This window comes from Melanerpes formicivorus, unplaced genomic scaffold (assembly GCF_026170545.1).
Source record: "Melanerpes formicivorus ecotype bairdi unplaced genomic scaffold, bMelFor1.0.p_v2 SCAF_10, whole genome shotgun sequence".
Classification (NCBI taxonomy): Eukaryota; Metazoa; Chordata; class Aves; order Piciformes; family Picidae; genus Melanerpes; species Melanerpes formicivorus.
Window position 1 is genome coordinate 6360211 of NW_027142362.1, and position 70226 is coordinate 6430436.

Genomic DNA, 70226 nt, shown 5'->3' on the forward strand with positions numbered 1-70226 from the left:
GTGAGGATGGACAGGGCTCTGGGCAACCTGATCTGGTTGAGGATGTCCCTGCTGAGTGCAGAGGGGCTTGGACTGGGTGACCTCTGGAGGCCCTTTCCAATCCTCTGTGAGGGTCCTTTCCAACCTTCACTCTGTGATGGACAGAAGATGAGCAGGAGGAAATAAGAGAAGGATAATCCAGGGTTTAATTTAATTTAATTTTCACCAATTATCACTCTTTAGAAAAGAGGAAATATTTAGGTTACTTTTCCTCTTTGCTTATTTTTTACTTAAGAGTGGGGAAAAAAAAAGCCAACAACAACCCAGCTCTGGCATCCTTCAGTGCATATCCACAGATCCAACTTTTGCAGCCAGGAAGGCCACTTTCCCAGGCTCACAATAAGGAATACACTCAGGTGGGAGAATATTGGCATTGCCAAGGCTCTGCAAACAGCTAGAGGAGTTTTAGTATAAATGAGCCTCCAGCTACCTGCTTTGCATATCTTGATCTGCTCCCAGTGCAGCTGCACAGTTTGTCCTGATAGGAATTGAATACCCATTTGTGGATTAACACCTCCAGCACAAAAGGATTTGAATGTGTTTGTGCTGCTTCAGACCAGGCTGTTTGCATCTGCAGCTTGACACTGGGTAGGACTGCAGGTTCTGACGTGACTCAGAGATCAAAGTGCTGCTCAGAAGCTTCCAATCCATTCTGACTCTGGGATGTGTGAGTACAGCAAACACCTACTTATCCTCACTCCATGCATCACACTGGCAGCAGGTAGAGGTTGAGGCAACTCTACAAAAGCAGCAATGGACAGAATTCCTTAGGTGCTGGCCATTGAAATCTCTCTTCCTGCCAAGTGCTTCCTGGTGTATTTGTATGGCTGTAAGGAGAGGCAGGGCACATCTGAGTTCTGTCACTGTGTTGAAGAAAGCTGCTGTATTTGGTGAGCTACCAAAGAAAATCATAGACTCAGAGAATGGCTCAGGTGGAAGGGACCTCAGAGATCATCTGCTCCAACCTCCCCACCATGGGCACCTCTCAGCTAGACTCAGCTGCTCAAGGCCTCATCCAACCTGGCCTTCAACAACCCCAGGCAGGAGGCAGCCACAGCCTCCCTGGGCAGCCTATTCCAGAGTCTCACCACCCTCCTACTGAAGAACTTCTTCCTCAGCTCCAGTCTAACCCTGCTCTGCCTCAGCTTCAAACCATTCCCCCTTGTCCTGTATCTAGACACCCTCATGAGAAGTCCCTCTTCAGCCTCCCTGGAGGATCCCTTCAGCTATTGGAAAGCAGCTCCAAGGTCCTCCTGGAGTATTCTCCAGGCTGAACAACGTCAGCTCCCTCAGCTTGTCCTCACAGCAGAGGTGTTCCAGCCCTTGGATCATCTTCATGGCCTCCTGGACTCACTCCAACAGCTCTGTGTCCTTCTTGTGATGGTGACAGCAGAACTGGAGGCAGGATTTGAGGTTGGGTCTCAGCAGAGCAGAGCCAAGGGGCAGAATCCCCTCTCTTGCTCTGCTGGCCACACTCCTCTGGCTGCAGCCCAGCACACAGCTGCCTGCTGGGCTCTGTTACAAATGGTTGTGGTGTAAATCAGTGGAAGCCTGCAGACACTATCCATGTCTGTTAAAAACAAGGCTCCCTTCCCACATGCAGATTTGCTTAAAGAATAGTGAACTGAATGTGTGATGCATTCCAATGAGCTTCCTCTCAATCACAGCTCTAACCATGGGCTCTGGTCATACTGGAAGCTGTGTCTGTGCTGATCCTTTACAACATGCACATGTGATGGCTGTCAAAGTAATTGTCAGCACAAATTTCACTTCCTGTATGTATTCCCTAGCTCCAGACAGGGAGAACCTGCAGTGGTGGATGAATTTTGCTGTGCTCCTGGGGAAAGGCAGAGCAGTGCTAGGACTCCTTTTAAACCTAACCTACTTGAGCTCTTCAGCACGTAGGGTTATGACCCATGAATTGAAGAGCTGGCTTCCTGAGCTCTCATGTGTCACACAGGAAGGAAACCACCAAGCCAGAGCTGTTAGAGGCTCCTCCTTGAGCAAACAGGTTCCTAAACAAGTGCCCTGGGCTCATTGCCTTTGATAATCCCTTGGCTGACTCTCATTAACATGTGTGTATTTTTCTCCCAGCAGCTTTGTTCTCTTGTAAAGCAGTTTCTGTACTGGGTCTGTTATGCACAGCAGCCTTGGCATGGCACAACAGCTGTTTGAGAAAGGAAATCCAACAGGGCAGAGCTGTCCAGGCTGGGATTTTAGTGTGCTTACCCTGCTCTTGTCCTCACTTTAAGGTGAAGAAATGAACAGAGGTCATTTAATGCAGCAACAGCACTGCAGAGACCTTGCAAAGCAGTAGGGTGCTCAGCTACAGCCCAATTCTGCCTCCCTGGGAAGGGCATTACTGCACTTGGAGCACCTAGGGCTTGTTTCTGTTGTCCCATGATGGAGAAAATGGGAAAATAGCACAGAGCTTCCTCAGCCTTTCAGAACCCTGCACTGGAAGAGGGGCTGCCTGCAGTGGCCTCCTCCTGCTCCTCCTCCTCCTCCTCCTCCTCTACCTGAAGACAGCTGTTGGAAAGTGAATGAGCTGGCAGTGAGGACATCTTGCCAAACTCCTGGTTCTTGCAGATCCATAAGGAAAGGAGATATTTTACCTGGAAGCCCAGAAGTAGCTACTCCAAAGGCTCTTTCCAGGCCTGCATGACCTGCTGCAACCAGAGGAGCTTCTCATTGTCCACCCCCTTGTGCCAGTATGGCAGCTGGACACTGCTGGTGTTCCCCACTGAGCAGTTGCCACTTATTGAATCACAGAATGTCAGGGGTTGGAAAGGACCTCTGGAGACTGTTGAGTCCAGACCCCCTGCCAGAGCAGGCTCACTTAGGGCAGGCCACATCTTCCTGTCCAGCTGGGTTTGGAAGTCTCCAGAGAAGGAGACTCCACAACCTCTCTGGACAGCCAGCCTGCTCCAGGGCTCCAGCACCCTCACAGCAAAGAAGCTTTTACATCATGTTGAGGTGGAACTGCCTTGTGTTCCAGTTTGTAGTTGTTGTACCCTGTCCTCTCAGTGGGCACCACTGAAAAGAGCCTGGTCCCTTCCTCTTGACACCTGCCCCTCAGATATTTACAAACACTGGCAAGATCCCCTCTCATCCTTCTCTCCAGGCTCAACAGCCCCAGGTCTCTCAGCCTTTCCTCATCAGACAGATGTTCCAGTCCCTTCAGCATCCTCACAGCCCTCTGTGTCACTCGGATCACAGCAGCAGAAAACCCTGGGGCAGTGGCAAACAGCTTCTCTCCTTCCCCACCTCCCTTGCTCCACATGCCCCAAATCTCTGGTCAGGGCTGGAGACCCAGGAGGGAGGGAGGGAGGCACAGGGGAGGCAGCAGCCTCCATGGCCAGGCAAGGTGTGAGCAGTTGTTTGAGACAGCCACAAAGCAAGCAGGAGCCTGGAAGTGCCACTGCACAGCCTCCTGGCAGCAGCTGACAGGGAGCAACACAGCATCAGATAGGGGCAGAGCCTAAACAGCATATTTTTTTGACACACACACACACACAGAGCCCCCCTGCTTTGGGCAGTGATTGAGATATCAGAGGAGGGCCTTGACAGTTTAATATTGAAACCATTTGTTTGGTGTTTAGACCAACACGTTAATGATCTGCGTGTCACAACAGTCATCAAGTGGGGTGGAAATCTGCTTGCAATTTGCCACGTCTCCTGTCACAGCCTACAGCAGATCAGGGCCATGGCTTCTAATTTTAGCCACATGTTTGCTTTAAAATCTAATTCACATTCTGTCTTCCCCACCCCCACCCCCCCCACCCCCCGAATCCTCAAATCCCTGTGCTCCCCGTGGCGCTCTCTATAAAGTCTTCCAGCTGACAGGAGATGAGCTTCTGACAGCCCCAAGAGCAGATGTGGTCCTTTCCCTCCTCCCCAGCCATTTCAGCTCCTCATTTCCCCATTGCAGTTTCCCTCCCTGTCTCAAGGGAAAACCATTTCATTTCTGGGAGCTGAGCAAGACACCCACTGTACCCCTCATGACTTCTGTCCATGCACCACAGAGTATCCCACAAACGTTGGAGGAGGACACTGTTAGTCCAAAATTTCAGGGGAAACAGAAACAAAGCCATGAAACAAGACCAAGTGCAGGGTCCTGCAGCTGGGTGGAGACAATCTCAGGTACAAATCCAGGCTGGGCAGTAACTGGGAGAGAGACTTGGGGATGCTGGTGGAGGAGAAGCTCACCAGGAGCTCTCAGTGTGCACTTGCAGCCCACAAAGCCAATCAGATCCTGGGCTGCATCAGGAGAAGTGTGGCCAGCAGGGCAAGGGAGGTGATCCTCCCCATCTGCTCAGCTCTGGGGAGACCCCACCTGGAGTACTGCCTCCAGTTCTGGAGCCCCTATGACAAGAGGGATCTGGAGGTGCTGGAAGGTGTCCAGAGAAGGGCCACGAGGATGATCAGAGGGCTGGAGCACCTCTCCTGTGAGGACAGACTGAAGGAGTTGGGGCTGTTCAGTCTGCAGAAGAGAAGGCTCCGAGGTGACCTAATTGTGGCCTTCCAGTATCTGAAGGGGGCTACAAGAAGGCTGGGGAGGGACTGCTCAGGATCTCAGGTAGTGATAGGACTAGGGGGAATGGAATGAAGCTGGAGGTGGGGAGATTCAGGCTGGAGGTGAGGAGGAGGTTCTTCACCATGAGGGTGGTGAAGCCCTGGAATGGGTTGTCCAGGGAGGTGGTTGGGGCGCCGTCCCTGGAGGTGTTTAAGCACAGGCTGGATGAGGCTCTGGCCAGGCTGATCTAGTGTGGGGTGTCCCTGGCCATGGCAGGGGGGTTGGAACTAGATGATCCTTGTGGTCCCTTCCAACCCTGACTGATACTATGATACTATGAAATGACACAGCCAGGCTGTGCCTGACGTGTTCAACGGCGAAAAATCAGCCTGGGTGCTCCTGCTGCTCTGTGGCACTACCTCAGAACCTTGCACTAAACCACCCTGCTCCTGCCCCTTTATTCTCCCTCTGCATTGTGCTGGTGCTAACCCAAGCCAGGTGCCTGCTGTGCTGGAGGCTGTGCTCGCAGTGCCCAGAGCGCTGTCCTAAAGAGCTTGAAACCTCACTTTAACCGCGGTACAAACGGTGTAAAACAAAATGTTCACAGCACTCTCCAGCGAGCTGGGGAATGTCTTCAGGAGTTTGGATTACACTGAAAAATGGAGCAGGGCTCTTTTTCTTCCCTTCAAATAAAATGCAAGAAAGAAAGGGGAAAAAAAGGCAAAGCAATCACCTCAGCACCAGCAGCAGCTTTTTACCATCAGCAACCTGCATCGGTTTTTTACAACAGCAGAGAGGTTTTTGACTGATTTCCCCCTGCACATCAACCCTCAGCTCTGCTGTGCTGGAGACCTCAGTAACAACCTCCACAGCCACAGGCTGCCTGCACCTCTTCAACATCTTTATTAATGATGCTCAGCCCAGCCCCTGCTGCTCGCTGGTGCTTAGCACCAGATTTATGGCTAACTTCCCAGGGTCTTTCCCACTCCTCCGAATCCGTTGCAGCGGCAGAGTTCCTACCTGAGCCTCTCGTGTTGGGGTCGCAGCAGCGCCCAGGAGCATTACAGCAGATGATGTCTGTTGAGTCCTGCCAGTTCAGCCGGCCAAAAGGCTCAGGGAATCCAGGCTCTCCCAGCTAACAAGCTGTGAAGTTGCTTTTTGAGCCTTGGCGAAGTGCTTACCGGGGTCGTAAAAGAGTAGTTTGCATCTGGCCACCGACTCTTGCAAGGTGTCCCCAGGAGGGTGGCTGCAAAAGTGCTCAAGTCTGAGCTAAGCCCTTTCACCTCCCATCCAGTCATGGAAATGCAGCTTCTGGATCTGCTTTCCCCTTTTCCCACCGTCATTTGATTGTCTCTGTTCCTCCCCAGATTGCCACCTCAGCTCCTGCTTCCTAATAAATGTACCTGCTCTCCTCTTGCTGTAGTTTTCATTCTTGCCCCCAAATTGGATTAGCAGGCTGATGGGCTCCAAGGGAGACCTTCCCAGGGGGCTGCAGACCTCCCCCACACCAGAAATGAGGCAGAACCACAAGGACTGAAGAGCTAAGCCTGTCCCCTGCAGCTGCCAGTGCCTCTGCACAGTCTGATCCTAGTACAGACCTTAAAGAGGTGAAACAGAGCTGTTTCCTCCTGCCTTGGCAGCCCTGCCTGACATGCCACCACGGACACAGAGCTGCACAAGCCTCAGGGGCCTCCCGGAGAAGGGATTCCCACCACCCTCTGAAGGCTGGAGGCAGGGAGCTGCCCTCAGAGGGCAGCCCTGCTGAAGCAAAACCCTGGCAGCTGGCAAGAGCCTTGCTCTTCACTGTCAGTGCACCTGAAGCATGGGTCCACAGCTGGCTGGCACGACTTGAAGATGATTTGCTCTATAAGATGAGGTTTCTGGAGTGATTCCTTCAACCAGCTTGGGCAGGGATGCCCTTTGCCTCCCCTACCTTTGTTATGTCACCTGCTACTTCACACCAGCTGAAGTAGATACATGAGACCACCCCAACCCTGCCTTGTCCCACCTGGGTCAGTCTCAGGCAGTCCTGGGCTCGACTCTGCCCTACCTTGGGATGCAGAAAAGCAGCCAGGGACAATCCTGATGCAAGGCATTCACTCCCAGCAGCAGTGAAGGCCTTGCACAGTTCATCTGGGGTTACATTTTCCAGCTGAGTAGAGAATAAATCATAGAATCATTGAATGGTTTGGGTTGGAAGCACCTCCAAAGGTCATCCAGTCCAAACCCCCTGCACTGAGCAGGGATATCCTCCACCAGAGCAGGTTGCTCAGAGCTTTATCCAGCCTGACCTTGAATATATACAAGGATGTGGCCTCAGCTACTCCCCTGGGCAATCTGTTGCAGCGTTCCAGCACCCTCATGGTGCAGAACTTGTTCCTAGCATCCAGTCTAAATCTGCTCTGCTCTCCTTTCAAACCACTGCTCCTTGTCCTATCACTGCAGGCCTTTGCAAACTGTCCCTCTGCAGCCTTCTTGTAGCCCCCTTTGGGTACTTGGAGGCCTGAAATGTCATAGACCTTTTAAAGCAGTCTAATAGCAAGCACTCCACGAAGCTAAACTACTCAATGGTCACTGAGCCTTCCCAGCCATCTGTTTTAGCCTTTCTGAAGGAATTTCTTTACTAGTCATTTTTGTTAGGCAATTGCACAAGGTCCTAACAAAAGGATACAGAAGAGCATTCAGCTTCCTTGGAGCCTTGCAGTCCTTTTCCACGAGGGTCATTATGGAGTCACCACTCCTACTAATGAAATGTCCATACTTCTGCTGAAGATATTCAACTTCACAGTTCTGCCCTTTCAGGACCAACCCTTCCCTGGTGTTCCACTCCACTCTTCTTCTGTGGTTCTCCCCCACCAGGAAGCCACATTTGCAGAAATGAAAGGATGTCTTCTCTTTCCTCCCCCAGAATTCCTCCCTGTGCTATACTAAACCACAAAACGCAATCTGCTGATCAAGGCAATTCTAAAGCTGTCAACATACTTTGTCCCCTAACTGTATAACCAAATAATCTCAAGAAGTCTTCCCTTGGAGCTGCTAAGCCATTTAATGTCTTACTCTGCTGACAGACAAGCTGGCATTTGCTCCAAGCACCGATCCAGTAGTTTTCAGAGAGAGTAGAAAACTAAGCAGCAGATTTACACTCTTAACAAAATGAAATCAGAGGTCTCATCTGCCTGATGCATGACTACAGCAGCTTTCATCTGCTGATTGTCAGCTGCTTTGCCTGAAGGTGGAGAAGGGATTGTTTAGGATGTGACAAGGGTACCCTCAGGCTCTGATCAAACACTGTGTTGCAGGCTGTACAGAAAACCAGAGAATGGCTCAGGTTGGAAGGGACCTCAGAGATCATCTGCTCCAACCTCCCCACCATGGGCAGGGACACCTCTCAACTACGCTCAGCTGCTCAAGGTCTCATCCAGCCTGGCCTTCAACACCCCCAGGCAGGAGGCAGCCACAGCCTCCCTGGGCAGCCTATCCCAGAGTTTCACCACCCTCCTGCTGGAGAACTTCTTCCTCAGCTCCAGTCTAACCCTGCTCTCACAGTATCACAGTATCACTTAGGTTGGAAAGGACCTCGAGGATCATCGAGTCCAACCTATCAACACAGACCCCATGACTAGACCATGGCACCAAGTGCCACGTCCAATCTCCCCTTGAACGCCTCCAGGGTCGATGACTCAACCACCTCCCTGGGCAACCTGTTCCAATGACGAATGACTCGCTCGGTGAAGAACTTCCTCCTCACCTCGAGTCTCTGCCTCAGCTTCAAACCCTTCCCCCTTCTCCTGTCTCTAGACACCCTCAGGAAAAGTCCCTCTGCAGCCCTCTTGGGAGATCCCTTCAGCTATTGGAAGGCAGCTCCAAGGTGCCCCTGGATCCTTTTCTTCTCCAGGCTGAACACCCCCAGCTCCCTCAGCCTGTCTTCATAGAAGAAGTGCTCCAGCCCTTGGATCATCTTTGTGGTCTCCCCTGGACTCCCTCCACCATCTCTGTGTCCTTATGCTGGGGACACCAGAACTGGAGGCAGGATTGGAGGTGGGATCAGTTTAGTTGGTCATGAGGTGTTGGGTGACAGGTTGGACTTGATGATCTCTGAGGTCTTTTCCAACCTGATTGATGCTATGACTCTATGACTTCATGAAATCTCAGCAGAGGAGAGCAAAGGGGCAGAATCAAACCACACAGCTTGGGGTCCTGGGCAAACTTGCTGAGGGTGCACAGGGAGCCAGTGCCCATGTTGCTGACAAAGATGCAGGGGATAGAGACACTGCTGACTCTGGGGCAGTTTCAATCTAAGCCAGACAGGTAGGTGCAGTAAAAGTTAAAGGAGACACAAGGAAAAGAGAAATGCTGGATGCATGCATGTGAGCTAACAACCATGGATGCTCCAGCAGCCGGGCCTGGCTGGCTGCTCAGCTCAGCCGTTGGCTGGCTCTGTGGTGAGGAAGTAACAGCAGACCTGGGGGGTTCAGAAAGGCAGAAATGCAAGGATAAGCCCAGCTGCAAGGCCACTCCATCCAGACACCCTGGCATCATCAGACAGGCAGCCAGAGCATCGCTGGCTGCCTCAGCCCTTAGCACACAGATACTAGATAATGCCTCCCCCTCGGCCAAGCCATGAGTCACTGGCTGAGAGGAGAGCTCTGCTCTCTTGAGTGCCATTCTCACATCTGATCAGAGATCAGCTAGCTGGCTACAAAGAGCAGCTCCAGGGCACAAATGCTCAAGTGGTGTTTCATGCAGGGGGGCAAGGAAGTCAGGTTTCACCCATGCATTTCAAACTGCATGGGTGCCTGCCTCTTGACACCAAGGGCCACATTCATCCCTACTTTCCAGCTGAGGCTTAGCCAGGCTGGTTTGAGCTGAAATGACAGATGTGGGTGTGAGAGTGATGGAAAATTCACACCATCCCAGTGTCCCCTCTTCATCACCTCTGATCTTTTATCTCTCTCTGCTAGCACTTCACCTGTACCCTATGAAAACACTCCCAGAGGTCAGCTCCTCAGGCTGCAAAGCAGAATGCCCTGAGGACACGAGTCACTGGCAGATCTGGACTACATCCAGAGCCTTCTGAGACCACTGGGAACACTGGGCCAGAGCAGTGACTGCATTTCCTATGCATGGTGCTTTCCAATGCATGGTGCTTTCCATGGGAGTTTTGAACCATGACTAATGCCAGCTTCCAAAGGCTTGTCCTACATTTGAACCTTGGCATTTTTAACCCCTGAATAATCACAGAATCACAGAATTACTGAGGCTGGAAAAGACCTCTGAGATCATCAAGTCCAGCCTATGACCTAGCACCACCACATCAGCTAAACCAAGCCACCAAGTGCCACATCCAGCCTTTTCTTAAAGACCTCCAGTGATGGAGACTCTGCCACCTCCCTGGGCAGCACATCCCAGTGCCTAATCAGCCTTTCTGTGAGGAAGTGCTTCCTAACATCCATCCTAAACCTCCCCTGGCACAGCTTCATGCCATGCCTGGGAGAAGAGCCTGACCCCCACCTGACTACAGCTTCCTTTTAGGTCGTTGGTCTGTGGTGATAGCTTGGACTCGATGATCTTTGAGGTCTCTTCCAACCTTAGTGATACTGTGATACTGAGAGTGATAAGGTCCCCTCTAGATCTCCTCTTCTCCAGGCTGAACACCCTCAGCCCCCTCAGCCTCTCCTCACAGGACATGATGCCAGCTGCCCAAGATTTGTCCTGTGTTTGAACCTTGCTCGGAGCCTTCCCCTTGCTTAGCCGCGAACATGATTTTAACAAAGCCATTTCCACCTCTCAGTTAATTTGTTTCTGAGCCCTTTCTCTCTCAGAGTGTGTAATTAAACCGAACGAGCCTGGAAAAGCCCCTCACAGTAAATAATTCACAAGTTCCTCCCTGGGGACCTTTTTTAATTATAACTCCACTGGTCAGATCCCACTGAATGCTCCCAGACAGCATTCCCTGCCGAGCTCCTGCAAGACGATTAACTCATCCCTTCGGTAAAGGGTAGTGGTTTGTTTTCCCCTCTTAGCCTCTCCATTTCCTATGCAGGAGAGGGAGGATTGTTTACAAACAGAGCGGAGAGGCTGATGGATGCTTTGTCAGGAGAGCAGCCGGAGCGGCAGCCGCGGCGGCAGGCAGGGGCACAGCCACTCGGGGAGGGAGGGTTCTGGGCTGCAGCACCTTCTGTAACCCCTGCTCTTGACAATGCAGCGTGGAGAGAGCCACCAGACAGCTCCCACTTCTCCCTTCCTTGGCAGCCTGCCTTGCTCCCCAAGTGCCATTTCATGCACGGCAAAAGTGAATAATCCTGAAGCACCACCAAGCCTGTGCTGCAGAGGCACTGCTGTGAGCCACTCAGCTGACAGGGATCTCCTGCTGTGGGGCAAAAAGCAAACCCCTACCTGACAGCAGCAGGCTTGGGGGTGTCAAATGGCAGCTGTCACATTTATTTAGCTCTGTGGTCCTCAGGACAATGGACAGAAAGATGGCTGTACTGTCCCCACCAGTTGAATGCAGAAAGCCAGGGTCCTGCAGCTCCCCCAGCCTGGCCAACCAGCCTGTGATGATCATGGAATGGAATGGAATGGAATGGAATGGAATGGAATGGAATGGAATGGAATGGAATGGAATGGAATGGAATGGAATAGGACCAGGTTGGAAGAGACCTTCGAGATCATCAACTCCAACCTATCATCCAACACCATCTCATTAACTAAACCATGGCACCAAGCACCCCATCCTGGCTCTTCCTAAACACCTCCAGTGATGGTGACTCCACCTGGGCAGCACATCCCAATGGCCAATCTCTCTTTCTGGGAAGAATTTCTTCCTAACACCCAGCCTAAACCTCCCCTGGTGCAGCTTGAGACTGTGTCCTCTTGTTCTGGTGCTGGTTGCCTGGGAGAAGAGACCAACCCTCACCTGGCTGCAACGTCCCTTCAGGGAGGTGTAGACAGCAATGAGGTCTCCCCTGAGCCTCCTCTTCTCCAGGCTAAGCAACCCCAGCTCCCTCAGCCTCTCCTCACAGGGCTGTGCTCCAAACCCCTCCCCAGCTTTGTTGCCCTTCTCTGGACACCTTCCAGCAACTCAACATCTTTCCTAAACTGAGGGGCCCAGAACTGGACACAGGACTCAAGGTGTGGCCTGACCAGTGCTGAGTACAGCCTCTCCAGGAGAGGCTGGTAAGGAGCAAAACACCAGTTTCACCTGTTCCCACTGATACATTGCATTAACTAGCTCCCATCCTTTCCCACTGCTGCTGTAGCCAAAAGGGTGCTTTGAAGAGAAAGCAGGAGACAAGAACTCCAGGGTGTATGGAAATGGGATTGAAGAGACAGGGAGGTTGGGGACTCCTGTTGCCTCAAGCCCTGAAAGCCTTCAAAGCTTACCTGCTTCTCCCATGCCAATTAGTTGCAGCAACTCCAGCAAGCCCCTAAGGACAAATAGACAGGGGCCTGTATTTTGCATCCAAACTCTTGCTTTTCACTTTTTCCCCATCACACAACAAAACACCTGCCCAAATCCTGCTCTCTCTCTCTCTCTCATTTCTGTACTCTGAAGTCTCTCCATCACATGCTGGCCCTTTTTGCACACAGCTGTTCACCTGCTGTCACCTGTAGTGAAATAGATAGGAGTCAAGCTAGCCCTTCTTCTAGTGAATAAATCAAAGCTCAGGCAGAAGATCAAAAGCTAACCCAAAGGGCCATAAAGTGCTGTGGCTAAACTTGTACCTAACTGAGCCAACAGCAATAACAACAAAAAACTCCTCTTATATACAGAATGCCTCAGAAAAGCAAAGCCACAAGGCACAGAGGGTTGGGATAAAAAGTTGCCATTTGATTGCTGTGGCACAAGGCAGCCAGATAAAAGCACAGCTCAAAAAGAATAGTGTTTAGCTTTAAACCCAACACCATGGATTCCCTCTGCTTGAATGCAGCAGCAAGAGGGCATTAGCCTCTGATTATGTTCTGCTATGCTGACATGGTCTCCTAATTTTGTCCCTAAAGCAAAGCTGGAGCAGGGTTCTTCATGCAGTCACACCCACTGTCACACTAACCAAAACCATCCAGGATCCCAGAAGAACCTCCATGGTTAAACCTTGAGTCAGGACACCTGGGCATGGAGCATGTCCAGAGAAGAGCAAGGAGGCTGGGGAGGAGTTTGGAGAGCATCGTAAGAGGAGCAGCTGAAGGAGCTGGGGTTGTTTAGTCTGGAGAAGAGAAGGCTGAAAGGAGATCTCATTGCTCTCTGCAACTGCATGAAAGGAGGTTGGACTTGGTGATCCTGAGGGTCTTCTCCAACCTGAATGTTCCTGTGATTCTGAGGCTGGAGTGAGGCTGATGTTGGCCTCTTCTCCCAAGTAACCAGAAACAGAGGTAATAGGTTTGAGTTGTGCCAGGGGAGGTTTGGGTTGGACATGAGAAAAAACTTTACTGAGAGAGAGGTGAGGAGTTGGAACAGGCTGCCCAGAGAAGTGCTGCTGGAGTCCTCATCCCTGGAAGTGTAGGTACTGTAGATGTGGTGCTTCAGGACATGGTTTAGTGGTCATGGTGGTTGGGTTATGGTTGGACTCAATGAGCTTAAAGTTCTTTTCTGGCCTTAATGATTCTGTGACACTACTAAGAGCACCCACTGGTGTTGGTGGGGTGGAAGCAGACAGTTTGAACCAGACTGCACTTACAATATGCTTTTACAGCTTCTATCAGATGCAGGGTGCAGGTTTCTGCTGTGACAGAGACTGGCTGCAGTGTAGCTCTGCTGCTGCCCACGGCAGGCTGTGCCATCTGGCACAGTGCTGAGCCCAGTGTCAGCAGCGAACTCCAAGAGCCCTGCAGACAAAGCTGGAAGCAGGTCTGCTGCATGCAAACCCAGCCCCTTCGTTTGTTTTGCTGCTCTCCAGATGCCAGCAGAAGTTCAGAACTGAAGAAGGGATTAAAGTGCTGCCAGGACACAGATCCTGGGAAAATATGGTCCAATTTTCTCATCACATTTCTCCCCCAAAGGTCTTAAATCCTATGAGGCTGTCTCCCTCCTGTAAGACAGCGCAGCTGGCAGCACTGCAGAGCTGAGAGGAGCTGAAGGATGCTCTGCCACAAGCACCAGGCACTGATACTGTCATTTTCTGCCTGCACAACCCCTTGTGAATACATCAACACATCTTACTCTGCATCCTTCATTTGCTGGACTGAAATAGTTTGACAAAGAACTGATGGAAGGCCAAGTCAGATCACTGAACAGCCCAGCCTGCAGAGTGCTGCCAGCTGTCTTCTTCAGGCTCCAGCTCTTCTGCACACAGTGGTTTGAAGCCCAGCAGGCCAATACTGATGGTATCTTCACCTTAGACAGGTGGACATTTGTTAAAGGATGGAGAGGCACCAAGGAGCACAGGCCAGAGAGACCTGAGCTGCTAAGTAACAGGGTTTAATTAGTATCTGTCTTAGCAAAAAGGGAGTAAAACTGAATACACACATTCTGAGGTGAAAAGGTTCATTCTGAGGTGGAAAGGTCTCAATTCAAGAAGGACCTCAGGGAACTGCTTGAGAGAGTCCAGCACTAGAGCCACAAAAATGCTGAAGGCAGTGGAACATCTCCCTGCGAGGACAGGCTGAGGGAGCTGGGGCTCATTAGCTTGGAGCAGAGGAGTCTGAGGGGTGACCTCATTGCTGGTGATAAAGATGTGCAGGGCAGTGCTGGAAGGATGGAGCCAGGCTGTGCCCAGTGATGTCCAATAACAGCACAAGGGGCACTGGGGGCAAGCTGGAGCAGAGGAGGTGCCACAGGAACAGAAGGGAAAACTTTGTCACTGTGAGAGGGTGACATAGCCCTGGAGCAGGCTGCCCAGAAAGGCTGTGGAAGTGCTCTCTGGAGACTTTCAAACCCTGCCTGGACATGTTCCTGTGTGACCTGCCCTGGGTGATCCTGCTCTGGCAGGGGGGTTGGACTGGATGAGCTTTCAAGGTCTCTTCCAACCCTGAACATTCTGTGATTCTGGGACCATTCCAAGCTTGTCTTCAAAGCAAAGAGCCATACACCAAAGTCATGGACATGAAGCTTTTAAATGAACAGGCTACACCTTTTATTCTAAGACAACTTCCAGGTGCCAAGTAGAGTCACAATTATTGTACAGACTAAAATTAGCTGAGGCTTTTCCCAATCACCATTTTTTTGCCCAGTTTACTGTAAGATTTATCTGGCACTTTCCTGTTTTGCTCACAGATGGACAGAGGGAGTACTGAGAACTCTTACCATAACCAGTAGCTGATTCCAGAGTGGACCCAGAACTACCAGCAGCAGACAGTTAAGTTTCAAACTGGAATGACAAAACTCTTCAGTAGCTTGTTCCTCAACAGAATGATGAGAAGGAATGGCCCTTAGTGTAATGAACAGCCCCACATTCTTGTTCCTATTGATTCTAGAGTAAGAATTTACACCAGGTATTAGAAGCAAATCAATGCAATCCTCGCTACTCTTCCCACATCTACATGGGCCAGGGTGATTTTTTCCCTGTTCAAATACAAACAGTGTATTTTATTGCTCCCAAAGTCATAAATGACTATTAAAAAGTCATGAGTTGATGGATCTTTGGCAGGTCACCCTGTTCAAGATGGATCTTTGGCAGCTCCCTCTGCTCAGGATGGATCTTTCTTTGGCAGGTCACTCCCTTCAAGGCACTTTCAGCAGCCTTCATAAAGGATTTCATCTACTTGGACATCATTTGCTGCCACAGGCACTGATTCACATATCTGCTCCCTGAAGGCCAAGGCAAGGGTGTAAGGCTTCCCCCTGGGGTGTTTCATGCATCTTTCAAGGTAGGTATCATAATATCCTTTCCCTCTTCCCAGTCTGTTGCCTTTTTTGTCAAACCCAAGGCCTGGCATGAAGATCAGGTCGAGACCTCCTGTAGAAAAAGGAAAGAAACATTAGTGGCTGCCCTGTGGATGTGCTGATGGCTCAACTGCATCCAGCTTCAGGCAGGAGCGAAAATGCAAGCTTGGTGTTTTGCAAAATGCTTCCCTTCCTTTGATCAGATGAAAAACACTCTGAGTGCTAAGCCTGTACATTTACATTTTCATCTTATCAATTGCATACTAGATCAGCTGCAAAATAATTAGACCTTGAAAAGCTAGAAGGGGGAAGAAAATAAAACCCACCCTACATTATAGCAAATTTCTTTTATCATTTTAACCCCCCACACTTCCAACTGCTGATGATTATGGCTCTAAATCCAGGCAGAGACTGAACTCAGGGAAATGAAATGCAGGAGGCATCAGAAAATCAAATGAAAGCCAACATCAGGAACAACAATGGGAAAGGGAAATAAAAGGAAAAGAAGACATCTAAGAGAGACACCACCTTCTGGCCACAGTTTGTAAGATGTCATGGTCTCTTCTCCCAGGCAACCAGCACCAGAACAGGAGGACACAGTCTCAAGATGTGCCAGGGGAGGTTTAGGCTGGATGTTGGGAAGAAGTTCTTCCCAGAAAGAGAGATTGGCCATTGGGATGTGCTGCCCAGGGAGGTGGTGGAGTCACCATCACTGGAGGTGTTTAGGAGGAGGCTTGATAGGGTGCTTGGTGCCATGGTTTAGTTGATTAGGTGTTGTTGGATGATGGGTTGGACTCGATGATCTTGAAGGTCTCTTCCAACCTGGTCTATCCTATCCTATCCTATCCTATCCTATCCTATCCTATCCTATCCTATCCTATCCTATCCTATCCTATCCTATCCTACCCTATCCTACCCTATCCTATCCTATCCTATCCTATCCTATCCTATCCTATCCTATCCTATCCTATCCTATCCTATCCTATCCTATCCTATTCACCTTCACTCAACCTCCTAAGCCCAAAAGGCCTTGAGCACAGTGCAGGCTGGAAATGGGCACTGCCCCCTTAGATCAAGACCAAGACTGGGAGGCCGGGCTCTTTGTCACACCAGGCTCCTCCTCTCCCGAAGGAGTTTCTTCCTGAGCAGCCAGCAATTGTCCCAGCTGCTCCAGAAGCACACAAAGGTGTTCTGCTTGCCTGCCCTGAATAGGCCTCCTTCTGGAGGGATGTAAGGGCTCCCCAAGATGCACTTGAGTGGGACTCACAATCAGTTCAAACACTGAGCAAGTTGTGCAAGCTGCTGGTCACAGATGGAAGCGGCCGGCCAGACCCGGACAGCAGACCCCACCAAGCAGCTCCTGAGGGAAAGGCAAGACCTGCCAAGGCCTTTGTTCTTGCCTTGCTCATACTCTGTGACTGGATGTGGATTGGCACCGTGCCAGGCAGCCAGACAATTTCCACTCAGCTGCCGGCTTGCTCCAGGAGCTGATTCACATCACTGCCAGGTAGGCAAAGGCTGCCAGGCTGAGCCCCTGCCAGGCAGGGAGGCAGCTGGCTGCAGATTGCCATCACTTCTGCAAGGCTTCTTGGGTCAGTGTGAGAAGGCTTGCAAGACTTCCACACAAATGAGCCTGGCTGGCCTGCTGCTGCCTGCTGAACTCAGGAACGTCCCCTCACCAGTTTCACAACGCAAGGGCAGACTTTCCCCACTTGCTGCTGCAGCAGACACACTTGAGGAGAGGAGGGGAAGAGCAGCGGTGGAAGGACAGCACAGAGCAAACCACAGCTGACAGCAGTCTGGAAAGAAAGCAAATGCTGAGTGTCAGACCACTGCTGCTTCCTCCTTAGAGCCTTGAGCAGCTTTCTACAGCTGCCTTCTGCTCCCCCTCCAGGGCTAGGACGTGTCAGGGATCTTTCTGCTTTTCCTATGTCCAAAGCTACTTTCCCCTGATGTTTTGAACTGTGCTGCTCTCACTACATCTACCTGAGGAATGATGACCAACACTCAAGATGTGTGGGAGCATCCAGTGGCAAAGCCAGAGCCAAGCAGAGTTTTTCACTTCCAGGGAATCCCATCTGAGATCCTGAATCAACTCTGGACTCAGCCTGCAAGAGCAAGTGAAAGATTCCCCCAAAGACCAACTCATCTGCACACACTTCCCAGGCTCCTGGAGGTTTTCTTCCACTGTTCATTGCTCAGAGAAGAGTCACTGCTGTGAACACTCATCCATCAACACCTGATCACTTAATTAGGACACTGATATAAAACATGCAAGGCAACACAGTGTGAAATGCCTGGAGATCAATCTTGCAAATCCAGCATCACCCGCTTAACAAGCATGGCCTTCTGCAAGAGGTCAGGGGAGGAAGAGGAGGGATTAGCCAAAGGGCAGCCCACAGAGTGTTAGTGGTTGGAACAACAAGGAGTCTGAGTGTTTCACCATGCTGCAGTCAATTTTTGACTCCCAAGACAAATGGCAAACAGAGGACAAGAGGCATGAGGGCAGACATCTGACCTCACCCGGCAGGAGATGCCACTTGGCTGGGCTCAGCATGTGCAGCATGTGGGACACACTGTCACAGCTCAGTGTTCAAGCTACAACACATCTTTGCCAGCTGCCAGGTCCATAGACTAGGACCCAGAAACCAGCTGCCCATCTCCCTGTTAGCATGGGCTAATTAATAGATTCTGCAGGTCAAGCCTTCCCCAAGTTGCTCCTGTGCTCACTGCTTACCCTCTCCATCATTTGCCTCACCTTGGCCGCTTGTAGGTACTCAGGTGGCCCAGAAACTAATGTGGGACACACACCAAGGATGCACAGAAACACTCTGCCCTGGGCTGGATTTCAGCTGGTTTTGCTCCACCTGACTCTCATGGCAAAGAGTGGGAGACCTTTGCAGCTGCTGGCAGGAAAGAATGCACAGAGGGGGTGAAGGTGCAGAGTCGAAAGCTGTCATATCTCCTGACATTTGTAGCACACAGAGGAAGAAGACAGGTCAAGGGAAGCACTAAGGAAAGAGGGAATTGGCAGGAAGAGAGTAGAGAAGAAAGATGCTTTCTGTGGAGTTTGACTGCTAGCAGCAGGCATACTTGAGTGCATTTAGATGTACTGAAGCACTGTGTTTCCTTCTGAGCTCTCTGGAGAAACAGAAACTGGTTTAATGAGTCAGCTCCTCTCTAATAATGGAATTGTTTTTAGGCTGAACAACTCCAACTAACTTTTGCAAATCTCAGGATGAAAAAAACCCATGCTGTGAATGCTGCAATAGTTACCCTTCTGTTCTCCTTCTGCTGCAGCACTGCCTCTCCTCTGACTCAGAACACGCTGCCTGACATCCGCCCAACTCACACTGCACAAGACTGAAGGAAAATGCCAAGCAAGACTCTGAGCAGAAAAATGACACAGCTACACTGCAAGGAGCCCGAGGGCAGCTCAGGCAGCATTAGCCTCAAACCCTGCCCCAGGATCCAGAATGATTGGCAGAGAGCTCCGTGGAGGAAACACTTCCCTGCCACAACTTGGGGAGCACCAAACCCTCCTGCGGTGCCTGCGGCACTGCGGGGGGGAAGAGATGTCACAGGATGAGAGGTGACACACAGATGAGACCAAGATTGCACACACAGATGAGACCAAGATTGCAGGCACAAAAGATTACTGTCAGCAGGGAGAGCACATCAACAGGGTGGCATGTGAGAGTGAGAACGCCTTAACCCTCTTGGAATGGGGCCCTGGTGTTCCAGGCTCTTCCAGCCCTGCAGGACCCCCAGTTGCCACTCAGGACCACAGGATGCTGCCACTCAGGATCAAAGGATGTTGCCACTCAGGACCACAGGATGTTGCCACTCAGGATCACAGGATGTTAGGGGTTGGAAGTGACCTCTGGAAGATGCCTTGCAGATCTGCTCTGCCTTCATGTCCTACTCTGCTTGCTCCCACAGACTGCTGGGTGAAATGCTGCCCTTGTCCCTCACATGGCAAAGCAGGGAGCTCAGCATCAAACCCCACATCACACCTCAGTGCCCTGTAAAATGTCTGACATTCACCACCTACTTCTGTCCTCCTCCTTGTAATGTTCCCTGTCCCCCACATTTCTGTAGCTGTTACCTTGTGGTTCTTGGATGCCCAAGGGTCACAGAATCCTAGAATGGCTCAGGTTGGAAGGGACCTCAGAGATCAGCTCCTCCAAACTCCCCACCATGGGCAGGGACACCTCTCCACTAGACTCAGCTGCTCAAGGCCTCATCCAACCTGGCCTTCAACACTCCCAGGCAGCAGGCAGCCACAGCCTCCCTGGGCAGCCTGTTCCAGAGTCTCACCACCCTCCTGCTGAAGAACTTCTTCCTCAGCTCCAGACTAACCCTGCTCTCCCTCAGCTTCAAACCATTCCCCCTTCTCCTGTCTCTGGACACCCTGATGAAAAGTCCCTCTGCAGCCTTCCTGGAGGATCCCTTCAGGTGCTGGAAGGCAGCTCTAAGGTTCCCCTGGAGTATTCTCCAGGCTGAGCAACCCCAGCTCCCTCAGCCTGTCCTCATAGCAGAGGTATTCCAGCCCTTGGATCACCTTTGTGACCTCCTCTGGACTCACTCCACCAGCTCTGTGCTCTTCTTATGCTGGGGACACCAGAACTGGATGCAGGATTGGAGGTGGGGTCTCAGCAGAGCAGAGCCAAGGGGCAGAATCTCCTCTCTTGACATGCCAGGAGCCCAGGAAAGCACATTCACAGCCTAGGATTTTGTTACAGGCAATCCATGCTGCTCCTGGAATGCTTGTTTGTGGCCTGCAGATTTCTAAGGGCTGTAAACACTGTCTGAGGCAACAATGAATTGCTCCAGCTTCCATGTAGAGGACAGAAGTGCTTCCTACATGCTTCAGTTAAGCTACTGGATATCCCAGTGAGGTTAGCAGTTATGGTGACAGTCACCTAAGACTTGTTGTATCAGTGACATGAGCTCTTGTGGCCACAGCTCCTTCAACTGTGTAGCCCCATGCACAAAACATGCCCTGACTTCTCTCAGTGTGGGCACCTGGCCCTGATGGCATGGCCACCCAGGTGTCATTGACCCTGCTGAATACAGCAGAGCCAGAGCACAAATTGATTTACAGGCTCACAGGTGGTCAGTGCTGCAGAACTGTTGGCATGCTGCCTGGCACTGCCAGTCCAAGTGAAACCCATGCCTGCTCCAGGGGACATCATTCCCACAGTCAGTAAAGGCAGAAGAGTGCAAGTCTGGCTCCTCCCAGCCCAGCACAGCTGGGTTTGCTCCTGCAGACACAGCCATAGGCTCTTCTGCCAGATGTTGGAGCACACACCACAGATCCTCATCCAGAACATTGCTGTGCTGCTCTGCCACACAGCCTCCTATCACTAAAAGTGCTCTGGTCTGGAGAAAGCACCAAAAGCCTCAGCACTGCCTTAGGGCCACAGAGAGGCATCACCTGAGACCAAAACAGAGGAGATGGGCCAAGTTCTGTGTAGTGTGGACAGGGCCAGCCTGTGCCACTTGGCCCTGTGTAACTCAGCACTGCAGACACAGTCCTGGCTTCAGAGCCCCGTGGGGCTGCACAGAGGCAGCCTGTCTGCACTGCCTTGTGGACATCTGTGGTGGGTTCAGGCTATGCCTTTGAAAATTCACCTGCAGAGTTCAAGCAGGGAAGCAGAAAAATGCAAATAAATCACTACTGGGTGTAAAGAGGAAAACAAAAGATTATTCTAAACAAATTCATTGGGTAAATGGTATAGACTAGACTAGACTAGACTGGACTAGAATTAACCAGCTTGGAAAAGACCTTTGAGATCTTCAAGTCCAACCTATCACCCAACACCATCTAATCAACTAAACCATGGCACCAAGCGCCTCATCAAGTCTCCTCCTAAACACCTCCAGGGATGGTGACTCCACCACCTCCCTGGGCAGCACATCCCAATGGGCAATCACTCTCTCTATGAAGAATTTCTTCCTAACATCCAGCCTAAACCTCCCCTGGCACAGCTTGAGACTGTGTCCTCTTGTTCTGGTGCTGCTTGCCTGGGAGAAGAGACCAACCCCCACCTGGCTACAACCTCCCTTCAGGGAGTTGTAGACAGCAATAAGGTCTCCCCTGAGCCTCCTCTTCTCCAGGCTAAGCAACCCCAGCTCCCTCAGCCTCTCCTCACAGGGCTGTGCTCCAGACCTCTCCCCAGCCTCGTTGCCCTTCTCTGGACACGTTCAAGTGTCTCAATGTCCTTCTTAAACTGAGGGGCCCAGAACTGGACACAGGACTCAAGGTGTGGCCTAACCAGTGCTGAGTACAGGGCACAACGACCTCCCTGCTCCTGCTGGCCACACTTCCTGATGAAATTTCTTGCTTGTAAATACAGCTCCATCTGTTTCTAACTGACTTAGTCTGGCTGAAGTTAATGCTGGGGGGAAACTTCAAGACACCACAACAGACACCCCTGTCACAGAGCAGTGAAATGGCTTGGCCAAGGCCTCAGGAAGCCTTTGGCAAGGCAAGGGCCAGGAGGGAGGTGTGCAGGCTGTGCCCCCCCTGCCTCCTGCAGCAGACCCCAGGGGCAGCATCCCCTCACTGCTGTTCTGAACAGCAACGCAGGCTTCCCATTCCTCCAGGCAGCTGTGGTGAATCTCAGGTTGGCAACTGCATTTCTCATTACCCTTCAGGATGGTATCAGGTTTGATTTGTTCCCTAGGGAAGGATTTTCTCCTTGCACCTCATTACCTCTCTGCTCCTTAATCTGCTGCTCCTAGTGGAAATGCCAGCCGCTGCTCCCAGGACTCTTCCTGACAATGGTTAATTATAGAAGACTCCATCACACTGCACAGGCACAGGTCACAAAGACTGCTGGGGCCTTGTCCTGCCCTCAGGAGCAGTCAACAGGGTCCCTTTCCTCCCAGGTTTGAAGGGGCTCCACCAGTCCCCTGCCACCCGCCGTGCAGGGTCACTCACCTCCTCCTGCACAGCCAGCCAGCCCTCATGGGAGGTGACACTGAGATACTGTCACCCCACCTTCTCAGCCCTCACTGCCCCTTGCTTTGTGCACACAGCAAAGTGCCTGGGACCCATCAAAGTGGGAGCTGGGACTCTTTTGATCCTCATCTCCAAAGCTCTTGAAAGAGGACGAGGCAGAGGCCAGCTGGTGGCAGCTCCTCTGTCCCTGCTCACAGCTCAGACACCTTCTGAGCTCAAGCCTACAAGAGGTCAGCCTGCAAGCCCACAAGCAATGAGCTCTGCTTGCTCCTTGTGCTGCTCCTCACAGCAGCAGCTGTGCAGTCTGAGCTTCTCCCTGAAGCACAGAATTTGTGCCCTGTTTACTCCATCAGCACAAGGCTGGCTTGGTGCTCCCAGCCTGGCACCTTGGGCAAGAAGCAGCTTCTCAGCAGTTGTTTTTTCCCCATGAACAGCTCGCTCTGCAGAGGCAGGCAGGGATTTCCCCTGCTTTGTTTGGATGTAAATCATAGAGCAGAGTCATAAAATGTTTTGACTAGGAAGGGACCTTTATGAAATGGTTACAGAAGGTGTAGGAGCAGAAGAATCAGGACAAGCACAACATCCTGTTGAAAGGAGAGGCACATTTCTGGTGTTATGCACACCATAAACAATGTCAGCTCAGCTGCACACCACCTCTGCAGAGCTGACAGGTGATTGAAAGCTGTTCAGTTACAAGGAAGGGAAGCTTGCCTTGCTCCCTTTCTAATCTAGCAAGGGCCAGGAGGGAGAAAAGAAACACAACCTTTGCAGGAAAACCTTACTCTGCAGAATGGGAAGGGTGCAGGAACCACCTGCCTGTAGATCTGCTGCCCCAGCACACAGGAAAGAATTAATCACTTGGTTGTGATACTTTTTGATTTTGGTATGGTAAGTATCAGCTTTGGTGACATGCAGGGTATGAGCCAGGCAGTTAGACTAGCTTGGAAAGTCCTAATGAGTGACAGAGTCGTCACTGTAACTTTAATTAGCAGCAGCACAGTTAGGAGGCCTCTTGGGTAGGTGTTAGCTCCTCAACGCACACTCTGTAGGGCACAGAGCATCATCTTGTTCTCTGTTTACACAGCACCTAACACTGTGGCCTGGGTTAATCACCAGGCCTTGGGGATCCCAAATGCACAGAAGGAACTATTTCAATTATGCTGCAGCCAAGCCAATCCCTTCTCCTCTAGGCCTACTGCAAAGCCTTCTCCTCAGACGGCCCTGGGTGCCCATCACAGCACTGCTGAGGCTGCTGGCAGCTTGGTGTCTCTTCCTGAGGAAAGTTTATTGCCCTTTGGGGAAAACCTGCCTTGGGTTTCCCAGGAGCATCCCTGTGTTACACACTACCCTTGGTATGAGGGCAAAAGGGGATCTGCCAGGTCTGCTCACTACAGCCCTAACCCAGACCCTACCCAGGTGCACAGCTCATGGAAGGGCTGGGACTGCTCCCAGAGGAAACCAACTCCTTATCCCAACCAAGCCCTGAAGAAACCAGACACTTTTATATCCCCAAGCAAATGAGCAAAGAGACAGAATAATGAATTCCCCTTTGCTGCCACTGGTAAGCAATTGGGAGAAGGCACTCATCCTTTCAAAACAAGGCTGCTGACTGGCCTGCCACCAGCACAGAGGATGGCAGCCACAGTCACACTGCTGAACCTGATCCCAGGCACTGCTGCAATGCAAATGCAATCCCTGAGACTGAAAGGAAACCCTTGCCCCACAATTGCTCACGCCATACAGCCTTTGACAACCAGCAGCAGAAGCTCAGCATGAATCCTCAATCTCCTTGGAAACCTGAGTTGCAGCACTGAGGATCAGATCCTCAGGTACTGCCTTCAGCATTGCTCCACTGACTCCCCTCTTCACCAGCCTTGGCAGCTACATGAAACATCCCCTGAGCTTCTGACAGGAATTTGAGGAAAATCAATTCCTTTCTCTTGTAGATATTTGCTGTGGGTTGGTCACAAACAGCTCCCCTCCAGTGCTGGCTCTGTCGTCTCCTCGTGATCCCACACAGCTCCCTACCAGCACTGAAACTTGTGGTGCAGGGGAAAAAAAGCAGCAGTCAGGAGCTCTTCCTCCAGGTGTTTCCCCCTGTGTGAACACCTTTAATTGTGTGCCACCACAGCACTTCAAGGAGGCACTCTTTGCCAACTACTCATGGACACCTCCTGCTTTAGAAAGAGGCAGAGACATGCTGCCCTTTCTCACCCAGCCAGGCACAGGAACCAAAACTCAAGGTGTCACATCCAAATCCCACAGGCTCCATCCATGCTCTCCTGCTACAGGGCACACCATGAGGGAATCACAGAATGTTAGGGGCTGCAGTGGACTTCCAGAGAGCATCCAGGGCAGGATGACCCAGGGCAGGTCACACAAGAACACATCCAGCTGGGTCTTGAAAGTCTTCAGAGAAGGAGACTCCACAGCCTCTCTGGGCAGCCTGCTCCAGGGCTCCATCACCTTCACCATACAGAAGTGTCTCCTCATGATGAGGTGGAACCTCCTGAGTTCCAGCTTGACCCTGATGTTTCTTGTCCTATCACTGGGCACCACTGAAAAGAGCCTGGCACCTTCATCCTGACACCCACCCCTCAGATATTGATAGACATTGATCAGATCCCCTCTCAGCCTTCTCCTGTCCAGACTGAACAGCCCCAGGGCTCTCAGTCTCTCTTCACAGCAGAGATTTTCCAGTCCCCCAGTCACCCTCATAGCCTCTGTTGGACTCTCTCCAGCACATCCTTGTCTCTCTTGAATTGGGGAGCCCAGAGCTGGACACAGTATTGCAGGTGTGGTGTCAGCAGGGCAGAGCAGAGGGGCAGGAGACCCTCCCTAGGCCTGCTGGCCACACTTTTCATACTGCAGCCCAGGAAACCATGCTTTTAACAGCAGGGGCAATTGCTTGGGTTTATTTTTACTCCTCTCTGTGCACAGGAATTGCAGGCACCTGCAAGTTTTTGCATCTTTTGGTCTTCTAAGAGACATTTTAGCCCCTTCCATGCACACCCATCACCTACCAGGCTCATTTTTGCATACACACAGATGCCAAGCAGCCTGTCTCCTCTGCAATCCACACACCCCAGGTAATTGGTCCACTAGCAGGACTGAGCCAGCTCCTGTTATTACTCCAATAAAACATTTGGCAGAAAATAGAACCATCAGCAGAATCTCCAAGCAAGCACCGAGCAGCTCAGCGTTTATCTGTCTGCTCATCCATGTCAGTGCTTTGTGTCAGCATGAAACATTGGGCTCCACACTTCACACTTGCCCTGCTGAACTACAGCAGAGTGAAATATTTATGCTGCTCCCTGAGCAGCTACAGGATAGCCATCAGTCATAGAGGGTTAAAACAATGGTGTGGCAGCCACTCACCCCTTGTTAAGCCTGCAAAACACACTAAGGCGGCTGCCTGAGCTGCTCCTGTGCTGCTCAGCTAGGATCAGGCAAACACTCTCCCATTTGGAATTCACTTCAATCTTAGCAACCTGGTGCCAATGCATTTGAAAGGTTAAGGGCACTGCACAGCACCAGCTGCAACAGAATCACAGAATGGGTTGGGTTGGGAGGGACCTCCAAGGGTCATTCAGTCCAACCCCCCTGCACTGAGCAGGGACATCCTCCACCAGAGCAGGTTGCTCAGAGCCTTGTCCAGCCTGACCTTGAATAGCTCCAGGATGGGAACTCAACTACCTCCCTGGCCAACCTGCTGCAGTGTTCCACTACCCTCATGGTGCAGAACTTGCTCCTAGCATCCAATCTAAATCTGCTCTGCTCTCCTGTCAAACCATTGCTCCTTGTCCTGTCCCTGCAGGCCTCTGCAAACAGTCCCTCTGCAGCCTTCTTGTAGCCCCCTTCAGGTACTGGAAGGCTGCTTTTAGGTCTCCCTGGGGGCTTCTCTTCTGCAGGATGAACCACCCCAGCTCCCTCAGCCTGTCCTTGTAGCAGAGGTGCTCCAGCCCCCTGATCATTTTTGTGGCCCTCCTCTGGACCTGCTCCATCAGGTCTATGTCCTTGTGTTGAGGGCCCCAGAGCCTGACACCACACTGCAGGTGAAGTCTCCCCAGCCCTGCACAAATAAACCAATCCTGCTCCATAAGTGAATATCCTTCCAGGTGTCATTAGGGATGCTACTGTCTAAGGCTAAGACTTGTGTTCCAGTCTAGCTGGTTTCACAACCTGGGAGGGCTATGAAGCTTTAACCATCACACTCACATCCCCTGAGGTTTAACTTAACAGTCACCTGAGGTCTAGTGTCTCATTTTCAGACTCTGCCAAATGTCCACCCCAAAGAACATCTCAACAAGTACTTTTGTATTTCACTATTACTCAGCAAGCCTGCAGAAGCCCCTTGAGAACCCCAGAATCACTCAGTGCCACCCACAGAAGTTCCTGGGTTTGCAAATTCAGAGTAAAAGAGAGAACTGCTTGGAAATGCTTCAGCTGCCAGCCTGTGACAAATGACTTCTCTGCTCCTGATGTTCAGATATGTGAGCAGGGTTGGGAACAGCCTGCTTGGGACTACATGGACAAGGAAAAACATCTGGTTTAAAGGCTTGCAGCTGGGTTTTCCCTGGAATTTTAAATCACCACATCACTCTGAAATAAGATGTACCAAGGAGAGGACAAATGGCATTAGAGCCACTTTACAGCACATCCATGCATGGTGTGCACTCAGCAGATCTGCTCCTTTGGAGAAACAAGGCCCTGGGGCTTGTAACTGTGTGTGCTGGGATGGTCACAGCCCTGCTGCAGCCCAAAATGCAAGGAGCTTGGGGAAGCTTTGTGTGTTGTCACATTCAACTCTGCCAGATTTGAAGAGCTGCACTTCCTGCACTGTTTAGCTGAGCACTCACTCAAATCCTTCCACTCAGCATAGGTGTGTGCTGCTTCATTTCCTCACTCTTGGCCCTCTTTTGCATGCTGCTGCCTGTGTCTTTTTGCAGCAAGCTATGACAAAATGAATCATTTGGGTTTTGGGGTTTTTTTTTGGGGTCATGCATCACTATCAATATTTCCAGAGCCCTTTGACTCATGCAGCAGAGAGCCTACTGTGAAACATGCAGAAGTGCTTGTGAAATGTCCAAGGCTAAGAGCTCAGCTTCCTTGGCAGTGCCTAAACCTGGCTCCTGTGGGAGTGACACCCTTTGTTGGGAACACTGGGCAAGCCTGCAGGCAGAGTTCAGTGAGCACAAAGAGTTGTGGTGGTTCTTGTGCTGGTCTGGAGGTGATGGCACCTCCACCCTCAGCACCACAACAGCTGAGCACTCCTGCTGCTTCCAGCACAAGATTTTCTTCCATCTCTTTAAGCTTGCCCAGCTTAGCCCCCTCCTGACTGCCCCTGGAATCCTCCACCTGCCCCACTCCAATCCCTGATTGTTTTGGACACCTTGGGCTGGAGCCTTTGTTCTCCTCTGGGTGTGAGTGCAATGCCTGGATGAGATTTTAATTGCAGGAAAACAACCTAAATGGCACCAAAGCTCCCCAGTAAGAGCATGGGATGCTGACACCTGCTGGCACAGGCCTTCATGTCACTCCTGAACAACAACCTGCCACCCACTTACACCCCACAAGCTGACTCCCATCTCACACACACCCCAGACAGCAGAAGCAGGAACCAAAACCACTCATGATGCCAAACATGAAGACACAGCAACACAAGTCTCCTGTTCCCTGAAAGCCAGTAGCTCTTGGCCAGGTCCTGGCAGTGCATTTTGAGTCTCAACAAAGACAGAGGGGATTAACTGTGCCAGGAAGACAAATCCTTTGTAGCTGGAAAAGTGCTGACCTCATTTAATTGCCAACTAAGCTGGCAGAAAACCAATCCTAGGAAAAGGAAAGAAAGGAGTGGGGGGGTGGGGATGAAAGGTAGTAGTTTCCTGGCACATTCATGAGCTGAACCTGCTCAGCAGTGAGTACTGGAGATGGCTCTGGAGTTGGGAGGATGAGGGGAGCACAGAGCTGGAAGCAACACAAAGGCAGCAGGACTGTCCCTTCTGGCACCGGTGGCTGTCGGCAGGGCTCAGCTGTGTCACCAAACTACCTTCAGTCCAAACCCCACACACCTGGGCAGCAGGGAGAAGCTTCCTCTCCTGTTCCCCAGCTGCTGTGCACAAAGGCACTGAGACAAGCTTGGTGCTGGCTCTTCCTTTCCAAAAACAAAACTGAAGGGGAGACCAAACCATCTGTTTGGATTAACTTCCACAGCCAGACACAGGCGAGTTCCTATCTCCCGTGTCTGAACCTGCTGCACAGCCTCATGGCACGCTCCAGACATGAACCTGAGCTCTTGTTTGTTTTTGAAAGACTCCTGTTTCTAGGAAACAGGATGAGGAACATGCCAGTGGCACTGCTCACACTCAAAATTAGCCCTCTGAAACAAAGCACTCGAGAGCTCCTTGCAGTGAAATCGAAAGCCCTTGCCTGTGTTGCTTTCACTTCCCTTTAAACTCCAATTGATTACAGCAGAAGGAATCTTTTCTGTTGTTTTGCTGAGTGCAAGGAGAATGTTTTCTGCAAGCAGGCAAACATGGATGTGACACTGAACATGATTGCAAGGCAAGGAGCTGGCTTCAAGCCTTAGTGAACTTTATGAAAGCCAAAAAGCTGTAGCGGCGCTCCCGGAGCTCTCAGCCCTCCAGGGTCCCTGCAGGGTACCCTGGCACCAGTGCTGTTAAGATGAAACCACAGAGTGCTTACAGGTTAGTCTGTACCAAGGAAATTGAGGACATAAGGACACCAAAGGGCATCACCAAAGGTCAGTTTTTGCATTTCAGGGCATTCTTGCAGAAGCCTGCCAAAGGAGAAGCCTCTTTGCAGTCATTGCTGCAGCTGCTTCTGAACAGGGGCACTGCTGGAAGTGCAGCTAGAAGAGTCTGCATGCAGCTAGCAAACTGGGTGCTGATTGTTGTTAAGCTGTTTCAGAGGGCTGTGGAAGCTGGTGCAGACATCAAGGGGAAAAGCAGACCCCAGCTCCAGGGGAGAGCAATCCCAGTGGCAGTGCTGCAGTCCCACATCCTTCACCTGGAGGCTGGGATGCAGAACCCCTGCCCTGAAGGGAAGCAGTGGCCATCACAGCTGGCTCCAACTCCTCAACCATTTTATTTCCAAACAAGTATTTTCCTAGCTCTACCTGCTGTGGAACAAGCTAGAGAGAAGAATGCTCAGTTCTTTTATGGATCTTTAATACTGGCCCAGGCCTATTTTGTAATCATTATGGGATACCTGTCTGAGGAATGTCTTTACCTGGGCATAACATTTTTCCCTCAGGCATCTTTTCTCCCATACAAAATCAGAGACTGCAAAGGCAGGGAGAGCAATGGCTGGAGCTCTTATAGCTCCAGGACAGCTTCTGTATGGCAATAAGCAAATGGGCAGAGTTTGAGAGAAGAAGATACAACAGACACACTACAACTAAACAGCTAATAATGAGAAGAAAAGTCAATCAAACATCCTTCTGTACTTCTCATCACAGCAGAGCGCGGTGTCACCTGAAGTGAGAGCAGCCAATCTAGAGTTAATACAAGGACCAGAGGATTTCACCCATGGTAGGGCCACAATGGAATATTAACATCATCAGGAACATAATAGTTCCCATTACAGCTAACTAACCAGTGCAGCTCACAGCTGTCAGAAGGCAGCAGAGCCAAGAGCTTAAGGCAAATAAAATGAGCTGCTGCCCACAGGTAAAGGCAAAGCAGAGCTTTTGTTTGTAAGGGGCTAAGCTGGGGGCTGCAGCTGCAGAGGGAGGAAGAAATGGCCCAGTTTCCATTCATAGATTCATAGAATGTATCAGCTTGGAAGGGACCTTGAAGATCATCTTAGTTCCAACTCCCTCCCATGGGCAGGGACACCTCCCACTGGATCAGGGTGCTCAAGGCCTCGTCCAGCCTGCCCTCGATCACCTCCAGAGGGGACATCAATGACTTCCCTGGCAAACCTGTTCAGCTGTCTCCCCATCCTCATTGTAAAGACTGTCCTCATCTTTATTGCTACACAGATAGCAGCACCCTGTGAGACTTCCTGATTTGCACAACGCATGGGGCTGGACTGCATGTCCAGAGCTCTGCTCCTGTCTCTTGCTCAAGACATGGTGCTGGACTGCATGTCCAGAGCTCTGCTCCTATCTCTTGCTCAAGACATGGTGCTGGACTGCATGTACAGAGCTCTGCTCCTATCTCTTGCTCAAGACATGGTGCTGGACTGCATGTCCAGAGCTCTGCTCCTGTCTCTTGCTCAAGACATGGTGCTGGACTGCATGTCCAGAGCTCTGCTCCTGTCTCTTGCTCAAGACATGGTGCTGGACTGCATGTACAGAGCTCTGCTCCTGTCTCTTGCTCAAGACATGGTGCTGGACTGCATGTCCAGAGCTCTGCTCCTGTCTCTTGCTCAAGACATGGTGCTGGACTGCATGTACAGAGCTCTGCTCCTGTCTCTTGCTCAAGACATGGTGCTGGACTGCATGTCCAGAGCTCTGCTCCTGTCTCTTGCTCAAGACATGGTGCTGGACTGCATGTCCAGAGCTCTGATCCTGTCTCTTGCTCAAGACATGGTGCTGGACTGCATGTCCAGAGCTCTGCTCCTGTCTCTTGCTCAAGACATGGTGCTGGACTGCATGTCCAGAGCTCTGATCCTGTCCCTTGCACAAGACATGGTGCTAGACTGCATGTACAGTGCTCTGATCCTGTCTCTTGCACAAGACATGGTGCTAGACTGCATGTACAGTGCTCTGATCCTGTCTCTTGCACAACATATGGTGCTGGACTGCATGTTCAGAGCTCTGATCCTGTCCCTTGCACAAGACATGATGCTGGATTGCATGTCCAGTGCTCTGATCCTGTCTCTTGCACAACACATGGTGTTGTACCCCATGTCCAGTGCTCTGATCCTGTCTCTTGCACAACACCTGGTGCTGGACTGCATGTCCAGGGCTCTGATCCTGTGTGAGGGGAAGCAGATCCTGTGTGAGGGGAAGCAAGCATCCCATCCCCTCTCCACAAGAAGCCTCAGCACCAGAACGCCATCGCCTCGCTTGCACTGAATTTGCTCTCCTTATGCATCTCCAACCACCATGCCTCATTGTCTCCAAGCAGAACTTCATTCCCAACTTTAAATCATTTCATTAAAAAATAAATTACATTAAGAGCTGAGCCTCCATTTTCAATTTGGCTTCCTGCATGCTCTGAGGTTTTCTTTCACATGACCAGCACAAAAAGATTTTAAATGATCATCCATCCCTTGGCATATTTTGTACTGTTAAGTTTTAATCAAGGCTCCCAGGGGAGAGGAAAATCTAATAGTGCCTTCAATCACTTGACAATCTTGTTTGGTGTGTGTTGTTGTTGCTGGTTTGGGTTTTTTATTCCCCCTCTCTTCCTGAGCAGTAATATTTAACATCTCTGCTCTTCACGTGCTCGTATTTCATTCATTCCAGATCCCTTTCCAGCGGCATAGATCTCATTTAAACACTCCCCCATCCCCCCCCGCCTGTCATTTAGCACACATCACCTTCAGACTGATTAGCATCATTCTGCCTGCTCCCATGGGGCCTCCATGTGCAGCTACCCAACAGCTGATGGAGCTCGAGCAGCAGATCAGACCTCTCCTGGCCTCCAAGACACAGCAGGGCCCCCTCACACCAGTTTTTAAGCCCAACCCTTAATGTGCCTCATATTTCAAAGCTCTCCCGTTTCTGGGGCCTCTTTTTGGTTGAGGGAGGGGGCAGGCCATCAACTTTTTATTCACATCCCATTTTATTTCACAGCTGTAAGTCAAACCCATTCCTCTTAAGACTGCCTTGCCACCGCTCCAGTCGTGCTTCCAAAGAACTGTGCTGAGATCTGGAGTAACTCAGAATGCTGAGGGCAGCACAGGGCCAGCAGTCCCAGCTGCAAACACAGCCTCTTGGAATGTATGGATAAAGAGCAGGAGTTTAAAGACAGGTGAAAAAAAGCTTCTGCAGGGTACATCCCAGTAGCAAGGTGTAAAAACACAGACTCCTGGAACGGCTCAGGTTGGAAGGGACCTCAGAGATCATCTCCTCCAACCTCCCCACCATGGGCAGGGACACCTCTCAGCTAGACTCAGCTGCTCAAGGTGTCATCCAGCCTGGTCTTCAACAACCCCAGGCAGAAGGCAGCCACAGCCTCCCTGGGCAGCCTGTTCCAGAGTCTCACCACCCTCCTACTGAAGAACTCCTTCCTCACATCCAGTCTAACCCTGCTCTGCCTCAGCTTCAAACCATTCCCCCTTGTCCTGTCCTAGACACCCTCAAGAAAAGTCCCTCTGCAGCCTTCCTGGAGGACTCCTTCAGGTACTGGAAGGCAGCTCTAAGGTGCCCCTGGAATCTTCTCTTCTCTGGGCTGAAGAACCCCAGCTCCCTCAGCCTGTCCTCACAGCAGAAGTGCTCCAGCCCTTAGATCATCTTTGTGGCCTCCTCTGGACTCCCTCCAGCAGCTCTGTGCCCTTCTCAGGCTGGGGACACCAGAACTGGAGGCAGGATTGGAGGTGAGGTCTCAGCAGAGCAGAGCCAAGGGGCAGACTCCTCTCTCTTGACTCTCAAAGGTGATCTTTCCAACACCCCCTGCAGCAAGCAGGGACATCTTTAACCAGACACAGAGGCTCCTGGGAGCAGAGCTGCTGTGTGCTTTAGCAGGCAAGTGGCAGATGGTTTGGCATCCCCACTGCAGACAAGATGCTGGATTCCCATGGGTGACATTTTTCATCTTGGGTAGCTCTGCCAGAGTGGGCAGAAGGGGAGGTATGTTCTTTTATTTCAGGCAAGATGGTTTCTCAGCACCAAGCCAGCAGAACAGAACAATGAGGAAAGCTCTCTTGCTCCATTCTTTAAGGCAAGAACTTACACTCTTGCTTGTGGGGCTCTGTGTCAGCAGCGTGGCTTCAGCCCCCTTCAAACCCACCTGAGCTGGGCTCAGGCAATGTGGTAGGTGTTTGAAATCCTGCCATTGGCACAGGCTTAGGAAAGTTGGGTCAGGGTGAGTGCTGGGCCTCTCTGAAGATGACATCCATCCTCTCTGGACTGCTGCTGGAGTCACAGCAGCATGGGTGGCCCCACAGCTCTCTCCAGGAGCCAGTGTCAGTTTCCAGGGCATGTTCATAGGCTCATAAAATGGTTTAGGTTGGAAGGGACCTTAAAGATCATCCAGTTCCACCCCCCCACCATGGGCAGGGACAACTTCCACTGGAGCAGGCTGCTCAAGGCCTCATCCAGCCTGGCCTTGAACACCTCCAGGAAGGGGGCATCCACAACCTCCACCTTAGCTACTCATGCCCACCCTACACAGGTTGCACTGATACAGCTGCACAGTAAACTGGATCCATTCATCTGGGATAAAAACATCCCAGCCACAACAGCCTAGAAGAGAGGAGGAAAATACTCTTCATGCAGAGCTAACCCAGCTTGCCCTGGAGAGGCAGGAATATGCTGACACCATGAGGGTCGGAGTGGCTGGAGAGCTCCCAGACAGAGAAGGACCTGGGTGTGCTGATCGACAGCCACCTGAATATGAGCCAGCAGTGTGCTCAGGTGGCCAGGAGGGCCAATAGCATCCTGGCCTGCATTAGGAATAGTGTGGCCAGCAGGAGCAGGGAGGTCATAGTGCCCCTGTACTCTGCTCTGGTTAGGCCGCACCTTGAGTACTGTGTCCAGTTCTGGGCTCCTCAGTTTAAGAAGGACATTGAGACACTTGAGCGTGTCCAGAGAAGGGCAACAAGGCTGGGGAGAGGCCTTGAACACAAGCCCTATGAGGAGAGGCTGAGGGAGCTGGGATTGTTTAGCCTGGAGAAGAGGAGGCTCAGGGGTGACCTTATTGCCCTCTACAACTACCTGAAGGGTGGTTGTAGCCAGGAGGGAGTTGGCCTCTTCTCCCAGGCAACCAGCACCAGAACAAGGGGACACAGTCTCAAGCTGCGCCAGGGGAGGTTCAGACTCGAGGTGAGGAGGAAGTTCTTCACCGAGCGAGTCATTCGGCATTGGAATGGGTTGCCCAGGGAGGTGGTTGAGTCATCGACCCTGGAGGCGTTCAAGGGGAGATTGGACGTGGCACTTGGTGCCATGGTCTAGTCATGGGGTCTGCGGTGTCAGGTTGGACTCGATGATCCTCGAGGTCCTTTCCAACCTGGGTGATACTGTGATACTGTGTGATACTGTGAGGGAAGACTCCCTAAGCCAGACCTGCTGCAGACAGAGGACATGTAAGCTGCAGGCTCAGCTCCTCCTGCCCTGCTCCCGGCTGCCAGGACTCCAAAGGACTTTCATTTTGGTGGCTAGTCCTGGTTCCAGTGGCTGGGGCAAGACTGAGAACTGAAACATGGAAGGAAATGCAGAATGAAGCTGCACTAAGAATTTTGGTTTGGCCACCCGTTTATGCAAGCCCTCAGCACTGGCTTCCTGCCAGCCCTTCAGCTGCAGCAGTCCAAATGCCTGTGGTGGCCTCCTCTGGGAGAAGAGCCTTGCATTGCTGTTGCATTGCTCCTAATCAAAACTGGCTCCCAGTATAGCTCCCAGGGTGGCTGCAGGGGCATCTGTGCTGGCACACCAGAGGAAGAGCAGGGAGCGAGAGGAGGAGGGAGGGCAGTGGCTTATTGAGTCAGGCACTGCCCAAAAGATGCCATCACAAACAGAGCCTTTTGTGCTGTTCAGTACTAAAAGTGCTGCTGAGGAGAGAAGGAGTTTGCTAAGCCAGTGAAAAAGAGAAAGCCAGCACAGTGGGGAAGGAAATGAGTAAATTGAGATGGGGAATCTTGTACATGGGGAAGGGAACAAGTGAGAGAAGACACAGCACAGGATCTCCTCCCCTTTGCCAGGGGCAAGCTATTTATGTTGGCCCAGCTGCCCTGAAATGACAGCCTGAGAGCAGCAGCAATGAGGAATGGGGTGAGGGAAGGACACCTGGAGAGGGAGATTCAGAGAGCAGAAGGGTGGAAAGAGGCATTGTGGTGGTAGAGGAACTAAAGCTCAGAACAGAGTGCAGAGCCCAAGTCTGGGAACTGAGCATTTTGGAGGCACCAGAGAAGAAACTCTGACGTTTGGGAAAACACCCAGGAGTCTGTGCTCACTGGGCACAGCTCTTCTGCAGAACTCAGAGCCAGGAGCCCCAGCCTCTGCTGCTTCTCTCTCCTACCACCAGATCCCCACGGGCATCTTTCAGTCGCTGAATGCTGCAGTGGCAAGGAGCCCACACAGAAATGATCTCTGTCTCCATACCATGGCAAGAGAGGCCTGCAGCTGGCACAGAGAGAAAGCAAATGACTGAGCACCTACTTGGTAGTGGTGCTGGCTAAAAGCAAGCAGCTTTGAAAGAGCCCAGACCATTACAACCTGGCTTCACCTTGGAATGGTGAATGACATTTGTACACGAGCCTGGTCCTTGCATTTCTGAGGAGAGCACCTCACAGTCCCTCAGGGGAAGCAGATTCAGATCCAGAATATCTGCTAACCCATTTTTCATCCAAACTAAAACATCTTAGACCCAAACTCCTCTCCTCCTCACCCAGGTGAATGTTTTAAAAGAAGTCTCTCACAAGCCTCATCCCTGGAGGTTTTTCAGGCCAGGCTGGATGTGGCTCTGAGCAACCTGATGTAGGGTGGGGTGTCCCTGCCCACAGTAAGGGGGTTAGAACTGGCTGACCCTTGGGGTCCCTTCCAACCCTAATAATTCCATGATTCTATAATTTATCACACACCTTTAGCTGCTGGTCAGAAGTCCAGCTCAGTGATGAACACTTAAGCCTACGATCTGCTCACGACTAAGGGTTGCCTCAGTTCAAAGCTGGCCACCTGGCTCCCTTCAAAGAAGCCACCTCCAGGAATTTTACCACCTGGAGACACTCAACAAGGATAATCTCTTCTCAGATGAATCCCTTCAGGTTTTCACCCAGAATTCTCAGGACAAGCTCAAGTCATAATAAATAACATTACACAACAAATAACCTTGCATGTCCAGCCCTCTGAATCACCCCACCTCCCTAAACCACACTGAAATTAGAGCTGCTGGGGAAGTGTCCTTTACATTTCTGTAGGAGTAGTGTTAACAAAACAGGCAGAGAGCAGGGGTTTATCTGATCTGCTCCCTCCAAAGTTGTGCAAGGTATCTACTTTCCTGTAAACAATGACTACAACGTGCCTGAACTTTCATCAAAATATGACCTTGGGCAAAACCTGACACCAGGGCACATTTTGATGGGCAGGGATCCAAACAAAACCTGACACCAGGGCACATTTTGATGGGCAGGGATCCAAATGGGAGCTGCCACCTATTAGTAAAGGTACCACTGGCTTGGTCCACAAGTTGTCTAAACCTTTCAGCAGATATAGGTGGAAATGAACCAAGTTACAGAAGTACAGAATGGCTCAGGCTGGAAGGGACCTCAGAGATCAGCTCCTCCAACCTCCCCACCATGGGCAGGGACACCTCTCAACTACACTCAGCTGCTCAAGGCCTCATCCAACCTGGCCTTCAACAACCCCAGGCCGGAGGCAGCCACAGCCTCCCTGGGCAGCCTGTTCCAGAGTCTCACCACCCTCCTACTGAAGAACTGCTTCCTCACATCCACTCTAACCCTGCTCTGCCTCAGCTTCAAACCATTCCTTCTTCTCCTGTCTCTAGACACCCTCAGGAAAAGTCCCTCTGCAGCCTTCCTGGAGCATCCCTTCAGCTATTGCAAGGCAACTCTAAGGTTCCCCTGGAGTATTCTCCATGCTGATCACCCCCAGCTCCCTCAGCCTGTCCTCACAGCAGAAGTGCTCCAGCCCTTGGATCATCTTTGTGGCCTCCTCTGGACTCCCTCCAGCAGCTCTGTGTCCTTCTCATGCTGGGGACACCAGAACTGGAGGCAGGATTGGAGGTGGGGTCACAGCAGAGCAGAGTCAAGGGGCAGACTCCTCTCTCTCGCCTTTCAAAGGTGATCTTTCCAACACCCCCTGCAGCGAGCAGGAACATCTTTAACCAGACACAGAGGCTTCTGGGAACCCTATGCTTTAGCAGGCAACCTCCCTGGGCAGCCTATTCCAGAGCCTCACCACCCTCCTACTGAAGAACTTCTTCCTCACATCCAGTCTAACCCTGCTTGGCCTCAGCTTCAAGCCATTCCCCCTTGTCTAGACACCCTCATGAAAAGTCCCTCTGCAGCCTTCCTGCAGGATCCCTTCAGGCACTGGAAGGCAGCTCTAAGGCGCCCCTGGAGTCTTCTCAGTCCTACTCCAAATGAAATATGTGAACTTCTTTCACCTTTGCCCTTCCTATTACTGTGTCCCTTTAGCTTAAAGCAAGCCACTTTTCACATGACAACTGCTGTCACCCACGCACAGCAGAGCAGGTGACAGATTTTCTACTACCAAAAGTGCCATGAACCCTTTGTTTATGCCAGGAGGTGTGATGTGGTGCCCTGCCAAGATGAACGTGGCTACACCCTGCTCAAGCAGGGAAGGGCCCCTCTCCACAAGCTGCACACTGCCTCTGAGTGCCACCAAAGAGTGGCAAACTGAAGGCAAAGCTCGTACCTTGTCTTCTACTCGAGCTGTTCTGCACAATAACCATGCCTGCAGTTTTAAGGACAGTGAGAATTTAAGCTTTTTGTAATGCAAAATGAATCCACTCAGAAGTGACATAACTTATTTATGTACCTGCAGGGTGTTTCTTGGAAATTACACAGCAACTTCTGCCAGCACTGGGAACATTACTGCTGGAACACCGTGTTAGCTCCTTCTAACAACAGAAATGCCTCAGATCACCACACTATTTGATAACATCACAGAGATAAACGTTGCAGCCATGCATAATTCCAGCAGTGGAGGGTGGGTGTAGTAGCAAGGCAATTTGCATTCCTGCAAGGGCATTGGAGTGTAAAAGGATCACAGAGTCACAGAATGTCAGGGCTTGGAAGGGACCTCCAGAGAGCATCCAGTCCACCCCCCCATCCTGCCCTGCCAGAGCAGGGTTGGGGTTGCTTAGCCTGCAGAAGAGGAGGCTCAGGGGAGACCTTAGTGCTGTCTACACCTACCTGAAGGGAGGCTGGAGCCAGGTGGGGGTTGGTCTCTTCTCCCAGGCAACAAGCACAAGAACAAGAGGACACAGTCTCAAGCTGCACCAGGGGAGGTTTAGGCTGGGTGTTAGGAAGAAATTCTTCCCAGAAAGAGAGATTGGCCATTGGGATGTGCTGCCCAGGGAGGTGGTGGAGTCACCATCACTGGAGGTGTTTAGGAAGAGACTGGATGGGGTGCTTAGTTTAGTTGATTAGATGGTGTTGGGTGCTAGGTTGGACTCAATGATCTCAAAGGTCTTTTCTAACCTGTTCTGTTCTATTCTATTCTATTCTATTCTATTCTATTCTATTCTATTCTATTCTATTCTATTCTATTCTATTCTGTTCCTGTTCTATTCTATTCCTATTCTATTCTATTCTATTCAAGAGTTGATCTGCTGGAGGGTAGAGATGCTCTGCAGAGGGACCTCGACAGGCTGGGCAGATGGGCAGAGGCCAAGGGCAGGAGATTGAACACATCCAAGTGCCAGGTGCTGCACATTGGCCACAACAACCCCATGCAGAGCTACAGGCTGGGGTCAGAGTGGCTGAGAGCAGCCAGGCAGAGAGGGACCTGGGGGTACTGGTCGATGGTAGGCTGAACATGAGCCTGCAGTGTGCCCAGGCAGCCAAGAGGGCCAATGGCATCCTGGCCTGCATCAGGAAGAGTGTGGCCAGCAGGAGCAGGGAGGTCATTCTGCCCCTGTACACTGCACTGGTTAGGCCACACCTTGAGTCCTGTGTCCAGTTCTGGGCTCCTCAGTTTAGGAAGGAGGTTGACTTGCTGGAACGAGTCCAGAGAAGAGCAACAAAGTTGGTGAGGGGCTTGGAACACAGCCCTGTGAGGAGAGGCTGAGGGAGCTGGGGTTGCTCAGCCTGGAGAAGAGGAGACTCAGGGGTGACCTTATCACTCTCTACAACTACCTGAAGGGAGGTTGTAGACAGGCTGATGATGGTCTCTTCTCCCAGGCACCCAGTACCAGAACAAGAGGACACAGTCTCAGGCTGCACCAGGGGAGGTTCAGGTTGGATGTTAGGAAGAAGTTCTACACAGAGAGAGTGATTGCCCATTGGAATGGACTGCCAAGGGAGGTGGTGGAGTCGCCGTCATTGAAGGTGTTCAGGAGACTTGATGGGGTGCTTGGTGCCATGGGTTAGCTGTTTAGGTGGGTTGGATTGGTTGATGGGTTGGACACGATGATCTTGAAGGTCTCTTCCAACCTGGTTTGGTTTATTCTAATAAAGGTTATTTATTCTAATATTCCTGTTCTGTTCTGTTCATTCAGAAGCTGGTGAGCCTGAGGTATGGAAGCTGTCTGCTGGGTGAATTTTCACCTAGAGAATATGCTCCCAGGCTGAGGTTTCGAGCATGAGCTCAACCTGAGTTTTCCATCAATACCAAGAAGCATCCCTGCAGATGCTATGGGAAGACACTGCTGCATTTACAGCAAGAATGCAAATGATGAATGCAGACACAGAAAGTTTGTCTGAAAAGTTGGGGAGGTTGGGGAATTTTAGGTTAAGGAAGAGAAGAGGTTGGGGCCAAAACCCACATGCCATTAGGAACTTCATCCTGAAGAAGAATCCAGTGCCTGAGACAGCATTATTAGATCAGAATAAAAATGTGAGAGAATACTGATGGAACAGACTTTGCAATATTCATCCAGGCCTACAAGAAAGTCCTTTGATTTTCAGTCTAAGGTCTCAGTCCAGAGAGCTGTTCTGCATGGGCAGGCTCCACATCAGCACTATGATTCATCCATGCCACACAATCTGAAGGATCTAAGAACACAGAAAATTCCCCTGTTGGCCTACAGACATCACCTGAAAAGTTCCCTACCCTTTCAGGCAGTGCAAACTAAAGGTCTCAGAGTGCACCCTACAACTGTGAATGCCCACAGCTTCCAGCCACCCCCAGCAAGCCTGTCCCCTTCAACAGCCTCTGTGCTATGCTTGCCAAGACTGCACTGACGATGTCCATGAAAGGGACCAAGAAGTTGGTTTTCCTGGAGGGTTGAGTCTCCTTCAGCTGGATTAGCTGTGCAGCCTTGCTCCTGCCCTGCTGGCATACCCCAGAGGTGGCAAAGGGTAAAGAAAAGCAGGCAAGAGAGGGGAGCACTTGCTCACATTGACTTCAGCACCTCTCCAGCACTCAAGAGCCAAGTGTAACATTTCACTCTTGCTATTGGATTATTTCCTACTGGTCTGCAAGTTACCCCTGCTCAGGAGCCCCACAATGTAGGAAGAAAACACTCACCACCAGCAAGAGCCTCCTCTCTTGCACTGTCATCATCACTGGGCTGAAGAATATTCCAGGATGTCAAAGCAAGGGATGAAATATCTTCAGCTGACAGCAGCTTCAGCATGTCCATGTGATTGCTCTGAGGCTTGTAGCGTGGTATAAAACACTCTTTACCTTGCTTAAAAATATCCTGGATGATTTCTTCTGTCTGGATCTCATCTGGCATGCTCAGGAAGATTGCAATTCTTCTGGATTCTTTGTACTTGGGATGGCCAAGCACCTACATGGAGAATGGATGTAACTAGTTTATGAAATGATTGTGGTAAGGTGGGAAAAGTACCAGTTGAAGAGGGTAGAGACACAAACCACTAGGCAGCATAAAGACAATGAATTGGTTTTGTTCCCTGCACCACCATTTCTAACATCAGCAAAACAGGCACCCAGTGAACACTGCAACAGAGGTTTGGGCCAGCAAAATACCCCCAAATTTGGAGGCAATCTCCTGACCCTCTAAATATTTGGGGCTGTTCAGTCTAGAGAAGACTCCAGGGAGACCTTATTGTGGCCTTTCAATACTTAAAGAGGGTTTGTAAGAAAGATGGAGACAGATTCTTTAGTGGAGCCTGCTGCAATGGGACAAGGGGTGATGGTTTTAAACTAAAAGAGGGGAGATTCAGAGGAGACCTAAAAAGAAGTTGTTTATGTTGAGGGTGATGAAACACTGGCACAGGCTGCACAGGCAGGTGGTAGATTCCCCATCCCTGGCAACATTCAACAGGTTGCATAGGGCTCTGGGCAACCTGGTTTAGCTGTGGATGTCCCAACTGACTGCAAGAGGGTTGGACTAGATGACCTTTAAAGGTCCCCTCCAACCCAAAGTGTTCTCTGATTCTATCACTTGTGCCATATCATAATGCAGACATCTTCAAATGCTCAGCATCACTGGAGACAGGTACATCAGGTGAGAGCTGCCAGCTCATGCATGACAGGAGCCCTTTGCAGTCCTTTCCTTCCATGCTTTTTACAGGCTGCATCTCCCATCCAGGCCTGGGTAGAATGAGCAGCACACCAATGATAGCAACTCAAAAGCCAAGCAGCATCAGAACAGATGACTGCACAGCACGGCCTTCCAAGACCAGGTCGCTCTTGCTTTCCTTAACCTGAAATGCCTTCCCTACAGCAAGTTTAGCTATGTGACTTCAAACATCCTCAGCTTCTAGCAGGTGATCTTATTGGTGAGCATTTTTCAGAGGCTGAAGGAAAGGTGGCCTTGCCATTTGTTGATTCTCATGAGGTTCGGTATCACAGTATCACAGTGTAACTAAGGTTGGAAGAGACCTTGAGGATCATCGAGTCCAACCTATCACCACAGACCTCATGACTAGGTTCTCTGTGCTGGGCTTATAAAAGACTCAACAGAGGGAGGAAAATAAATCTATGTGGTGAAAAAGACTCAGCAGATACACACCTCACTATGTCTCTGCCTCATTCCAGGTTGAATTCCACATGAAATTTTGAGAGCAAGTTTTTCAAAGCTTGGTTTCTCCTCCTCCAGTACCTTAACATTTGCTGTTACTTACACCAGGGCAAAACAAACACCAACGTGTCCTGTCCCAGTGCAAAGTGATTCATTCTTCTTCTCCCACTTGCAAAAACCTGTCCAAAATATCAGACAGCTGAGAAACTGCTTATCTGTGGAACAGAGGGCACAAATCCTCTGCTCTGTGGTTGCATAACTGAAAGCTAATGTGCTCTCCTGAGCTTCAGCCTTTGCCCTGGCCCTGTTCTGAGAGATAAATGCCCCTATCCGACTCGAGATAAGGTTCTCATTCCCTTGGTTTTTTTTTCACCCTTTCTTTCCAGCACAGCAGTTAAAAGACCATGTGAAATATTCAGAGGATGGATGTATTTTTTTGGAAGGAAAAAACAAAATTAAACAAAGCAAAACAAGCACTCTGGACCAAATGATGGTCACGTGCTGGTTTGCCACGGAAGCATCATCGCGATTCCAAACCCTGTTTTATTTCTCTTTGTAATCTGCTCACCCTTCATGTGGGTTTTTCCAAGGAAGTGATTAACAGGCAGTCACAGAATCACAGAAGAGCCCACACTGAAAGGGACCTCAGAGATCATCTACTCCAACCTCCTTACCATGGACAGGGACACCTCTCAGCTTGACTCAGCTGCTCAAGGCCTCATCCAACCTGGCCTTCAACACCCCCAGGCAGGAGGCAGCCACAGCCTCCCTGGGCAGCCTATTCCAGAGTCTCACCACCCTGCTACTGAAGAACTTCCACCTCAGCTCCAGTCTAACCCTGCCCTCCCTCAGCTTCAAACCATTCCCCCTTGTCCTGTCTCTAGACACCCTCAGGAAAAGTCCCTCTGCAGCCTTCCTGGAGGATCCCTTCAGGTACTGGAAGGCAGCTCTAAGGTGCCCTTGGAGTCTTCTCCAGGCTGAACAGCCCCAGCTCCCTCAGCCTGTCCTCACAGCAGAGGTGCTCCAGCCCTTGGATCATCTTTGTGCCCTCCTCTGGACTCCCTCCACCAGCTCTGTGTCCTTCTTATGCTGGGGACACCAGAACTGGAGGCAGGATTGGAGGTGAGGTCTCAGCAGAGCACAGCAAAGGGGCAGAATCCCCTCTCTAAGCCCTTGACCAGCAGAATTTCCATGGTAGCTTTTGCTGGAAAGAACAGACTTAGTCAAAGTGTAGACTCCTTCAAGTATCTGTGACTGATGTCATTGAGGGCCTCCAGAGCTGAATGTCACCATGGCTTTGGACAAGAGGGAAACAGAGCCACAGAACTCTCCTCTTGCAAAGCGCTGCTGTGTGCTGTGGGCCCCACAGGTCCAACCTGCTCCACTCTGTCCAAGTTACACATTGATGTAGAACAAAAATGAGGTGGAAGATGCAAACCCACATGCCAGCAGGAAGACACCATCTGGGGTTTCTGAACTGTGAAGACGAAGCTGCTGCGACTCAGAGCCATTTCTAAGAAGACTGCAAACATTTCCACGCTTCACAAACATTACCTGCCCTTTGCTCACTGCCTGATGGCAATTTCTGCAGAACCAGAGCAAGCAGACAGCAGGACTTTAATCATCCACACTGAAAGAGAATAATCACCCAGCAGCTAATTAAACAGGAGCAGCTTGGTCAGCCTGTAAAGCTATTTCACTCTGAATTTAAGGATCATTCTGAGCCGGGATTTTGTGACTGGGGGTATTGTTCAGGTGTTATAAAACAACCTGCTCACTTTCATTAGCTGCAAGCACTGATCCAGGTTATAAAGCTGCCTTATGTTAGCCCAGCTATTCTCTCAAGAATTTCTTCTTGTCTGCTGTGTCACCCTCCTGCAAGGAAACCGCTTTCAGTCACTTGTGCGATGCCTCCGTCTCGAGCGCGCTCAGGACTGTCAACTTGTGACAGATAATGAAGATGGCAAGATAACATAGTTTCATAGTTTCATAGTTTCATTCAGGGTTGGAAGGGACCACAAGGATCATCTAGTTCCAACCCCCCTGCCATGGGCAGGGACACCCTACACTAGATCAGGCTGGACAGAGCCTCATCCAGCCTGCTCTTAAACACCTCCAGGGACGGGGCCTCGACCACCTCCCTGGACAACCCATTCCAGGGTTTCACCACGCTCATGGGGAAGAACCTCCTCCTCACATCTAGCCTGAATCTCCCCACCTCCAGCTTCATTCCATTCCCCCTAGTCCTATCACTACCTGAGATCCTGAGAAGTCCTTCCCCAGCCTTCCTGTAGGCCCCCTTCAGATACTGGAAGGCCACAATTAGGTCACCTGGGAGCCTTCTCTTCTGCAGACTGAACAGCCCCAACTCCTCCAGTCTGTCCTCACAGGAGAGGTGCTCCAGCCCTCTGATCATCCTTGTGGCCCTTCTCTGGACACCTTCCAGCACCTCCAGATCCCTCTTGTAATAGGGGCTCCAGAACTGGACACAGTACTCCAGGTGGGGTCTCAGCAGGGCTGACTAGAGGGGGAGAATCACCTCCCTTGACCTGCTGGCCACACTTCTCCTGATACAGCCCAGGATCTGATTGGCTTTGTGGGCTGCAAGTGCACACTGAGAGCTCATGTTGAGCTTTTTGTCCACCAGCACCCCCAAGTCTCTCTCCTCAGGGCTACTTTCCAGCCAGTCCCTGCCCAGCCTGGATTTGTGCCTGGGATTGCCTCGACCCAGCTGCAGGACCCTGCCCTTGCTCTTGTTGAACTTCATGAGGTTGGCTTGTGCCCACCTCTCCAGCCTGTCCAGGTCCCTCTAGATGGCCTCCCTTCCCTCCAGCGTGTCTGCTGCACCACACAGCTTGGTGTCATCAGCAAACTTGCTGAGGGTGCACTCAATGCCACTGTCCATGGCACTGACAAAGATGTTGAACAAGACCATTTCTGGGTCGTGGTTCCTGGTGCCTTCTTAATAAGCAAAGCAAAAAGCTCTGTCTTTTAGTGTGCTCTCTTAGCAGACATGCATCCTCTGGGGCTGGGTTCATCAGCTGCAGTTAGACAAAGGCAGAGGAGCTCCTGAAAATTGGGAACTATCTGCGCTAGGTGCTTATATAATTGGCAGAGGATGCACGTCAGGATAGTCTATAAACATTGAGAGATGGAAGTTGGGTATGTGGTTACTGAAACACAGCATCATGATGACAGGACATTATGACTTTTTTTTAAGCAATCCCAGTGGAAAAAAAAAATATTATGAGAGGTCCAGTTAAACTTCTTATGACCTACAGTTTCTCATGAAGTGGCTACACCTGAGTGTGAAGTCTATCAAATTATATGGTGGTCTTCAGAGGTCCCTTCCAACCCCTATCATTCCATGATCCTCTGGCAGGATAGTAAGAATACAGGTGTAGAATATCTAGAAGTAACAATACAGATGTAGAACATCTAGAAGTAGGAAGACGTTCTTCACCATGAGGGTGGTGAGACACTGGAACAGGCTGTACAGGAAGGGGTGGAAGCCTCATGCCTGGGGGTTTTTAAGGCCAGGCTGGATGTGGCTGTGAGCAACCTGCTGTAGTGTGAGGTGTCCCTGCCCATGGCAGGAGGGTTGGAACTAGCTGATCTTTGAGGTCCTTTCCAACCCTAACAAATCTATGATTCTATAATAAGTACCTGCTGGTGTAGCAACAAATAAAGGACTCTTCTCTAGTACATGTAGTCACTGCAAATTAAAACTTTATTGTGCTTATTAAAACGATCAAAGGCACCTCTATAAAACTGTTGCCACCCAAAGACAAAAAGGCCATTTCCAAAGTACCTGCTAGCACCACACTGTGCTAGGACACCAGTTAAGTGAATGGAATGGAATGGAATGGAATGGAATGGAATGGAATGGAATGGAATGGAATGGAATAGAATAGAATAGAATAGAATAGAATAGAATAGAATAGAATAGAATAGAATAGAATAGAATAAGAATTAACCAGGTTGGAAGAGACCTTTGAGATGATGATCCAGTCCAACCTATCACCCAACACCATCTAATCATCTAAACCATGGCACCAAGCACCCCATCCTGGCTCTTCCTAAACACCTCCAGTGATGGTGACTCCACCACCTCCCTGGGCAGCACATCCCAATGGCCAATCTCTCTTTCTATGAAGAACTTCTTCCTAACATTCAACCTAAACCTCCCCTGATGCAGCTTGAGACTGTGTCCTCTTGCTCTGATGCTGGCTGCCTGGGAGAAGAGACCAACCTCTGCCTGTCTACAACCTCCCTTCAGGGAGCTGTAGACAGCAAGAAGGTCTCCCCTGAGCCTCCTCTTCTCCAGGCTAAGCAACCCCAGCTCTCTCAGCCTAAACTGCAGGGGAGAAATAACCACCGAAAGCTACAGAAGCGCCACGACAGCCTGTTAGCAAGAGGCCAAAGCAAGGCAACTGCTAATTTCGTCTGTGTATTGCCAGGCGCTGCCCGTAAAGCTAGCCCCGTGTAACACGTGCAACGGTGAACACCCTGCAGCCCCCCACCAGCACCCCGCTGCTTTGGGGTTTCCGACAGGGTTTGCCTTCCGTTTCACACCCGCCCCATGGCACGCCTCATGGTGCTGATGGCTGCCGCTGCTCGTCGCAGCCGCTGCACGCCCCGCCGCCACCAGCCGTGAGGAGGAGGAAGGCAGCGCCGAGGCGGAGCTCGCCCCCCTCGCTCTGCGCAGCGGCTCGGCACGGCCGAGGAGCCGGCAGGTCCCCTGAGTCACCTCTCCGGTCCCCATGCCGGGGCTGGAAAATCCCCGGGGCCGGGCTCGGCTCCTCGGCCCTCCCCGCCGCCCCCGGGGCCGCTCTTCCTGGCGCGGCCGCGGTCCGCCTCACCTTACGAGTGAGCAGGAGGGACTGGCGCCGCTTCTCCGCCGCGCTCAGCGCCCGCAGCCGCTGCCGCAGCTCGCCGCGCAGCGCCTGCTTAGCGGCCCGCAGCGCCGCCACCGCCATCGCCTCCTCGCCCTGCCCCGGCGGCTCCATGCGCCCAATGCGCCGGGCCGCAGCGCCGGCCCTGCCCTGCCGGGCCCCGGGGGCGGCGGGGGCGGCGGCGGCGCGGCCAGGCAGGGCTCCCGGGGGCGGCCCGCAGCCGGCCGCGGGGTCACTGCTGCGAGGTCCGGACCGCCGCCGTCTGCAGGCATCGCTGCCCCGCGGGGTGCTGGAGGGGCAGCCTGGGACAGGCCCGGCAAGGCCTAGCTTGTTTGGGTCTTTTTTGGGGGGGTGCGTGTGTGTGGTATAGGTCACGAAGAACTTCCCCTTTGTTCACTTGGCTGTGGAAAGGGAAACTGCATCCCGGCGGGAGATTTTGTTGCTTCCGACGGCAGAGTTTCGTCTCCCTGCAGCGTCTGCCGGTGGGGCTGGAGGGAACGGCAGCCCTGCTCCCGTGGCACCAGGATGCTGTTGGCATTGCTGCTCCTGCGGGGAAGCTGTGCTGGCTGGCACGGCCATGGCCAGAGAGGCAACCGCTGGGGGCTTCGTTTTGGCACATTTAAATGACCCAGCCTACCTTCTAAGTGCAGAAAGGGATGCTTCTATAGGATAATAGTTGTTTTCATAGACCTATTCAACGTGGCATTTGGTGACATCTCAGTTTGGCTACTCTGCACATAGGTGAAGCTGTCAGCTGGCTCACTCTGCAGCTCTTTGACCTCTTTTGCTCTGGAAACATTATTCTGTCATCCCACATGCTGCCTGACAGGTGTAAGGATCCCTTCCAACAGCAGTGCCCCAAGAACCTGGGAGTAACACTGGTAGATAACTTGATGGTACATCTCATCACTGCTTTCCTTGCTCTTAAATGCAGAGCAAATTGGAGACTGTGGTGATCTGGTGAAGATAATCTGGAACCTCACTGGGCTGTTAATAGAATCATAGAATCAATAAGGTTTCAGAGATCATCACGTCCAACCTATTACCTAATACCTCACACCTCCTGACTAAACCATGGTCCAGGCAGGCTTCTGTATCAGGAACAGTGTGGCCAGCAGGAGCAGGGAGGTCATTCTGCCCTGTACTCAGCACTAGTTAGGCCACACCTTGAGTCCTGTGTCCAGTTCTGGGCCCCTCAATTTAAGAAGGACATTGAGACACTTGAACGTGTCCAGAGAAGGGCAACAAGGCTGGGGAGAGATCTGGAGCACAGCCCTGTGAAGAGAGGCTGAGGGAGCTGGGGTTGCTTAGCCTGGGGAAGAGAAGGCTCAGGGGAGACCTTAGTGCTGTCTACAACTACCTGAAGGGAGGTTGTAGCCAGGTGGGGGTTGGTCTCTTCTCCCAGGCAACCAGAACCAGAACAAGAGGGCACAGTCTCAAGCTGTGCCTTGGGGAGTTGTAGGCTGGATGTTAGGAAGAAATTCTTCATAGGAAGAGAGATTGGCCATTGGGATGTGCTGCCCAGGGAGGTGGTGGATTCACCATCGTTGGAGGTGTTTAGGAGGAGACTGGATGGGGCACTTAGTGCCATGGTTTAGTTGATAAGATGGTGTTAGGTGGTAGGTTGGACATGATGATCTTGAGGGTCTTTCCCAACCTAGTTAATTCTATTCTACTGTTTATACCCAATTCTTATCATGAAGGCAAGTTCTAAAAGTGATTGCATCACCTGGATTTTGAAAGGGCTGGGTTAGCCTTTCATATGTCATGTAAAACTTGTAGCCCCCACTACAAAATAGGTTACTAGATTAGTGGAAAAGGAAGTGAATGTGGTATTAATAGACCGGTGTTAGCCACTGCAGGCTGTGCTTACAAAAAGAAACCGAGTAAGAATTACAGTTCCTGTCACAAAACCTTTGCCTGCAAATGAAGAAATGTGTGTTCAACCAAGCTGTTAAATGTCACATCTGACAGGGACTTCCACGGCTGTTCTGGAGGGTGGCATTGCCAGGACTGTCCCTTGCCCTCAGGGTGCTTTCAGCTTTTTTATTAAGCAGCAACAAAGTTGCTACTTTTTTCAGCAATCTGGCTATGCATGTTAGGTAATCCTGCATGTTTTCAGTGGGGAAGGAGAGGAAGGAGGAGCAGTACAGACTCCAGACCACAGAATTCAGAATAGCTGAAGTTGGAAGGGAAAGGACTGGAAGATCATAGTATAGTATCATAGTATCATTCAGGGTTGGAAGGGACCACAAGGATCATCTAGTTCCAACCCCCCTGCCATGGGCAGGGTCACCCCACACTAGATCAGCCTGGCCAGAGCCTTGTCCAGCCTGGGCTTAAACACCTCCAGGGACGGGGCCTCAACCACCTCCCTGGACAACCCATTCCAGGGCTTCACCACTCTCATGGGGAAGAACCTGCTCCTCACATCTAGCCTGAATCTCCCCACCTCCAGCTTCATTCCATTCCCCCTAGTCCTATCACTACCTGAGATCCTGAGAAGTCCTTCCCCAGCCTTCCTGTAGGCCCCCCTCAGATACTGGAAGGCCACAATTAGGTCTCCTCAGAGCCTTCTCTTCTCCAGACTGAACAGCCCCAACTCCCTCAGTCTGTCCTCATAGGAGAGGTGCTCCAGCCCTCTGATCATCCTTGTGGCCCTTCTCTGGACACCTTCCAGCACCTCCAGATCCCTCTTGTAATAGGGGCTCCAGAACTGGACACAGTACTCCAGGTGGGGTCTCAGCAGGGCTGAGTAGAGGGGGAGGATCACCTCCCTTGACCTGCTGGCCACACTTCTCCTGATGCAGCCCGGGATCTGATTGTCTACTCCAAACTGTCATAGGAAAGGGAACCTAGGTGAAACTATCAAGCACTCTGTTCAGTCAGATCTTGAAAGCCCTCCAGCAATGGGGACTCTACCATGCCCCTGGGGAGGTTGTTCCAGCAAATTATGGTTCTTAGTGAAAAAAAATTACATCAGGATGGAGAGTCCATTACCAGAAGGGTGAAAGATGGAGAAGCCACTCCCAGAAAGGTGAAAGATGGAGGCTCCTTCCTTCTCCCAGTGTCATAAAGCCTTGATTGTCTGGAGGGTTTGTCTCAGAGAAAAACACTGTTGTGTTCCACAAGCAACTTCTGCCTCCCTTTGGTTCACCTCCCAACATGTCTACAAAAGAATAAAAGTGTTTGGAGCCAGCTTTAATTCCCTACATTAGTGGGAGAGTCACTGACAGCTAAATAAAAAAGCCCTTTTAGAGTGAATTCTCAAACAGCTGCTGTCTAACATGGGGAACAACTGGAATTTGACTCGAGTTAGAATAGAATAGAATTAACCAGGTTGGAAGAGACCTTTGAGATCATCAAGTCCAACCTATCACCCAACACTATCTAATCAGCTAAACATCCAGTCTACTCCTAAACACCTCCAATGATGGTGACTCCACCACCTCCCTGGGCAGCACATTCCAATGGCCAATCTCTCTTTCTATGAAGAACTTCTTCCTAACATCCAGCCTAAACCTCCCTTGGTGCAGCTTGAGACTGTGTCCTCTTGTTCTGGTTCTGGTTGCTGGGAGAAGAGACCAACCCCCACCTGGCTACAACCTCCCTTCAGGTAGTTGTAGACAGCACTAATGTCTCCCCTGAGCCTCCTCTTCTCCAGGCTAAGCAACCCCAGCTCCCTCAGCCTCTCCTCACAGGGCTGTGCTCCAGACCCCTCCCCAGCTTTGTTGCCCTTCTCTGGACACCTTCCAGCACCTCAACATCTTTCCTAAACTGAGGGGCCCAGAACTGAACACAAGACTCAAGGTGTGCCCTAACCAGTTGCCTCAGACTATGAAAGCCTGGGAGCCTGTTAGGTCCTGCTGGTGAAGTGTCTGAGTTTTGCAGTGTACTTCCAAACCCTGATGACTGTCAGCAGAGTCGATCCAGTTAGTTTATTTTGCCACAAGCTGTCTGCAGACAATGCTTGAGTAGCTCTTCTGAGAGTTGCCTTACTCTGACCTTTTCCCATTGTTCAGGTTGGTTGGTTGGTTGTTTTGTCCTGAGAGAAATGAGACCAAGCACAAACCTCTAAAAATCCATATTTTAATATACTTTCCCAAACTATTAGTGTATTTACACAAAATTCTCACGTGAAACAGATTTAGTACTGGCCTGTTTTAAAACATCTGGCTGGAAAAAGAGTTCAGGCAGATGGCTGGTTTACACAGATGTGAAAGAGCATTCACTGGGGATAGGAACAATTAAACACTACAAGAAAGAAACAGAAGCACAGAATCACAGAATGTCAGGGGTTGGAAGGGACCTGCAGAGATGGAGTCCAACCCCCACTGCCAGGGCAGAACCACCCAGGGCAGGTCACACAGGGACACATCCAGCTGGGTTTGGAAGGTCTTCAGAGAAGGAGACTCCACAACTTCTCTGGGCAGCCTGCTTCAGGGCTCCATCACCTTCACCATGCAGAAGTGTCTCCTCATGATGAAGTGGAACTTCCTGTGTTCCAGCTTGTCCCTGTTGTTCCTTGTCCTGTCACTGGGCACCACTGAAAAGAGCCTGGCACCTTCATCCTGACACCCACCCCTCAGATACTGACAGACATTGGTCAGATCCCATCTCAGCCTTCTCTTCTCCAGACTGAACAGCCCCAGGTCTCTTGGTTTCTCTTCAGAGCAGAGATGTTCCAGTCCCCCAGTCATCTTCATAGCATCTGTTGGACTCTCTCCAGCAGATCCTTGTCTCTCTTGAATTGGGGAGCCCAGAGCTGGACACAGTATTGCAGGTGTGGTGTCAGCAGGGCAGAGCAGAGGGGCAGGAGACCCTCCCTAGGCCTGCTGGCCACACTTTTCTTAGTGCAGCCCATTGCACCAACAGTAGCTGAGTGCACATTTGTGAGGTGCCAGCTTCCACAAATGGACCTTCCCCTAACAGCTGCTCAGTCTGTGCCAGGACCTTGTGCCCACTTTGACACTGGAACTGCCATTTCCCTTTTTTCCAGGGTACCCCCACCCCCCCAGCTCCCTCCCCTTCTTGCTCATACAAATGTTGCAATAAAATGCATTACAGTAGGATTTCATTTCCAAAACAAATGACATAAAAACTCATTTCTTAACCCATTGGATTGTATTTGAGTAGAACAAAGTCCTTTCATGGAGGTGCCACAGAGATTCCACCAGCTGCCTGCATGTGGAGTATGAACTCGAAGCAGTCCTGCCTGGAAAGGGCGACTTGAATTGCTGAATGATGCTGTCTTGATTCCTCTTTGGAGGGATCTCATCTTCAGGTTTGGCAATTAGGATAGCATGCTAAATGTTGCATTTAGCACAAATAAATACAAATAAATTAAAAGTTCTGAGAGGGAAGGATTTTCTCTTCAGTATTGTGTGGAGAAAAGCTTGGCGATGAAGCTGGTGGCAATATCTAGGTCAGACACGACTGGCAGGCCCACTGCTTTCAGTAGTACTTTCTGAACAGGGCAAAAAGAGCCAGAAACATGGCTGTGATTTTGGAGAAGGACAGTGGGGATCTTCTCTCAAACTTTGTCAGGAAGCCGTTTTCCTGTGCAAAAAGAACAGGCACAGTTAGAGACAGCTTAAAAGGAGCTCCTCTAGCAGAAACCTAACCAGGCTCTGCTAGCTGCAGAGAAGCAAAGTGCTGCTACACCATGTGCTCAGACAGGCAGGATTTCAGAGCTCCAACTCCACAAGATGAACAGGGGCTTTTAAAACAGCAGCTGAAAATAGCTGCACCTTGCTGGAAGTTTGTTTTCATCTGCAAGTCCAGGCTGTGCCCTCCTTGTGTAAACAGCAAATGAACAGGAGCTGTAGCATCTGAGCTCACATCCACAAGTGCCATGATGGAGTAAGAGAAAAAGCTTCTTTTAAGCCTCCTTATTCAACTATGCTGAGCCACATATCAGGACAGAATGTTGCCAGCACTTGATGCTTCTCTGCAATCAGAGGGACATTTGCAATACATCTGATGCATCAAGGCTCCATGACTCAGTGTCACCTCTGCTTACTGTTACCAGCCAGGGGGGAAAAAAAACAACCCAAACACCAACAAATGGTAAAGCAAGACATTAGAAATCAAATTAAGGGGGGGAAAAAAAAGAAAGTAATAGCAAATAGGAACTATAAGAGAAATGGGACAAGTGGGGGCTGGGAAGAGAAAGTAACCTTTACATCTAGGTACAGGAGAAAAGCACCAGGGAAATAACAAGCGCTGATATCACTGAGTCTCAGCATCCCCTAACTGCAAAGAAAAACCACTGGTGTGGTGGTGAAACTCTGCAGAGCAAAAGGGATCTCCCCCTCACTGCCAGAAGGGAATTTTCAGCAGCTTGGCAAAACAGTCCACATATTGACAAATGCTTTCCTCAGCGCTGATCACTGAGAGATGGACGTCCTAGGACTGCCCGAGTCCAAACAGGGAAGATTTAACCCCAGCTGCACTTAAGTTGTAAATTTGTCTTAAGTTAAAACTGGGGGGGATTAAACAATGGCTTTGGTGAAATCCACAGCAAAAGCTGTGGGGATCACACCTCTTTATCCCTCCCTTACTTTGAACTTCAGTGGTTTTGGACTAACTCCTCTATGGATGCAAACTTCCTACACTAACTTTAGGATGCCACTGGGATATATCTTGGCAGGAATAGTGGAACCTGCTTTGAGCAGGAGGCTGGCCCCCTCTCACCCTGAAGTATCAAGTGATCCTGTGATTCAAGACTGACTCTAGGGTTTCATCTGGTGCAGGCACAGAAAGTGCCTGAGTGAAAAGGAAGTTTTCTTGCGGCATGGTCATGTTTAAAGCAGAAGCAAAACGTTCGCTGCAGGTCGCTGAAGCCATCAAATGTTAACCACCGAATAAAGCCCTTAACAAAATGCTTTGGACAGGATCTCTGACAGGAATTCCCCTTAATTAAGCAACATCTCCTAATTTGGAGATGGAAGGAAAGGAGGAACTTACCCAGCCACCGTTGGCATCTATCCATTCAGCTTTGTTGGTTATTATGTACTCGGTGATGAAATAAGAAATCTGCTCCTTCTCCTCACCGGTCAGCTGAACTCCATGCTCTTGAAGCTTCTTAGTCAGAAGCCCTCCAAATGTAAATATGGTCATGATTCGTCCCCAGTTAGTATTCCCATCAGCAAATTTTTCTTCCATGACACCGTTGAAGATCCTCTTGGCGGCAGCTACCGAGGAGATGTCGATGCTGTCCAGGAGTGGCCGGACAGCCTCCTCGGTTTGGTCTTGCAGAGAGGATGCAATGTGGCGTAGGACATGAGCAACCCTGGTCTGGGCTGGCCCCAGCTGTGATTCCTGAAGCACATACTGCAGGTAGTCCTGGGCTAAGTAGTAAACGTAGTAGAAGTCAGCGGTTTCCATTGAGAAGAGAGTGCAGGGAGCAGCACAGGGCTCCGGGTCAGGCTGAGCAGTGAGCGGCACAGGACATGCTCAGGGCTTTGTATAGCTGCCTCTGGATGGAATTTTTTTGTTGCTTTTGCTTTTACAAGTTCCTGTAAAAACCTAGTGACTTCATGGTTGTGTGGGTTGTGGAATCTGTCACAGCGGAAATGAAAGAAAGTGTCTGCTCGTGGGGAGCGAGAAAGCCTGCCCGAGTGATTTATTAGTGCTCTCGGTCCCTTGGGCCCACAGCTAGGACCTAGCAGCTCTAACCACCACTCTAAACTGGCATTTCCTAGTGGCTTTTCCTCTGGAGCACCAGAAGGGGCTCAGCATTTGCCTTCCAAAGTGCCAAGAATGGTTTGTGCTAGCAAAGGTTCGGCGTTTTGCTTGACCAAAAGATGCCTGGATATGCTGGAGGGGCATGCAGCCCCTACCACAGGATCACAGGATGTCAGGGGTTAGAAGGCACCCAAAGGGACCATTGAATCCAACCTCCCTGACAGAGCAGGACCATATAATCTAGCTCAGGTCACACAGGAACACATCCAGACAGGGCTTGAAAGTCTCCAGAGATGGAGACTCCACCCCTTGTGTTGAGGTGGAACCTCCTGTGCTGCAGCTTAAATCCATTGCTCCTTGTCCTATCATAGGGAACAAGTGAGCAGAGCCTGGCTCCTTTCTTCCCCCACCACAGTCTCTTCACTGCCAGTGGTGAAGGCTGCAGTCTGGATTGCAGGTTAAGGGCTTATTGCTGGCTCACAACTCTTTGAGGCTTCACAGGATCACAGAATGTTAGGGGTTGGAAGAGACCTTGAAAGCTCATCCAGTCCAACCCCCCTGCCAGAGCAGGATCACCCAGGGCAGGTCACACAGGAGCACATCCAGGCAGAGTTTGGAAAATCTCCAGAGGAGACTCCACAACCCCTCTGGGCAGCCTGCTCCAGGGCTCTGTCACCCTCACAGTGACAAAGTTTTGCCTTCTGTTCCCGTGGCACTTCCTCTGCTCCAGCTTGCCCCCAGTGCCCCTTGTCCTGTCACTGGACATCCCTGGGCACAGCCTGGCTCTGTCCTCCCAGCACTGCCCTGCACATCTTTGTCAACAGGAATGAGGTCACCCCTCAGGCTCCTCTGCTCCAAGCTAGAGTCCCAGCTCCCTCAGCCTGTCCTCACAGGAAGATGTTCCACTGCCTTCAGCAGCTTTGTGGCTCTGTGCTGGACTCTCTCAAGCAGTTCCCTGAAGTCCTTCTTGGATTGAGGGTCCAGAACTGGACACAATGTTCCAGATGTGGCCTCACCAGGGCAGAGCAGAGGGGGAAGAGAACCTCTCTCGAAACTGGAAGACATTTCCGACAGGATGGAGGAAAGAATAAACTTTTTCCAGCTCTCAGGGAGCTTTACATAACTGCAAAAACTGGGAACACAGCAGTGGAACAAGGGTGGATGGGTGGAAAAAGGGGAATGCTAGCTTTATAGCATTATCCCTTCTTCCAGACTTTCCCACACTCTCTCTGGGAGAGGCCTCTTCAAGGTCCTTCTTTGAAGATTCAAATGGGTAGCTTCAAAGATCTCTTTCCCCCACAGGGAGTTCTGCTGTAAAAGACATTATTAGTATGAAAGACCATGCTAGTGCAGCCAGTGTGTCAGAGCCTGGGACAGGGAATATGGGCCCAAGCTAGAGATGTGTGACACCATCTGAATCTGTCACAACAGGTGAAAGAAACATTATGGAACCTACAACAACTGCACTTAGATTCAGAGTTTGAGAGCCAGGCAGTTACTTTTGGGGAGAAGGAGCAGGAGTGTGTAGCCCACTCTTTCCTTACTGACCTCTCTTTCCTGAGGCAACTTGATCTTGCTAAAGGGTCAGAATGATTGAATCCTAGAATGGCTCAGGTTGGAAGGGACATCAGAGATCATCTGTTCCAACTTCCCTGCCATGGGCAGGGACACCTCTCAGCTAGAGTCAGCTGCTCAAGGCCTCATCCAGCCTGGCCTTCAACACCTCCAGGGAGGAGGCAGCCACAACCTCCCTGGGCAGCCTATTCCACAGTCTCACCACCGTCCTACTGAAGAACTTCTTCCTCAGCTCCAGTCCAGCCCTGCTCTGCCTCAGCTTCAAACCATTCCCCCTTGTCCTGTCTGTAGACACCCTCAGGAAAAGTCCCTCTGCAGCCTTCCTGTAGGATCTCTTCAGAATGTGTCTGTAGAGAACCTCACCCCAATGCAAAGGCTTCACAGCAACAAGCAACTGAATATTTGGAAACCCTTCTCTTTTTCCATCCCTCTACTTTTTACCCACCTCTTAGTCATGCCTCTTCCATCTCTGAAAGCAAAAGGCACCCCCAGCCCCACACACCAACAGCCCTTCTTTGCTCCAGGGACGGCAGTGAGCCTGTTTCCAGCCCTGAGCACTCCCCAATGCTCAGCTATGGAAGAGGAGCAAAGCTGCTGGGCTAGTGGCCGGCACAGGACTCCAGTCTCCCATTGGTGCTGGCACAAAGCACATCTAGACCATAATACAGCCACAGTGTCAGTATACTGCTAACCACAGGTAGTCTCCTGTGTGAGCTGCTGCTCTGACATCATGGTTTTGCAGAAACTCCTTGAGCAGACGAGGGCAGTTTCCAGTTCCTCCTCGGATATTTTTTGTTCTCTCTGTGGTGAGCCTGGCCCAGAGCAGCACAGCAGCCTCCTGTGCATGGCAGGCTTTGAAACCTGGAGCCATCACCATCACAGCCATCCATCACTCCTGGGATTCAGGAAAAGATTTCCCTCTTTCTCTTGGAAGCAAAGAAAGAGATGGCTTGGTGCTGTGTCCACCTTTGGAAGTGAATGGGTTTAGAGGTCAGTGTGAGCTGGAACATCTCTCATGTGAGATGTCACTCCCAGGGAAGGATGTGATGCTGGGACTGGGAGTGGGCTGGGGTGGGAAGCCAGCTGTCCCTTCCCCCATACACACAGACACATTCATACTAAATCTCAGCTGCAAAGTTCAGAGGTGTCCTCTGTCCAATACCTGCAGATGCTGCTTTGGCAGAGCTGTCAGGCTGGCTTTACCTTTGTTGTGTCCAGTGATTTCTGCAAACTGCCAACACTTTATGAGGAATGCAAGCAAAACATCAGCCCAAGCAAAGCTGTGACAATCCTTAACTCTTCCCAACTCAGCTAAAGCCTGGCAGAAGTTTCTGGGGCAGGGGAAGGCTGTGCTCTATCCAGACAGCTCCCTCCAGTGTGATGCTTGCTGCAAACAGAGCTGAGAAAGGGAAAACCACAAGGATCTGCTTTCTATGTAGCACAGCCTGTGAAGCTACAGACCACTCCTGACTCTCTCAATGATTAATTAACGAAAAGCTTTTTGCCTTCTTTGTGAATGCAGTAATGGTTGAGTGTGAGAACAGTGAACAACAGCTAAGGAGACCAGTTTTGCTTTCTTCACCACCGACAGCAGCAGGGCACAGACAGGAGCAGATATTTCTTCATTAGTGGAGGGTGATGAAATCATGCCATGAATGCATGCCCATTACTGAGGGAAGTCAATGTTAATACCTTGGCAGCTTTGGTGCAAACGCTGCCACTTTCAATCTCTTGATCTCCAAAAGGGCTGTCAGGTGAAGCTCAGCGCTCAGGAGGGGCTGGCAGCCCTGAGCAGCCGTCTCTAACAGCAGCTGTGACACTGGCGAGCAGAGCTCAGGAGGTAGCTGCTGAGGCTGCCCCAGGTCTATTGACACATTTGCTTTTCAGGAGTGCTGTAGCAGAGGGTGAAGTTGCAAGTGTGGAGTGTTTAGTAGCAGTGATAGTTGATGTATCTATATACACACATGAAGAGCCATACCGGAGGGTCCAGCCCCATCTGCCCAAGCACTGATGGTCATCTCTGAGCGCTGGGATCTCCTGCCTGTCTTGTGCCACTCCAACGCTCTGATTGAACATCTCTGCTGTGAAGAAAGACTGAGAGACCTGGGGATGTTTAATTTAGGATTTGACTCCACACCTTACCTTACCCTACCCCGATGGGCTGATGTTCCAGAGCAGATGAGAACTGAGTTGACAGATCCTCATAAAGCTGACCAGCAAGAGCCGATGCTATCTCATCATGTTCTAGACAAAACTGAGCCAGAATGACAGAGGCTTCAGTGAGCTGCTCCTGCTGCATCTGCCTTGCCAGAGTTCTTCCAGCTCCAGGTGAAGGTGGGAACTGTGAGCTTTGTCTGAACAAACAGTCTGTGAGACCTTGAGAAAATGATGGCAACGTTTTTTATGGTTTTCATCCCTTTTTGATGCCTAAACCCGGGTGATTTTGGGGTGCTATTGGATTTCATTGCAAAAGAACAGCTCCGTTCACTTGCATCTTTCCAGCTCTCCTGCACAGCCCTGACAGAAGACTTCAGGAGGCTTTGCTGCCTCTTGCTTGCCCCCCGTTTGCCCATAAACTGGGGTCTGCAGGCGGCTTGTCCTGGCTGCGAGCCGCGCTGCTCGGTCCCAGGCTCAGGCTGCTTGCCCGGTGCAGTGCTGCCACCTAGCCGCAGCCGGCGCTGCCTGCACGCAGAGGGGGCGCCCGGAGCCGGCAGCCTCCTTGCGTCTCCAGTGCCCTTCGGTACTGTGAGGCTTTGTATGCATCAGAGCGCTACATTGCTATAGAATTGTGACTGTGATCTGAGCTGAGAAGCGATATTGTGTCTCCCGAAGAATCCTGTCAGCTGGAATGCTCCAAAGTCTCCTGTGCAAAGCCTGGAAGCGTTGGGAGCAGTTCATTCTAAAACACCTCAGCCCATCTCCTGATGTTTCTAGGATGGAGATGAAGTAGCAGGAGCCTGGGACTCAAATTCAGTGGCAATTGAAACATTCTGTGTGTCTCAGAGGAGCACACAAGACAGGCTCCAGGAGGCACAGGAGGATGAAGCTGGTTATGGTTTTACATCTTCTGGCTCAACTGAGCTATTCTTGGCCTGTTGGGAAGGCAAAGTGGTCCCCAATATAAACTAAAATAAGTAGCTGCTGCAGCTTGCTGCTGGCCTGTGGTGCATTCCAGAATAGCTGAGGGTTGAACAATGTGGCCTGTGCTCACTCCTGCTCCTAAAATAGCCTGTAGCAAAGGCTGGGAGGATGGATCGTAGGAGGATGCACACCGTGGGCTCTGCATTGCTCAAATGTGAGGGGAATTCTCTGAGAGGTCATTCTGTTGCCCTCATGGCTCTGTAGTGACATAAGGGACCCATAGGAAGGGCCAGGTTTGCCTGTGTTACTCAGGCTGCCTTGTCACTTCCTCTGGTAATGGCTTCTTCTGGATCCCAGCATCTCTGATCATCATGAATCAAGAGGACAGCCAGACATGCTGCTCCACTCTGCATGTGCCATGTACATCATCCTATGCATGTGTGTAGACACGTGTTCTCCATTCTCAGGAGCTCTTTCAAACATTTCTCTGCTATGAGGAGAATCTGCACAAACAGGGCATGGCTGTCAGCAGTGAGCCATAGAAACAAGGCTCCCCAAGCCTCCCAGACAACAGGTAAAGTCTTGGTAGAAGCTTGGCAAGATCTTGGAGAAACACTGTCTGCTGAAGTGCAGCCTCAGTGCTGCCTTTCCTTCTTGCTCCCAGAAGGAAAACCCAACAAAGTCTGCTTGTCAATATTGATGAAATCAGGAGTCAAGAGCTCGAGCCTCAATGTGACCAAACCAATGCTTGGTGTGCCCCTCAGGTCCTCATCCAGACTGCATTTCTCATCCTCCTGCTTTGCACCATTTCAGCAGACAGTGCTGCTGGCTCTCTGCAGTGTTTTCAAACCCACAATGATTAAGTGTAAATTGCTGCAAATTGTAGCAAGAAATGAGCTGTGAGGCTGGTGGTGTATTTTTATCCCTGTGTTTGGGATGCCTTTCTGGTCCTCCAAAGAGGCGTGCTGAGGTGGCATTCCTCTGCTCCCAGGAGAAGGCAGTGAGCAGAAATAGCTAACCTGTCTCCCCAGGTATTTATGCCACAGTCGTTGCTGTGCTGTCTGAGCATGTAATACTATCCCCTGCATCTTTTTCAGTGAAATGATGTCCCATGAAATGAGTGTGCAGGAAGCTGATGCCCCTGTGAGCAGTTATCCAAGCCTGTCACCATCCTGTAACCAAAGCAGAGAGAAATTTGCTTTTGAGCTCTTTATTTTTTTTCCATCATGGAAGTTTACAGTGGTCTCTGCATTTGCCAATCACTTCCTTCCATGGCTGGTTCCTTCCAGAACCCCTCAGTTCATCCCTTCCAATAGCTGAAGGGATCCTCCAGGAAGGCTGCAGAGGGACTTTTCCTGAGGGTGTCTACAGACAGGACAAGGGGGAATGGTTTGAAGCTGAGGGACAGCAGGGTTAGACTGGAGCTGAGGAAGAAGTTGTTCAGTAGGAGGGTGGTGAGACTGTGGAATAGGCTGCCCAGGGAGGTTGTGGCTGCTTCCTCCCTGGGGGTATTCAAGGCCAGGTTGGATGAGGCCTTGAGCAGCTGAGTCTAGAAGTGTCCCTGCCCATGGTGGGGAGGTTGAAGGAGATGATCTGTGAGATCCCTCCCAACCTGAGCCATCCTGTGATTCTATGCTCTAGGGAACTGACTCTGTAATTACAGTGTGTTAATAATGAGCTAATTCAGGCCCTAAAAATCCTGTCTTTCAGAAAACCAAAGTCTTTCACACCTTTTCAGATGGTCTCAATGCAAAGCATTTGCTGGTTTGTGGTGTCACAGGCAATGGAATCGCTGTCGTTGGAAGTTTTCAGGAGGAGACTTGATGGGGTGCTTGGTGCCATGGGTTAGTTGATTAGGTGGGTTGGATTGGTTGATGGGTTGGACACGATGATCTTGAAGGTCTCTTCCAGCCTGGTCTGGTTTTATCTAAAAGTTTATTCTAAAATGCCCCAGGGATTGCCTTGTGCTGGGTGTTTCCCCCATTAAAGCCTGGGGGAGCGCCCTGCCCCGGCTGAGAAGTGCTGAGCCCACTGCCTTCACAGAACAGCTGGAGTGGGACCCTGATAGTTTTTCAGTAGGCAGCAGCGGGGGTGGCTGCATTTAATCTGTGAAGCATTTTAATGGGCCTCGGTAGCAAGAGGGAGCGAACTCCACAGCAGCAGCTCAGGGCACGTCACAATGAAAGCCCAGAATGCCCATTCATCCTTAGCAGACTTGCTTTTGTAGCAGTTTGGGACCAGATTCTTGGAATGCCAGGGAACTGTGCATCCTAATGACTTAATCAAGGGCTTTCAAAGTGTATTCTAGAGCTGAGAAACCTTTTTGAAGCCGAATGCAGATGGAAGCTTGGACCCAGCAGCGAGTGCTTTGCTCATGAAGTCAGAGGAACTCTGCACAGACTGACCCCCCCTGTGCCTCAGCAAAGCCCTATTGATTTTGGTAACTTCATCTGTGCAGGGATGTGAATCTATCTACAGGGAGCTAAATGAAGCCTAAAGTCATCGATTTTCAAAAGAATAAGAACTTTAGTTAAAGATCTCTTACGGTTTCCTTCATTATTCCTGATCCTGAAACATGACATCACAGCAGAGTAATGATAGTGCAGAGAGACGGGAAACACAGCAGCCAGCTTCACCTGATTTAGTGCAGCAAGAGCAGAGAGAATGGAACTGAGTGAGTCAGGCAAGGCTTGGATCTGCTCTTCGTGTTGGGTAACTGTTAATCACTCAGGAAGAAACCCATTGCCAACGGCCAGTGCTCCATCAACTTCAATAACAACAACATCCTCCTCTCTCCTTTGCCCTTAATCTCCCTTTGGAGGCTTGACAACGAGCAGCCATTCCCTGCCTGTTTTGTACCCGGGTCCAAAAAGCCCCCATCAAACGTAGCTGGTTTGCTTTACATCCCTGCTTGTCTGTTCCTGAGCTAAGAAATGGCCACTGCAGTTCCAGGGGAAGCTCATTTCCCTGGCTGCCTACCGGGGGTTGGAAGTTCTTGGTCTCAGTCATTAGCTGGATGTGTTGGCAGGGAGCAGTGCTCTCTACAAAAGGTGGCAAGCCACGAAGCCTAGAGCCATTCACAGAGTCATAGAATCGTTTGGGTTGGAAGGGACCTCAAGGGTCAGCCAGTTCCAACCCCCCTGCCATGGGCAGGGACACCTCACACTGCAGCAGGTTGCTCACAGCCACCTCCAGCCTGGCTGCAAACACCTCCAGGCATGAGGCTTCCACCACCTCCCTGGGCAATCTGTGCCAGTGTCTCACTACCCTCATGGGGAAGAGCTTCTTCCTAATATCCAGTCCATTCCACCCAGTGTAAAACTTGGTGTTTCTATGGCCTGGCAGACCCCTTCAGCTCTCAGGCTTTGGTTTCCCCACCTCCTGGCCAGGCTTCTCCAAGAGATGTGCTGAGTCAACAAGCAGAACTTCATTTGCTGTTTATAGTACAGCTTTTCTTTGTGGCCTTGAGGAAACTACAGTTCCCTCAGTGACTCAGTTCCCCTCGTCTAAAAGAGAGGAAATGAGAGAATCACACCCAGGTGTGTGACCCTTGCCTATATTTAGCAGCCTCTGTGTGTGTGTGTCTCTCAGCTGCTCTGGGGCATGTTGGCACGCATTAGCCGGGGTATTGATGACACCGAGTCCGTGGCTCTGAGCCAAGTGGAGCTGAAGCAGGTAGGAGCTGATTCAAGGGTGCCTCACTCCAGTCATTTGCCATCTGTGTGTGAGTCAGAGCCCTAATGTTTGTTTTCTTCCATCCTTTGTTGGAAGGCAGTGGAGCTGTTTGTTTGGACAGCAGCTAGCACACAGGCGGGCCTAGGGGCCAGTGTCAGCGCCCAGGCTAATGCAGCATGGCACGGAGTGAGATGCTGGCTTTGGCATTCATACCTCTGTGTGTGTGCACACCTCTGGGAGCCCTGCTTCCTCCCAGGTGGCACTGCAGCTAGCAGGCTGACCTGCCTTAGAGGTGCCAATGGTGTGGAACTCATCATTCTTCGGGTATGTGTTTTGGTTAAATCACCAAAGATCGAGTGCTTGTGAGGCAACCTGACAGGCAGCTTCATCAAGTTCATCTTCTCAAATCACTTTTCTTTCACACTAAGGTTTGCTGGCTGCAGAATTATTCTATTAAACTGGGTTGCCACGCTCTGAGGCAATTTATTTGCTTGTGCATTGATCTTTGATCAAGGTACTTGCTCCTGAAAACATATTTCCCTCCCCTCCCCCTTCTTTTATCACTTAGCTAGAAGCTGATTTCATACCATCTGGAAATTGGTGTAGAACAACTTTTGTAGCCTCTGCTTTTGTTATTTTCTACTACTTTTTTTTTTTCCTCGCTCTCTCTGAACAGTCAATTTGTGAGTGGATTCCTATTCAAGTCACAGCCAGGTTCTTTAGTGTTTAGCCTGCTAGATGGATGTGTTGTGTAGCTCTCCAGAATGGTTTGAAATGAGAGATTTCATGAAGGGCTAACAATCTGATTTAATAACCAAACTAAATAGTTCTGTCGGTCTGTAGTTCTTTACATACAGGAAACTGGAAATCATTGTCAGCCATGAACTGCATTTAGAGTTCATTAACTCCTAACCTAATGGAAACTGAGAGGGTTTCTAATCTAATCCCTTTTCAGCACTGGTTAGGCCACACCTTGAGTACTGTGTCCAGTTCTGGGCCCCTCAAATCAAGAGAGATGTTGAGGTACTGGAACATGCCCAGAGAAGGGAGATGAAACTGGTGAGGAGCCTGGAGCACAGCCCTGTGAGGAGAGGCTGAGGGAGCTGGGGTTGCTTAGCCTATGGAAGAGGAGGCTCAGGGGAGACCTCATTGCTGTTTACAGCCAAAGACAGGTTGTAGCTGGGGGGGGGGGTCAGTCTGTTCTCCCAGGCAACCAGCACCAGAACAAGAGGACACAGTCTCAAGCTGTGCCTTGGGGAGGTTCAGGCTGGATATTAGGAAGAAGTTCTTCCCAGAAAGAGAGATTGGCCATTGGAATGTGCTGCCCAGGGAGGTGGTGGAGTCACTGTCCCTGGAGATCTTCCAGAAAAGCCTGGATGAGGCACTTAGTGCCATGGTCTAGTTGATTAGATAGGGCTGGGTGATAGGGTGGACTGGATGATCTTGGAGGTCTCTTCCAACGTGGTTGATTCTATGATTCTCCCTTGGAAGGTAACACACAGCACACTGGCATGACAGAGTCAGGTTTTCTGTTCATGGTGTCCAGCTGGCCACTCAGCAAAGAAGATAACTGGGTTGTGTTTACCAAGCAGCACTCACTGCACTAGCCATGGCCCCTCCTGAAATCAGGATGCAGTTTGGGTGTATTGGGAATGCCTGACTACCACACTGTGTCTTTGAGACGTTCATTTTTCCATCCCAGAGCATCCCAGGCAATCCAATCCCTTTTCTTCCTTTATGCAGGCTTAAAGCCCTGTCCTGCAGCCTCACACACATGTATAGGTTTGGTGTACCCTCCCACCTGGAGGGAGGTAGTGTGCATGCAGCTGCAGGATGCAGCCTGTAAAGCTTCCGTCTCAGTTCTAAAAAGTCACAAAGACTTCTGTCATCTTTGGAGGAAGCAGGGCTGGATAACAAAGTGGGTTCTGGAAACTCACACTCTGGAACAGAGGTCAGTTTTAACAAACATTCCCTGATTCCTGGTGATGCTAACAAGATGGGAGTGCTGAGACAAACATTAACAGCCCCAAAATTGCACTGAAAGCAATGTTCTGCTGGGATAAGCTCAGTTTGCAAGCAAAAATACTTGATGGAACACCTCTGCTGGGAGGACAGGCTGAGGGAGCTGGGATTGTTCAGCCTGGAGAAGAGAAGATTCCAGGGGCACCTTAGAGCTGCCTTCCAGTACCTGAAGGGATCCTGCAGGAAGGCTGCAGAGGGACTTTTCCTGAGGGTGTCTACAGACAGGACAAGGGGGAATGGTTTGAAGCTGAGGCAGAGCAGGGTTAGACTGGAGCTGAGGAAGAAGTTCTTCAGTAGGAGGGTGCTGAGACTCTGGAACAGGCTGCCCAGGGAGGTTGTGGATGCCTCCTGCCTGGGGTTGTTGGAAGTCCAGGTTGGATGAGGCCTTGAGCAGCTGAGTGTAGTTGAGAGGTGTCCCTGCCCATGGTGGGGAGTTTGGAGGAGATGATCTGTGAGGTCACTTCCAATCCAGGCCACTCTGTGATTGTAGGAAATCCATGATCTATTGCTTAGCTATCAGCCATTAAAAGTGTAATTTGCCCTATGCCCTGTGTAGTCACTTCCCCAGGTAGATGTTGCAATCATGGCTTGGTAGTATTTTACTTCTGCTTTATGTTTGCAACTGGATGTGAACAAGGTCAAAATAGGTTACTTCCTTCAGCTAATGCCTGGTTCTTTGAATCAGATTATCTCATCAGCCCACTTTGATAACACAAACCATGGAATTTCAATTAGGACCTTCTTGTGTGTAGCTCAGCTCTCTTCTTAGATAGGCTCTGCTGGCTTAGACTCATTTCCCACAGCTTTATCTTTTCATTCCTTTTGATGGCTTTGTAGAGATCTAACAATCCAGGACAGGTGCTCTGATTCATACATGCTGATGTCTTGCCTTGCAACCAACTGTTGTTGTTCCCTCTCCCAGAAGTCCTTCCCTCCCCACCTCTGCTGCCTCGATTATTCATCAAGCAGAACCTGAGCTGCTGCATCCTGGAGCTCAGTGGATCAAGATGGACAAACACCAATTTAATTTGTCCTTAACACTCTGGGTCTCAGTTTGGAGCAATGCAGCAGCTCAGTGGAGCAGTAAAGTGAGAGCTGAGCCATCCTTGTGGCAAAGGCAAATCTCTCTTGCCACCTTCCTGTAAACCAATCCCACTTGTCTGTCAGAGCCTTCAACAGATGATTCTTGCATGTCGCTCTGGAGCTACCTGGTGGTGCAGTGATGTTGTAAAGCATCTTTCTGCCCTGAGCTACCTGTCTGATATGCAGTGCAGTTCTGTACACTGCTATGTTCTGCAGCAGGTTCAGTGCCTGAACAACCAAAATGAGGGCTAAGAAGTTCACCATGACAGCTAAATATCTTCACTGGTGATGTCAGACTCCGTGGTTAGGATAATGGTTGGACCTAAAGGTCTTTTGCAGAGGAAATGATTCTAGGATTCCACATCCCTGTACTCATCTGAGTTAGGGTATGGTGCCAGGGGAGGTTTAGATTGGACAATAGGAATAAAAACTTCTTTACTGAGAGAATGGAGAGGGGTTGGAACAGGCTGCCCTGGGAAGTGGTGGAGTGGCCATCCCTGGAGGTGTGCAAGAAGCTGTAGATGTGGTGCTTCAGGACATGGTTTAGTAGTCATGGTAGCTGGGTTACAGTTGGACTAAATGATCTTAAAGGTCTTCTCCAGCCTTCTATGATTCTGTGATATTCTGTCCTCTTTAATGCTACATAAACTAATGTTGCTGTTTCTAGTCCCCATCCCCCCTTCATTAAAACTGAGGATTTGGGTCCCTTCTGCCCTATTTAAATTAGGAAGAATACTGAGTCAGCACAGGCTGTCCTTTGTTATCCTGGGGATTGTTGCAGCCACTGTAGACTCCTAGGGGAATTTGCAGAGATTTATTACCAGTGGAGTTGTCACCCTGCATAGGCCTGGTGGACAGCAGTGGGTTTGAGCTATTACAGTGCTTTTAATTTGGCCCATTGTCCCTCTGACATGTGACATGACAGAGCCTCCTCTGGCTTGAGGAATCTGGAGCAAGGGAATATTGACTTCTGAGTGATTAGAATCCAGGAAGCCTTGCCTTCAGTTTGTCTGCAGCATCTCTGTACAGGCAGAGCAAGCCTTTGGTGTTAAAAAGATTATTAGGGCAGGGAAATTTCAGTGCAGAGGTTTAGCCATGTGTGTCTGGTTCTATTAATGGGAAACCTACTGCTAAATCCCTCTGCTCCCTGCTAAATAATTTGCCTAATGATTTGGGTTAAGCACCGAAAACAAGCAGCATTTGAAGCTGCCTGACATACTGTGCCTGATGCATGGGAGCCAGAGAGGGAAGCACAGCACTGCAATGTGGGGACCTCACTTCTCAGTACTGTGAGGGAGGACACTGGTGTTGAGATGTCCTGGGACCTCAGTGCTCACTGTAACAGCTCCAAAGCCTGTACCACGAATCCAGCTTTTATCCTGCTGCTAGGAGTGGCTTGAAGCTGGAGAAGAGCAGATTTAGACTGGATGTTAAGAACAAGCTCTCTGCTATGAGGGTGGTGGAACACTGGAACAGGTTGCCCAGGGAGGTGGGTGAGGCTCCCTTCCCTGGAGATATTCAAGGTGAAGTTTGACATGGTTCTGAGCAGCCTGATCTAGTTGGAGGTGTCCCTGCAGACTGTGGGGAGGTTAGACTAGAAGGGGAGGTTCTTTCTGGGAATTCTATAATTCTAATGCAGCTTCCTTATTCTTGGTCTGGGCAGCTCTAGCTGAGCTTCTGGCTTCAAAAATGACAGCTGTAGGGTCTAAGTAATCTTTAGTTTGCAGGGAAATTGGCACTGGATCCAGCCTGGACAAACTCCACTACTTCTATAGTGGATTTCCCCCCATATCTTCCCTGTAAGCAAGACTTCAGCTTCGGTGTATGCTGCTTTGGTGCTTCCCATCTGCTTTTGGCAATAACCTTCAAAGGGAGGGCCTGAGCAGTTGTCTTCCTTTGCAGTGCAGTTCCATTCATATAATGATAGGTTATGTAGGCAACTCAATGTGGCCAGTCTGGCAGGAGCAATCTGCTGTTTCAGATAATAGCTAAGTCCTTTCAGAGCTGCATATAGCGGCATGGAGAATAATAAAACCAAAAGGGTAATTTCTTGTCTTCCCCACGCTCAGCTCTGATCTTCCTGGTCTTCAAGTGTGCAGCATGGCAGAGCCAGCCCCAAAGCAGAAGTTAGAGCAGGCTGTAGCAGTGCATTATCAATGCATCTCTCAAGTGGAATGTGCTGCCCAGTGAGGTGGTGGAGTCCCCATCCCTGGAGGTGCTCAAGAGGGGACTGGACGTGGCACTTGGTGCCATGGTCTAGTCATGAGGTCTGTGGTGACAGGTTGGACTCGATGATCTTTGAGAGTGATATTGTGAAGTCCATGCTCCACAAGCTCCTACCCCAGTGAGGAAAGTTTCCCTGCCTGCGGTGGTGTGGTGCCACATGTGCTGCAACTCAGACCTCAGCAAAGCAGCGACACATCCCTGGCTGGAGGCTGCCTGTTGTGCCCCTTCCCACACTTATCGTGTCTGGGCTGCAGTGAGGCAAGCTGTGTCTGCTCAAGCTCTCCTAAGCCAAATGAGGCCTGGCTTCACAAGCCACTGGACTGCTTAAGAACTGTTTTAAGAGACTGCTGCTAGAGATGAAGATTTCACTGCTCGAGTCACAGCCTCGTCCTTGAGCTCAGCTGGGAGTAGCGTGACAAGTGTGGTGATGGGGAACCTAATGCTGGTGGAAGTGTCATCACTCACAAGTGATGAAACAACCCCAAAATACTTCAGGGCAGACTTTTGCAAGCAGCAGCCTAGCAGCTCTTATGTCCTGATCAAATTTCAAATCAAGTAACTAACTTGCAATTTCAAATGCCAACATTAGTGCGTGCTCCATTACCTGCTGCCCTCACTGAGGCTTTGGGTGGGGTGGTCACTGTTGCTCCAGTTTAGCAGCAGTCAGGTTTAAACAGTGAGCAAGCAATCATCTTCCACAGCACCTTGGTTCTCTTCAGGATGAATGGAGCAATGTTGCATGTGGAGGGTTATTTAAAACCCTCTTGCAGACCCTTCTGGCATACTGGCCGTGACCCAAACCTCTCGTCAGGGCACCGTACCTGCTGCATGCACTCACAGCCCAACCAACTGCTCATAAATCAGCAGGATGGGCAAATGATCAGCAAAAACAAATTCATAGAATTGTTAGGGTTGGAAAGGACCTCAAGGATCAGCCAGCTCCAACCCCCCTGCCATGGGCAGGGACACCTCACACTACAGCAAGTTGCTCACAGCCACATCCAGCCTGGCCTGAAAAACCTCCAGGCATGAGGCTTCCACCACCTCCCTGGGCAACCTGTGCCAGGCTCTCACCACCCTCATGGGGAAGAACTTCTTCCTAACATCCAATCTGAATCTACCCATTTCTAGTTTTGTTCCATTCCTCCCAGTCCTATCACTCCCTGACACCCTCAAAAGTCTCTCCCCAGCTTTCTTGTAGGCCCCCTTAAGATACTGGAAGGCCACAATAAGGTCTCTTTGGAGCCTTCTCTTCTCCAGACTGAATGGCCCCAACTCCCCCAGTCTGTCCTCGCAGGAGAAGTGGTCCAACCCTCTAATCATCCTGATGATGAACACATCATGATGTGTTCTTATGTTGCTCTAAGTTATGGATGTGCTATAAAGGGGGGACATGAAGTACTTGAGCCAGTAAGCAGGAAGCTGAGGGGTTTACAGCAGCTGCAAGTCCTGAAGTGTGCATTTAATACTAGATGATCTTTTTCTGCCCAGCCTGATGTTGGTGCCCTTGACTTATGCCAAGAAATGTGAACTAGGATCACTTAGGAGTTGTGAAGTGTAGCAAGGCAGTGCTTTCTTTGGATCCTGTGAGCAAAGGAAGATGGTGCAAAATGTTTCAAATCCAAAGTGAAAATGTAAAGGGCCTCCCTAAGAGCCTGAATGAGGCACTGCCCTGAATTTGCTCCCTGTGTTGTTCAGCTGAAAAACTCACTTCTGTCTAAACACCACAGCCCCAGGTAGAACAGAAGTGGTTTCCATGAGGGTTAGTTTCTAATCTGGGCTTTATTAACAGGTCTGCAGCCATTTTACAAAGGATGCCTCCAAGGGGAGATGGAGGCATGGCACAGTGCAGGCACTGACCTAAAGCAGATCT

At 50.6% G+C, this 70226-nt stretch overlaps 2 protein-coding genes across 3 annotated transcripts; both read right to left on the reverse strand.

Annotated features, from left to right (window-relative positions):
* Positions 1–14601: 14601 nt before the first annotated feature.
* Positions 14602–47157, reverse strand: MTHFS (methenyltetrahydrofolate synthetase). Of its 2 annotated transcripts, none has more exons than XM_068143428.1 (3): positions 46970–47157; positions 40646–40910; positions 14602–15447 (listed from the first exon to the last, which is right to left on the reverse strand). In XM_068143428.1, exons 1-3 carry the CDS (start codon positions 47114–47116, stop codon positions 15224–15226), a joined length of 636 nt encoding a protein of 211 aa, XP_067999529.1. In that variant the 5' UTR covers positions 47117–47157; the 3' UTR covers positions 14602–15223. The 2 variants fall into 2 exon arrangements, with proteins under 2 accessions (XP_067999529.1, XP_067999530.1); XM_068143429.1 differs by lacking the exon at positions 46970–47157 and adding an exon at positions 42099–42119.
* Positions 47158–52028: 4871 nt separating this feature from the next.
* Positions 52029–54442, reverse strand: BCL2A1 (BCL2 related protein A1). Its single transcript, XM_068144354.1, has 2 exons — positions 53972–54442; positions 52029–52561 (listed from the first exon to the last, which is right to left on the reverse strand). The coding sequence occupies exons 1-2, from the start codon at positions 54389–54391 to the stop codon at positions 52457–52459; spliced, it is 525 nt and encodes a 174-aa protein (XP_068000455.1). The 5' UTR covers positions 54392–54442; the 3' UTR covers positions 52029–52456.
* Between the last annotated feature and the right edge of the window lie 15784 nt (positions 54443–70226).

Excerpts from the sequence above, each read along its gene's own strand:
- MTHFS (XM_068143428.1), bottom strand. The coding sequence starts at position 47,116 with ATGGAGCCGCCGGGGCAGGGCGAGGAGGCGATGGCGGTGGCGGCGCTG. Across the intron at positions 40,911-46,969 it reads CCCTCCTGCTCACTCGTAAG|GTGCTTGGCCATCCCAAGTA; the intron begins GTGAGGCGGACC and ends TTCTCCATGTAG. Across the intron at positions 15,448-40,645 it reads AGAGGAGGCTCTTGCTGGTG|GAGGTCTCGACCTGATCTTC; the intron begins GTGAGTGTTTTC and ends CTTTTTCTACAG.
- BCL2A1 (XM_068144354.1), bottom strand. The coding sequence starts at position 54,391 with ATGGAAACCGCTGACTTCTACTACGTTTACTACTTAGCCCAGGACTAC. Across the intron at positions 52,562-53,971 it reads TAGATGCCAACGGTGGCTGG|GAAAACGGCTTCCTGACAAA; the intron begins GTAAGTTCCTCC and ends CTTTTTGCACAG.